Source organism: Trachypithecus francoisi, unplaced genomic scaffold (assembly GCF_009764315.1).
Source record: "Trachypithecus francoisi isolate TF-2019V2 unplaced genomic scaffold, Tfra_2.0 Lachesis_group6, whole genome shotgun sequence".
NCBI classification, from domain to species: Eukaryota; Metazoa; Chordata; class Mammalia; order Primates; family Cercopithecidae; genus Trachypithecus; species Trachypithecus francoisi.
In genome coordinates this window covers 69,529,648-69,601,736 of record NW_022681471.1, presented here as the reverse complement: position 1 = coordinate 69,601,736, position 72,089 = coordinate 69,529,648, and the positions used below count along the sequence as shown (strand labels likewise).

The 72,089-nt window shown below is 40.6% G+C and overlaps 1 protein-coding gene and 1 pseudogene across 2 annotated transcripts; both read right to left on the bottom strand.

The window, feature by feature from the left end:
• Positions 1–37,360: 37,360 nt before the first annotated feature.
• On the bottom strand, positions 37,361–38,502 carry LOC117078526 (annotated as a pseudogene). Its single transcript, XR_004435011.1, has one exon. The product of XR_004435011.1 is annotated as a polyadenylate-binding protein 1-like (transcript).
• Positions 38,503–45,718: 7,216 nt separating this feature from the next.
• Positions 45,719–51,406, bottom strand: RLIM (ring finger protein, LIM domain interacting). The gene is given in 4 exon segments (XM_033202083.1): positions 45,719–48,116; positions 49,357–49,440; positions 51,239–51,379; positions 51,382–51,406. Coding segments are annotated over 4 exon segments (1,872 nt in total). The 3' UTR covers positions 45,719–46,494.
• Positions 51,407–72,089: the final 20,683 nt, after the last annotated feature.

Here is a 72,089-nt window from a genome sequence, read left to right as displayed (position 1 = left end):
AAAGTTACTAACCTGTTGACCTTAAGATACGGCAATTATTCTGGATTATACAGGTGGACCTCATGTGATCACACGAGCCCTTAAAAGCAGAGAATAGGAACAGAAAAGAAAGTCAGATTTAGGCTGAGTGTGGTAGCTCAGGCCTAGTAATTTCAGCACTTTGGGAGGCCGAGGCAGGAGCATCACTTGAGCCCAGGAGACCAGCCTGGGCAATATAGCGAGATCCCTGTCAATAAAGAAAAAAAGTAAGATTTGAAGTGTGAGGACTTGACATGCCATTGCTGGTTTGAAGATGTGAGTGCCACGTGAAAAGAAATACATGCAGTCTGAAGTTCTTAGGAGAAATGCCCTAGCTGACAGCTGGTGAGAAATGGAAACCTCAGTCCTACAAGAAATTAAATTCTTTTTTTTTTTTTTTTTTGAGACGGAGTTTCACTCTTGTTGCCCAGGCTGGAGTGCAATGGTGTGATCTCGGCTCGCCGCAACCTCCGCCTCTTTGGTTCAAGCGATTCTCCTACCTCAGCCTCCCGAGTAGCTGGGATTACAGGCCTGTACCACCATGCCCGCTAATTTTGTATTTTTAGTAGAGATGGGGTTTCTCCATGTCGGTTAGGCTGGTCTTGAACTCCCCACCTCAGGTGATCCGACCGCCTCGGCCTCCCAAAGTGCTGGAATTATAGGAGTGAGCCACCGCACCTGGCCAAGAAATTAAATTCTGCCAACAACCTGAGTGAGCTTGGAAGCAGATTCTTTCCCAGAGCCTGCAGAAAGGAATTGCATCACAGGTTACATTTTGATCTCATCTTTGTGAGACCCTAAGCAGAGAACCCAGTTAAGCCATGATATTCCTGGACTTCTGACCCATTAAAACTGTGAGATAATGAGTTTTAAGATGCTACATTTATGCTTATATGTTATGGCAGCAATATAGTGACAGAAATAAAGTGACAATCCTTTAATACATCTCTTCTTCCATGCATATACACACTAACACAAATACATACTAAATTTATGTATAATTAACTTGTACATTGGGTTTTTGTGAACCAGCTTCTTCCTACACTATCACCTTTGACCCCTTTAACCAATTATTAGTAATTTCAGGTTCATAATTTTCTACCTTTGTTTTTGGTGAAGCCTTTATATCTCTGTGATATGGTGATATAACAAGGAATATACGTTTTGTCTCCTGTCCCTGTTGCTGGCACAGAGTTCCTAAAATTCTTCTAATTCCCTGAGCAATAGGAGTGTTAGGAACATTTTTGTTCAAATAACATTTTGTGGCCAGGTGTGGTGGCTCATGCCTGTAATCCCAGCTCTTTGGGAGACCAAGGCGGGCAAATCATGAAGTCAAGAGATCGAGACCATCCTGGCCAACATGGTGAAACCCCATCTCTAGTAAAAATACAAAACTTAGCTGGGCATGGTGATGTGCGCCTGTAGTCCCAGCTACTCAGGAGGCCCAGGCAGGGGAATCACTTGAACCTGGGAGGCAGAGGTGGCAGTGAGCCAGGATTGTGCCACTGCACTCCAGCCTGGTGGTGGAGAGAGACTCCATCTCAAAAAAAAATAAAAAATAAAAATAAAAATAAAAAATCTGTTTTTGGTTTTGACCCTGACTTCTGACACAGAGCTCCTAATTCTTGGAATTTTCTGAGTAATAAGAATGGCTTTTGTTTTGATGAGGCAAGTTTTGGTGGGCTCCTGCATGGGGACTAGTCACCAGAAGGACGAAGCTGTGATAAAAAGTTTGGAACTTTCAGCTCTATCTCCTATCCTCTGGGAAGGGGTGAGGGGCTGGAAATTGAGGTAATAATAGATCATGGCTATGTGTCGAAGCTTCCATACAAGTCCCTAAACTATGGTGTTTGGAAAGCTTTCTAGGTTGGCATTCAGAAAACTTCATGCCTATGTGATGAAGCTTTTATAAAAGTCCTTAAACTATGGTATTCAGAAAGCTCCTAGGTTCACAAAGCTTCTGAAGTGTTCAGAAAGCTTTGAGGCATCTACATGCCAGGAGGTAGCACATCACAAATTCACAAGGACAGAAGCTCTACATTCAGGACCCTTCCAGACCCCACCCTATATATTTTTTCATTGGCTGTTCATCTGTATCTTGTTTTATATCGTTTGTTATATAATAAACCAGTAAATGTAAGCAAGTGTTTCTGTGAGTTCTGTGAGCTCTCCTAGCAAATTATCCAACCCAAGTCGGGGGTCATAGGATACCCAATTTAAAGCTAGTCAGTCAGAAGTGCAAGTGACAACCTGGGACTTGTAATTGGCATCTGAAGCGGGGAGGATTCTTGTGGGACTGTGCCCTTAACCTGTGGGGTTAAGGGGTGGGGTGGGATGGGATGGGATGGGATGGGATGGGATGGGAGGGGATGGGAGGCGATGGGATGGGATGGGATGGGATGGAATGAGATGGAATGAAATGGAATGGAATGGATCCAGTTGGTGTCTGCAGAGCATAAGAAAATTTGTCAATGTGGGAAAACCCTCATGATTGGTGGCCAGAAGTGTTATGTGTTTAGTGTGTGTAGTATAAGCGGAAAAGAAAATCTTTTGTTTTTATCTGTTATACAAACCCCAACACTCAGCAAATCAATTCACCTGCTGCAGGTATTCAATCAATGATTGATGAATAAATAATGCAATGGACATTGTGCTTAGTTTGTTAGGCTTTTATTTTCTCTATATTATTGGACCATTAAGGCAATCCATAATATATCTATCAATTTTGTAGAAAAACTGAAAGAAAAGAGAAAAGTTATCTTTATACATTTTTCCTTTATTTATTTGGGATCAAACTATTTATTGGTGATTTTGTTTTGCACATTTCCAAGAAGCAGTCTATTTTAATACCATATAATCTATTCCAGATCATACTATGAGACAGAAGGTTTCAAAAAATAATTCCCTAATCTTAACCTTAGCCCTAAATCTAACCCTAGTCCTAACGCTATTCCTAACCCTAAGCCTAACCCCAACACCAACCCCAGCTCTAATCCTAATGCTAAACCCTAAACCAGACTCTGATCACAACCCTGACTCCAACTCCACCAGTAACAAGCCGTGACAGGCAATGTCCAGCCATTACTGATCTTGACCATTCATGATGGACTTTGACTGGTCTTGATCATCCATGACTGGCAGACTGGCTGTCACCAGCTCTGACTGGCCTTAACTGGTCTTGACTGGCCCTGACCAGCTGTGACTGGCTTGGACCTACTGTGACCATCCTTGACCAGCCATGACTAGCTTTGGCTTGTCTTGACCAGCTGTGGCTAGATTTGATCAGTCTTCACTGGCTGTGACTGGCTTTGATGCCCTGGACCAGTTTTAACCAGCTGTGACCAGCCTTAACCAGTTGTAACTGGCCTTAACCAATTTTGACTGGCTTAGACCAGCCATGACCAGCTTTGGCTGGTCTTTGCCAGTCGTGACTACTGTGACTGGCTTTTACCAGTCTGAACAGTTTTAACCAGCCATGGCTTGTCTTGTTCAGCCATGACTGGCTATGACCAGTTTTAATTACAACTGACTGGTTTTGATCAGCTTAGACCAGCTGTGACCAGTTTTGACCAGTCATAACACAGCTTACCCAGTTTTGACTGGCTTACACTGGCCATGACCAGCTTTGACTGGTCGTGACTGGCCTTCATGAGCCATAACTGGCTTTGACTAGAATTGACCAGTTTTTACCAGCCATGACTGGTCTTGACCACATGTGACTGGGTTTGACTGGTCATGACTGGCTTTGGCCAGAATTGGCTGATTTTGATCGGCTTAGACCAGCTGTGTCCAGCTTTGACCTGTATTTACTGGCTGTGACTGGCTTTGACTGGCCTGGACCAGTTTTAACCAGCCATGACTGGTCTTAACCAACTGTGATTGGAAATGTAGTAGAGAGGCAAGGTGTCAGCCTGGAGGGATGCTAGTTAACCACAAGGTAATGATGAGAGAAGGGAAGGAAATAGTGAAACAATCCCAACCCTAGCTGTAGCTGTAGCCAAAACCCTAACCCTAGCTTTTTGTTTTGTTTTGTTTTGTTTTTTTATGAGACAAGGTCTCACTTTGTCACCAAGGCTGGAGTACAGTGTCGTGATCTTGGCTCACTGCAGCCTCGACCTCCCAGATTCAAGTGATCCTCCTCCTACCTCAGCCCCCCAAGTAGCTGAGACTACAGGTCCACACCACCATGCATGGCTAATTTTTATTTTATTTTATTTTATTTTATTTTATTTTGAGACAGAGTCTCACTCTGTCACCCAGGCTGGAGTGCAGTGGCACGATCTTGGCTCACTGCAACCGCCACCTCCTGGGTTCAAGCAATTCTCATGCCTCAGCCTCCCAAGTTGCTGGGGTTACAGGTGTGCACTACCACTCCTGACTAATTTTTGAATTTTTAGTAGAGACGGGGTTTCACCATGTTGGCAAGACTAGTCTCAAACTCCTGGCTTCAAGAGTCTCAAATTCCTTGGTCTCCCAAAGTGCTGGGATTACAGGTGTCAGCCATCTCACATGGCCCCAGCTAATTTTTTGTATTTAGGTTGGTACAAAAGTAATTGCGGATTTTGCCACTAAAAGTAATATTTTTTTGGTACAGATAGTGTTTCACCATGTTGCCCAGTTGGTCTTGAACTCCTGGACTCAAGCAATCCACCCACCTCAGCTTCCCAAAGTGCCAGGATTACAGACCTGAGCCACTGCACCTGGCCTTTAGCCTTATCCCCTTAACCACTAAACCCTGACCCTAGCCCTAGCCCCAGCCTCAACCCTAAGCCTAACCCTAATTCTAAACCTCAAACCTGTTTATCCCTTAACCCCTAAAATCTAAATCCTAACCTTCTAATCCTAAACAGCCTAAATACTATATCCAACCCCAATCCCAGATCAAACCAAACATATCAAACAAAGGGATGACATCACAAGGACAGAAAACTACAGAACAATATCCCTTCTAATCATAGATGTAGTAAACCTTAACAAAATAATAGTAATATGAAACTACAGTCATCCCACAGTATCCATGGGGGATTGGTTCCGGACCCCCACCAATACCAAAATCCACATGCGCTCAAGTCCTATAGTGAGCCCTGTGAAATCTGTGGATACAAAAAGTTGACCCTCCATATATGTGGGTTTCACATCCCATGAATACTATGTTTTTGATCCTTGTTTGCTTATGGATGTGGAATCTGCTAATATGGAGAGCTGAATGTATTTTTCAAGCCCTGTGGCCAGTGGGAAACCATTGCCAAAGTTAAATCAGAAGAGTGACATGGGCTGGGCGCTGTGGTTCACACCTATAATTCCAGCACTTGGGAGGCCAAGGCAGGTGGATCACCTGAGGTCGAGAGTTCTAAACCTGCCTGACCAATATGGAGAAACCTCGTCTCTACTAAAAGCACAAAAATTAGCCAGGCATGGTGGCACATGCCTGTGATCTCAGCTACTCGGGAGGCTGAGGCAGGAGATTCGCTTCAACCCGGGAGGCAGAGGTTGAGGTGAGCCAAGATCACGCCATTGCACTCCAGCCTGGGCAACAAGAGAGAAACTCCGTTAAAAAAAAAAAAGTGACATGAGATTTATGTCTGTGAATCAGTATTTTGCCATTATCAAGTTGAGTTCACCAATAGTGGGCAGGTGAATCTGTGCTCCTCCCGGTAGACTACACTGAGGAGACCGTAGCATCAGGCCAGGGTGTTTCTGTCAAGAATGCAGGGTATGTGTCTGCTCAGGAGGAAACACTGGGCAAATCTAGTTTGGAGTCATCTCTGCTCTTTAGATCTACCAAGGTTGTGAAACTGAGGGACAGTCTCAGGAACAGTTCCAGAAAAAGAAAACTGGACCTGAATGGAAAAAGACATTTTTTCTCCCAGTTGGGGCAGGTGGTGAAGTGAAATGGGTCTGCAGATTGGAATGTCAGGTAGAAATCAGGTACTTCCTGATTTGGGGATTATGTGATGGTTACCTAGGAGAGTATCCCTGCTTTGGGTAAAATACACTGGAGTATTTTGTGTGAAATTGGGAATCTGATACAGCAATAACCACTGGGGAATCTAAGAGAAAGGATAAACAGTACTTTGTACTGCCATTGCAGGTTTTCTACAAGTATGAAATTATTGGAAAGTAAACTACTTTTTAAAACAACCACATCAATATTATGTCAGTAAAGCAGAGACAATATCAAACTTTGTTATAGAGGCTAAGCCTGACCCAAATCCACATCAGCCAAAGCTGTGAAACTAATTGCTCTTGTAAGAGTCTGAATGTTATATCAGTATTAAGAGGCCACTGTGTGGACATAATGTTAGTGGACACTACACCTTGGTTGTGGAGAAGAACCTTGAGGTGTGGTGGAAACAGCAGGATTTTTGATTTCCAATTTTCCACATGAAGCCCTTCCTCTTCTGGGTACTCTGAAGACTTACTGCCCCTCAGTAGTCACAGCTGCGAGCAGGAAGGTTTTTACTCACCATTGACGTTGTCTCCAGTTGTCCCAAAGCGAGACGGTGCCCCCTTAGGTCTGTGCTGAGGAAAACGGAACTCTTGTGTTTGAAGTTGGCTTGGTGCTGAACTCCGCAAGGGGAACACAGGGCGCTTCATGGGGTCAGAAAAGGCGAGTTCGCGCGCCCCCTGCTGGCCACCAGAGACATTGCGTGATTCTCAGCACTCACTGTGTAGCGGTAGCCGTGCGCCCCCTCCTGACTGTCCTGCTGAATCAATTAAATTCAATTAAATCCCAGCACTTTGGGAGACAGAGTCAGGTACAGAGTTCGAGACCAACCTGGCCAATATGGTGCAATCCCGTCTCTACTAAAAATACAAAATTAGCTGGCCGTGGTGGTGCGCGCCTGTAATCCCAGCTACCCCGGAGGCTGAAGCAAGAGAATCGCTTGAACCCGGGAGGTGGAGGTTGCAGTGAGCCGAGATGGTGCCACTGCACTCCATCCCGGAGTCTCACTTTGGGAGACTCCATCTCAAATTAAAAAAAAAAAAGTCAATGTGCAGATTATTCAGTGCCGTAATTTTGGAAATGCAAACTAAAATGGAGCCCACTATCCTGGTCTTTAACAAAAATGCTGCAGGAACAAGTCATTTGAAACCATATGGAATGAAATAAACATAGATATAAACTTTACAATTTATGCAAGAATTTACTAAGAATAGTCTGTAGACAAATTAGAAATGCAAAAGTATCAAAAATCTAGAAGAAAACATAGAAGAAAATCTATGTGACCTTGGGTTTGGTGATGAGATTTCACATACAATGCCAAGAGCTGATCCACACACAAAAGTTAATAATATGGATATTATAATATTAAAAATGTTATACATGTCTGTGATAATGTTCAAAGAATGAAAACACAAGTCACAGACAGGACAAAATATTTGTAAAATACATATCTGAGAAAGGATTTGTATTCAAAATACTCACAGAACTCTCAAAACTCAAAAATAAGACAAACAACGCAATTAAAAATGGGTAAGATATAAACAGACACCTCGCCAAAGAAGATATGCAGATGGCAAATAAGCATACAGAAAGATGCTCAATATCACATATCATTAGGGAATTGCAAATTACAACAATGAGATAGCACTGCCAGGCGCAAGTGGCTCATGCCTGTAATCCTAACACTTTGGGAGGCCAAGATGGGTAGATCACTTGAGGTCAGGGGTTCGAGACCAGCCTGGCCAATATGGTGAAACCCCCGTCTCTACTAAAAATACAAAAATTGTTCGGGCGCGGTGGCACTTGCATGTAATCCCAGCTACTCGGGAGGCTGAGGCAGGATAATTGCTTGAACCCGGGAAGTGGAGGTTGCAGTGAGCCGAGATCACGCTACTGCACTCCAGCCTGGGAAACAGAGTGCGACTCGGTCTAGAAAAACAAACAAAAAAACAAGCGAACAAGAGACAGCACTGCACACACTGTTGAAACTGCTATTTATTAGACCTGCTGAACTAAAACAATGACAAACCATAAATTTTCATTCATTGCTTGTGGAATGCATAACGATACAGCCACTTGGGAGACAGTGTGAGACTAGAATGCCACCACAAAATATGACTGTAGAACACTAGAATATGCCACTCAAAAATATGCCTTTTTTGGCATAAGGATTATTTTGAGTCGATTGTTTTGAGAAACTGCAGATGCAAGAGAACTCTGAATACAGAATAGAAGTTACCCTTTTATAAGGGAAATTTACATCTATAAAGAAAATCTTCATTTGCAAGGGTGTCTCTCCCTCAGTACCAAGAAAAAAGAATGATGACTAAATCATGAGAGATTCTTATCCATAGGGAAGACATTAACTTATATCTGCATAACAAACGTTACCCTTGTTTACTGTCCTTTTCCTGGTTACCTCCCCATTACCGCACCCCCTCCACCCCCACCCCTCTTTGTTTCAGTTGAACAAATTCATTTTTACTCATTGTACTCATTTTCCTTGGTGTCTCCCATGTGGTTTTTCTTTCTTTCTTTCTTTTTTTTAGACAGAGTCTCGCTCTGTTGCCCAGGCTGGAGTGCAATGGCGTCATCTCAGCTCACCGCAAGCTCCGCCTCCCGGATTCAGTGATTCTCCTTCCTCAGTCTCCTGAGTAGCTGGATTACAGGCATGTGCCACCATGCCCGGCTAATTTTGTGTATATACATATATACACACATATATATATATACATATATATATATATATTTTTTTTAGTAGAGATGGGTTTCTCCATGTTGGTCAGGTTGGTCTCAAACTCCCGACCTCAGGTGATCCACCCACCTCAGCCTCCCAAAGTGCTGGGATTACCGGCATGAGCCGCCACATCCAGCCATTTTTGTATTTTTAGTGGAGTTGGGGTTTCACCATGTTGACCAGGCTGGTCTCAAACTCCTGACCAAAAGTGATCCACCTGCTTCGGCCTCCAAAAGTGCTGGGGTTACAGGTGTGAGCTGCCGCACCTGGCTTCCATGTGTGTATTTTTAAAGAGTATTCAATTATACTTATTCAAGTATGGTAAAGAAGACTTTATTCAGGACCATTGTGATAGGTACAAGAACCACTGCAATGGGGTCTTGCAGTCGGGGAGAGAGATTGGGCTCAACTCCAAATACAGCATGCGCCAGTGGGACTTTATAGCCAAGGACCAGGATGGAGGTCAGAGGATGGAAAATTACTAAGAGGAAATCAGGGGTTAAAGGTATCAACATGCTGGGTGCAGTGGCTCATGCCTGTAATTCCAGCACTTTGGGAGGCCAAGGCAGGCGGATCACGAGGTCAGGAGATTGAGACCATCCCGGCCAACCTGGTGAAACCCTGTCTCCACTAAAAATACAAAAATTAGCTAGGTGTGGTGGCACGCACCTGTAATCCCAGCTACTTGGGATGCTGAGGCATGAGAATCACCTGAACCCAGGAGGCAGAGGTTGCAGTGAGCCGAGATGACGCCACTGCACTCCAGCTTGGGCAACAGAGTGAGCCTCCATCTCAAAAATAAATAAATAAATAAATAAATAAATAAATGAAAATAAAAGTATCAACATTATAATGCCAGCTTACAGATGAGATGGACTCTGTGGCTGAGACGAGAGATTTGAGAGAAAATTAAGTGGCCACAGTGAGCCACAGTGGCTCACACCCATAATCCCAACAGTGCAGGAGGCTGAGGTGGGAGGATGACTTGAGCCCACGAGTTCAAGACCAATCTGGGCAAAACAGTGAGACCTTGTTTCCACAAAAATAAAAATTACCCAGACATGGTGGCACACACCTGTAGTCCTAGCTATGTACTCAGGAGGCTGTTGCAGGAGGATTGCTTGAACCCAGGATTTAAGGTTGCAGTAAGCTATAATCATGCCACAGCACTCCGGCCTGGATGACAGAGCAAGACTCTGTCTCTAAAAAAGAAAAAAAGTAAGCCACCATAGCAAGGAAAAGGGTTTAGTCATGTACTCCTACACTGTTAATTACTATAAGGTTTGTTAAATACCATAATGTTTTCCTTCCTACAAGTAGGCAAGAACATGTTCTAACAAACACTGCCCAACTGACCCCTGTGGACTGCCTGACACCAGCCAACCGGGACACGTCTGCCTTGAGGATCCTGCCAGTGGCACCAACTGGACAGATCAACCTTACAAAAATTCTTTCCTGATAAACAGCTAAAGACCCTAAACCAGTTCCAGTCAGTTTACAGAGACTGTGCACAAAATGTCTTTGTGCCCTATAGTTCACCTGTTGACTTAAAAAGGCAAATTCCACCTTGTTGGGATAGAAGGTATCTGAGTTATCAGTGGCAAATCTGTACAGGTCTGCAGCAACTTCAGTTCTTGCCTCTTCAGATGAAAGAATTCAACTGAGGGGCATAAGGCAGAAAAAGAGACTGAGGCAAGTTTCAGAGCAGAAGTGGAAGTTTATTAAAAAGCTTTAGAGCAGGAAGAAAGTACACTTGGAAGAGACCCAAGCAAGCAACTTGAAGGACAAGTGCAGCGTTTGACCTTGATGCTAGGACTTTATATGCTGGCCCCCTTTGGCGTCTTATACCCCTTTCCCATGATTCTTCCCTAAGGGTGGGCTACCCGCATGCGCAATGCCCTCCTTATGCTTGGGAAGTGAGCATGCACAGTGTGTTTAGGAAGTTGTATGCATGACCATCTGAGGCTTTCTTCCCTTTTCTGGTGGAATCCACCATTTTGTCTCTTAATGCCCAGGCTCACTCACCCAACTCCTGAGATTTTACTGGAAGCCAATTACCAATCTCAAGTGTTTTTTTTTTTTTTTTTTTTTTTTTTTGAGGCAGAGTCTCGCTCTGTCGCCCGGACTGGAGTGCAGTGGCCGGATCTCAGCTCACTGCAGCTCCGCCTCCCGGGTTTACGCCATTCTCCTGCCTCAGCCTCCCCAGTAGCTGGGACTACAGGCGCCCGCCATCTCACCCGGCTAGTTTTTGTATTTAGTAGAGACGGGGTTTCACCGTGTTAGCCAGGATGGTCTCGATCTCCTGACCTCGTGATCCGCCCGTCTCGGCCTCCCAAAGTGCTGGGATTACAGGCTTGAGCCACCGCGCCCGGCCCAATCTCAAGTGTTTTTATCTGTTTGGGAAGTTGCCTCTCCCTGGCACTTGTGTTCAATTAATACTTTAGTGTGACAGCTGTGGATCATCAGGAGATTGTCTCTCCCTGGCACCGGCTGCCAAATTGTCATTTTTAGAGAGGCAGTGTGGTAACTGCTAAGCCATCACCTGGTGGTTGCCTGACATTCCTGGTGGGTTGAGGGGAGAGCCCTCTCCTGCCCTGCTTATGCCTAACTACCTGTAACAACCTCATTTTAATGTTAAAGCCCCATCCCAAAGTGAACATAATATGTACATTACATATATGTTAACTCACTGCACATGTGCTTGACTTTCCCCGTAAACTAAATTTATAGATATTACCCAAACCTGATGATATACATGTAAGACAAGTCCTGGAAAGCTTAATGCTGCTGTTTCCTTCCCTTCTGTAGAATGCATACTCACAGTTTCCCCAGAGGCTACATTCTCCATTCTGCAGACTGTTGCTCTGAAAATCAAAGTTTTCTCATTTTTTCTTCCTCTGTAGATCTCATGGTCATTTTGTTAACATTTCTGGTGATGAGAATAGGATCCAAAGTGGCCCCCAATTTCTTTTCCTCTACTGCCTCAATCAATGCCTAGGTGCCAGCAAGGATGCCGTAAGGTCCGGTTGTCTTCTGGCCGTGGTAGGAAAGAGTTGGGTAAGCATTCTTGTGATCCAAGATCTTCTCCTTTTAAGGTTGAGATCTAGGAGGTTTTATTTTCTTTAAATAAGGCGATCCATCTGGTTTGCAGGTAGACCTTAATGCTTGTGTACTAAGCAGGAACACCTGCTCTAAAGTTGACTTTAGGTCACACTCTAAAGTTGACTTCTTTATGTGAGTGCTATGGGTAGTTCACCCACTAAAGTAATGGTCACTGGCCAGTCACCATTGGGAACTCCAGCAGCCTATATGTTTAAAACTATGGGAAAAACTCGTGAATATTTAGGATCCTGGATGCAAATAACCCGGGATTACTCAAGCTTTGTTGGGAACAATTGGGAACTTTTGATATGCCTAAATTAGTCTATCTACATGCACAATTAGAGCAGAGAGGATTCTGGACCTCTCAAAAGCAATGAGAGGCCTCTCTTCTTTTATTTCTTTTCTCTTCTCTTTCTTACCTTTTTTTTTTTTTTTTTTGACAGAGTTTGGCTCTTGTTGCCCAGGCTGGAGTGCAATGGTGCAATCTTGGCTCATTGCAACCTCTGCCTCCCAGGTTCAAGCGAATCTCCTGCCTCAGCCTCCTGAGTAGCTGGGATTACAGGCATGCACCACCACGCCCAGCTAATTTTGTATTTTTAGTAGAGATGGGGTTGCTCCATGTTAGTCAGGCTGGTCTCGAACTCCCGACCTCAGGTGATCCACCCACTTCAACCTCCCAAAGTGCTGGGATTACAGGTGTGAGCCACCGCGCCTGGCCTAGGAGGCCTTTTACAACTGGTATTATGAAAACTCTAAAAAAAAAGTTAGAAATAATGAATAAGACCTACTATTTCATAGCACAATAGAGTGACTACAGTCAATAATAACTTAATTGTACATTTTAAAATAAAGAGTATAGTTGGATTGTTTGTAACTCAAAGGATAAATTACTTGAGGGGATAGATGCCCCATTCTCCATGATGTTCTTATTTCACATTGTGTGCCTGTATCAAAACATATACCCCATAAAGTTATACACCTACTATGTACCCACAAAAATTTTAAAAGAAAAAAGAAAAATAATGGAGTCTCTAGTTACCTCCTTGAAAGAGACTAATTCAAAATTTAATCAGTATCTTCAAAAGCTTGAAAATCTACATCAGGCCCTAAATCTAAAACTGAAAAGAACTCTGCACCCTCTTGTTACCCTCCTTGCACTCTGTCAAGGCCACTTCCACCTTAGTCCTTCTTGCTGCCACTCTCTTCTCTTTCTGAACTGCCTTTCTTCTCCTTGCCTTCCATTCCGGAACTGCCCTCTCTGTTGACTCTGCAACCCCTTGGTTGCACCTTTTAAAGTGATTGATAACTCTACAGTGGTCACACTACCTCTTTCTACAGACTTGCTGCAGTTCAAACACATTTCTACTTGATTACAAATGTATGCCAGCTAGGACTTCCTGATGTCTACCAGTTAATCCACATACCAGTGGGAAATACCTTAACGCAAGAATAGATGTATTTATCGAACTGGGATAGGCCCAAGAAGATTTCATCTTACTGGGGAAACAGCCTACAAGACAGTGAGAAAATTCAGTGAGAAAAACTTAACCAAATTGGTTAAGTCTATCAATCCTACCAGGAGGAAATCGAAGACCCAAAGAAGGTCGGAGTTGAAATAGTGGAGAACTTCAGGTCCAGTGATTTTCAAACTGTGCTCTGTGAATCTTTGGAGGATTTACAGAGGTACAGCAAGGTTCAATGAATATCTGGGTAAAGAATAGATTGTGGAGTGCTGGACTTTTCTTCCTTCTCCTCAATCAGAATAATGGTTTTAACACTGAAAAAAAAATGATTCTGTTGTTTGAAATTTAAAACATTTTTTAAAGTTATGTCAAATCAAGACTTACACTTCTGGAAAGACTGATTATATGTATTTTTTCTTATTCCTCCCATGAAGAACGGCTTAAAATGCTGATATTTAATATAAAACAAACCTAAAATGATTCTAAAAGGTGGAGAGAAAAAAGCAGACCAGCTAAAAGCCTCAGAACTTAAGTACTGAGTGCCCTGAGGTAAGTGCCCTGATTTTTTGGCTTTTTTTTTTTTTTTCTCATAGATCTCAGACGTGGTGCTGGAGAAGCCAGCAACCCAGAAATGTGAATGGGTACAGACATAAAAAGCCCAATAAAATCTTGCTCTCTCTAGCCAAATAACCAGGAAAGGGGCAGCCTAGCAAGATAGAAAACTTTTACACAATAGCTGCTCTACTCTAGCCAAACACCATGTGATTCCACTCCCACCCCAGCCAGCAAAAGTGAGGCAGAAAGCCGAGATAACCATTTTCATCTTCCTGTAACATACCACCCTTCCTTTCCATCACCAGGGTAGCATTACAGAAGTGAAATCGCCATTGCAAAATTATAACTGAGACAGTGAAAGAGATCCAACCTAACCACTCCATCTTACTTCTATCGCCAAGCTGTCCTTGTTCATTCCTGGGTGTAGGCCGAGGTAACTTGGGAGGAACTTAGTTTATAGTCTATACTTTGAAACAAACATGATAACAGCCCTTTTCCAAAACAAACCCCCTTCTTGCCTGGGGACTAGACTGCCTTTGTAGGACTAACAAATTAGCCAAAAGATTAGAAATTATGGTTTAGGGGTCATGCAGCTGGAGGCTACAAGACTCTGACCCTCCCCAGATTGATCCTGGGATAACATCAGTATTGTAAAATCTAAGATCAGTGCTTTTTTGCACTTGGTGGATTTTTTTGTTTTTTTTTTTTGCACTTGATGGATCAGCTGACACCACTCAGATCAATAAACTGGTTCATCTGATCTTGTGACCCCACCCAGGAACTGACCCAGTGCAAGAGGACAGTTTTAACTCCCTACAGTTTCATCTCCGAGCCAACCAATCAGCACTCCTGACTCACTGGCCCCTACCCACCAAATTATCCTTAAAAACTCCAATCCCCGAATACCTGGGGAGACTGATTTGAGTAAGAACAAAACTCCGGTTTCCCGCACAGCCAGTGCTGCATGAATTACTCTTTTTCTATTGCAATTTTCCTATCTTGATAAACTGGCTCTGTCTAGGGAACAGGCAAGGTGAACTCACTGGGCAGTTACAGAAGACTATGTAGAGAGCCCAGACTTTCATCCCAGCCAAAATTATAACAGTGAGAAAATTATGACAGTGGAAGCGATCTCATCTAACCTTTAACCTCTTGCCTTTAACCTCCAAACTTTCCTTGATCATTCCTGGATGTGGGCCAAGCTAACTTTGGGAAAATTTATAGTTTAAAAGATAATAGCCCTTTGCCAAACTAACCACCTTTATAAAACTAATAAAAGTCCACAAGATTAGGATTATGAAAGGGCCCTGAATTCTAAGATGTAGGTTTAAATGATTACAGCCATTGTTCTGGAGGTCACAAGATTTGTAACTTCCCCGCTTACCCCTGTAAATAACATCACTATTGAAGAACCTAAGATTGGCCTTTTGGTATGTCTTTTTAGACTTTTGCATTTCTGATGACCAGATGACTTCACTCAGACCCACAACTCATGACTGAACTGGTCCTGTGGCCCCCACCCAGAAGCAACTCAGTGACAAAGGACCATTTGCCACACTCCTATAATTGCATCCCCAACTAATCAACAGCACCCATTACCTAGCCCCCTGCCTGCCAAACTTTTTTTTTTTAAACCCTAGCCTCTAAATTTTGGGAGAGGCAGATTTGAGTAGTAATAAAACTCTGGTCTTCCATTTAGGTGGCTCTACATGTTTTAAAGTATTTCTCTATTGTAGTTCCTCTGTCTTGATAAATTAATCTATCTGGGCAGCAGGCAAGTTGAACCTGTCAGTTGGTTACAAATTTGGGGGCTCATCTGGGATAGTCCTTTCAGGTACCACCCACAGTTTGGCAGCCCCTCACTGGCAATCGATCCAGAGCCCATGCAAGGTGCTGCTTAGTTCTCTTGGACTAAGGGCTGCCTCTGGTGCTGTCTCTACCAGTTGGGTGCTGTTGACCCTTAATGCATGGATCTGATTGCAATGAGAAAATAGTTCCTGGAAGATGTCTTTTAACCTGAGTTGATGAGTATTCCAAAATACAGTATACTGAGACACCAACTGGGGTAGCCAAGGGAGTGCTGGCATCACCCCTCCCCTAACTCCAGGCTACACAGCCTGCAGCTCCAAAAGAGAACCCTTCCTTCTGCTTGAGGAGAGGAGAGGGAAGAGTAGGGAGGACTTTATCTTGCATCTTGGATACCAGCTCAGCAACATAGGATAGGGCACCAGTCAGAGACATGAGGCCTCCATTCCAGGACCTAGCTTCAAAATGACATTTATAGACACACCTTGGGCCAGAAGGGAATCTGCTGCCCTGAAGGACAGAACCTAGTCCTGCCAGCATTCGTCACCTGCTAACTGAAGAGCCCTTGGGCCTTGAATAACCAGCAGCGACAGCCAGGTACTACATCGAGGGCCTTGGGTGAGCCTAAGACTTGCTAGCTTCAGGTGAGACTCAGCACATTATCAGCTGTAGCGGCTATGGGCAAAACTCCTGCTTGAGAAAAGCAGATGGAAAAATAAAGGACTTTGTCTTGTACCTTAGATACCAGCACAGCAACAGGAGCTTAGAGTAAAAAGCGGGCCCTAGGACTCCCCGATTCCCGTACTCGACTCGGATGGCATTTCTGGACCTGCCTTGGGCCAGAGAGGAGCCCACTGCCCAGGGCAGGCAGCATTCACGACAAGCTGACATAAGAGACCTTGGGCCTTAAGGGAACATTGGCAATAGTCTGGCAGTACTCCTCATGGCCTGGGGTGGTAGTGTTAGGGTTGAGACTCCTCTGCCTTTAGAAAGGGAAGGGAAAACTGGAAAGTCTGGGTTGTGTGGTTTTGAGTACCAGGTCAGCTGCAATAGAGTAGAACACTACATAGACTTCTAAAGTTTTTGACTCCAGTCCCTGACTCGAGATGGCACTTCTGGACCCACCCAGGGATGGGGGACCCGCCACCCTGAAGGAAAGGATATAGGCCTGGCTAGCTTTGCCACCTGCTGATTGTAGTGCCCCAGGGCCTTGAGCAAACACAGGCAGTAGCCATGGAGTGGTTACAGGCTTGAACAAATGTAGGCAGTAGCCAGGGAGTGGTTTTGGCAGGCCTTGGTTGAGATCCAGTGCTGTGCTGGCTTCAGGTCTGACCCAGTGCAGTCACGGTGGTGGTGGCCACATGGGTGCTTGTGTTACTCCACCCCCAGCTTTAGGTAGCTCAGAACAGAGAGAGACTCTATGTTTGCTAGAAAGTAAGGAGGAAACAAGAGTATCTGCCTGCTAACTCAAATAATTCTCACAAATCTGGTCCAAAACCATCAGATGGTACCTCTACAAGTCTGCAAGAACTGCAGTGTTACTAGGCTTGGGTTCCCTCTACAGCAGATACAGCTTAGATCACAATACCTAAGTCCTTTCAAATACCTGCGCCATCCCAAAAAGTACAGCTAAAAAATAAGCCCAGACAGTGAAGACTACAATAAATATCTAACCTTTGAATGTCCAGACACTGAAGAACATACACTAGCACCACCACCACCCAGGAAAACATGACCTCACTAAATGAACTGAATAAGGCACCAGGTACCAATCTCGGAGAATCGGAGAGGTGTGACCTCAAACCAAAAAACATACAAAGGATACACAAAAAATAAAAAGCAAACTATTAAAACATACCATCAAAGAAATCACTTCAGTAAAGGAAAGCAGAAAGGAGAGAAAGAAGGAAGAGAAGACCATTAAACAATCAGAAAACTAACAAAATGGTAAGATAAGTCCTTACTTTTAATAATAACATTGAATATAAATAGACTATACTCTGCGATCAAAATACATAGAGTAGGTGAATGGATGAAAAAACAAGACCCATTAATCTATTGCCTACAAGAAATACACTTCACCTATAAAGACACAAACAGGGCTGCGCGCAGCGGCTCGCACCTGTAATCCCAGCACTTTGGGAGGCTGAGGTGGGCAGATCACCTGAGATTGGGAGTTCGAGACCAGCCTGACCAACATGGAGAAACCCCGTCTCTACTAAAAATACAAAATTAGCCGGGCATGGTGGCACATGCCTGCAATCCAAGCTACTCAGGAGGCTGAGGCAGGAGAATTGCTTGAACCTGGGAGGCAGAGGTTGCGGTGAGCTAAGATCGTGCCATTGCACTCCAGCCTGTACAACAAAAGCGAAACTCCGTCTCAAAAAAAAAAAAAGACACACATAGACTGAAAATAAAGGGATGGAAAAAGATATTCCATGCCAGTGGAACCCAAAAAAGAGCAGGAGTCACTACGCTTATATGAGACAAAATAAATTTCAAGAAAAAAACTATAAGAAGAGACAAGATCACTATATAATGATAAAGGGATCAATTCAGCAAGAGGATGTAACAATTGTAAATAATATGCAACCAACACTGGAGCACCCATATATACAAAGCAAATACTATTAGTGCTAAGGAGAGAGATAGGCCCCAATACAATAATAGTTGGAGACTTCAACACTGTACTTTCAGCATTGGACAGATTTTCCAGACAGAAAATCAACAAAGAACCATCAGACTTAATCTGCAATATAGATCAAATGGATCTAACAGATATTTACAAAACATTTTATCTAAGAGGTATAGAATAGACCTTTTCCTCAGCACATGGATTATTCTCAAAGATAGACCATATGTTAGGTCACAAAACAAGTCTTAAAACATTCAAAAACTTGAAATAATATTAAGCATCTTCTCTGACCACAATGGAATACAACTAGAACTTTAAAAAAACAAAAACAAAAACTGGGGCCAGGCGCAGTGGCTCATGCCTGTAATCCCAGCACTTTAGGAGGCTCAGGCGGGAGGATCACAAGGTCAGGAGTTCAAGACCAGCCTGGCCAACATGGTGAAACCCTGTCTCTACTAAAATACAAAAATTAGTGGGGCATGGTGGCAGGCACCTGTAATCCCAGCTACACATGAGGCTGAGGCAGGAGAATGGCTTGAACCCGGGAGGCGGAGGTTGCAGTGAGCCGAGATCATGCCACTGCACTCCAGCCCGGGTGACAGAGAGAGACTCTGTCTCAAAAAAAAAAAAAAAAAAAGTGGAATTTTGGCAAGGCAACTATAATACTACATGGCAATTAAACAATATGCTTCTGATGAACAGTGAGTCAATGAGAAGTTAAGAAGGACATTGAAAAATTTCTTGAAACATATAATAATGGAACATAACATACCAAAACCTATGGGATACAGCAAAAGCAGTACTCAGAGGGAATTCTATAGCTATAAGTACCTATATCAAAAAAAGAGGAAAAACTTCCAATAAACAATCTAATAATGTCTTTTAAAGAACTAGAAAAGCAAGAGCAAACCAAAGCCAAAATTAGTAGATGAAAAGAAATAATAAAGATCAGAGCAGAAATAGATAAAGGAAATAAAAATAATACCAAAGGTCAATGAAACAAAAGTTGATTTTTAGAAAAGTTAAACAAAACTGACAATCTTTAGCCAGACTAACTCAGAAAAAGGAGAAAAATCCAATACATTAAATCAGAAATGAAAAAGGAGACATTACAACTGATAATACAGAAATTCAAAGGATCATGAGTGGCTACTACAAGTAACTACATGCCAGTAAATAGGAAAATCTAGAAAAAAAGGGACAAATTCCTAGATACATACAACCTACCAAGATTGTAAATGAAAGAAATCCAAATCCTGAACAGACCAATAACAAGTAATGAGAACAAAGCCACAATAAAAAGTCTCCCAGTAAAGAAAAACCTGGAATCCAATGGCTTCACTGTTGTATTCTACCAAACATTTAAGAAATACTAATACCAATCCTACTCAAACTATTTTGAAAAGTAGAGGAGGAAGGAATACTTCCAACTCATTCTAACAGGCCAGTACTACCCTGATGTCCAAACCAGACAAAGACATGTTAAAAAAAAAAAAAACTACAGGCCAATATCTCTGATGAATATTGATGCAAATATCCTCAACAAAATATTAGCAAACTGAGTTCAACAATACATTAAAAAGATCATTCATCCTGACCAAGTGGGATTTATCCCAGGGATGCAAGGATGGTTCAACATACACAAATCAATCAATGTGATACATCATATAAACAGAATTAAGGGTAAAAATCATATAATCATTTCAATGAATGCTGAAAAAGCATTTGATAAAATTCAACATCCTTTATATAAAAATCCTCAAAAAAACTTGGGATAGAAGGAACATACCTAAACATAATAAAAGCCATATACAACAGACCCACAGCTAGTATCATACCAAATGGGGAAAAACTGAAAGCCTTTTGTCTATGATCTGTAACATGACAAGGATGCCCACTGTTATTCAACATGGTACTAGAAGTCCTAGCTAGAACAATCATACAAGAAAGTATAAAGGGCATTCAAATTAGAAAAGGAAAGTCAAAGTATCCTTGTTTGCTGATATGATCTTATATTTGGAAAAATCTAGACTATACAAGAAAACTATTAGAACCGATAGACAAATTCAGTAATGTTGCAGGATACAAAATCAACATACAAAAATCAGTAGCATTTCTATATGCCAACAGTGAACAATCTGAAAAAGAAATTTTAAAAAGTAATCCCATTGACAATTGCCACACATAAAATTAAACACCTAGGAATTAACTTATCCAAAGAAATCAAAGATCTCTGCAATGAAAACTACAAAACACTATGCAAGAAATTGAAGAAAACACAAGAAAATGGGAAGATATTCCATGTTCCTGGATTGGAAGAATCAGTATTTTTAAAATGTCCATATTACCCAAAGCAATCTACAGATTCAATGCAATCTCTATCAAAATACGAATGTCATTCTTCAAATAAACAGAAAAAAATCCTAAAATTTATATGAAACCACGAAAGATCCAGAATAGCCAAAGCTATTCTGAGCAAAAAGAACAAAACTGAAAGAATCACATTACCTGACTTTGAATTATTACTATAGAGCTATAGTAACCAAAATGGCATGGTACTGGCTTAAAAACAGACACAAGATCTGGAATAGAATAGAGAACCCAGAGATAAATCCATACAGCTATAGTGAACTCATTTTTGACAAAGGTGCTAAGAAACATACATTAGGGAAAGGACAGTCTTTTCAATCAAAGGTGCTGGGAAATGAATATCCATTGCCAAAGAATGAAACTAGACCCCTATCTCTCACTATGTACAAAAAAAAAAATCAAAGTGTAATTAACACCAGTCTAAGACCTCACCCATGAAACTACTACAAGAAAAACATGGGGAAAATCTCCAGGACATTATCCTAGGCAAAAATTTCTTGAGTAATACCTCACAAGCACAGGCAACCAAAGCAGAAATGGACAAATCAAGTTAAAAGCCTTCTGCACAGCAAAGGAAACAACCAGCAAAGTGAGGAGACAAGCCACAGAATGGGAGAAAATACTTGCAAACTACCCATCCGACAAAGGATTAATAAGCAGAATACATAGAGTTCAAACAACTCTATAGTAAAAAAAATATAATAATCCAATTAAAAATGGCCAATACATTAGAATAGACATTTCTCAAAAGAAGACACACCAGTGGCAAACAGGCATATGAGAAGGTGCTCAACATCACTGATCATGAGAGAAATGCAAATCAAAGGTACAATGAGATATCATCTCACCCCAGTTAAAATGACTTTTATCCAAAAGACGGGTAACAACAAATGCTAGAGAGGATGTGGAGAAAAGGGAACTCTCATAAACTGTTGGTGGGGCTGTAAATTAATCTAATCACTATGGACAACAGTTTGGATGTTCCTCAAAAAACGTTAAAATCGAGCTACTATATAATCCAGCAATCCCACTGCTGGGAATTTACCCAAAAGAAAAGAAATCAGTGTATTGAAGAGGTATCTACGTGCCCATATTTGTTGCAGTACTGTTCACAATAGCTTAGATTTGGAAGCAACCTAAGTGTCCATCAACACATGAATGAATAAAGAAATGTGGTATATATACACAATGGAGTACTATTCAGCCTTAAAACAATGAATCCCTCATTTGCCACAACATGGATGGAACTGGAGATCATTATGTTAAATTAAATAAGCCAGGCATATAAGACAAACATCTCATGTTCTAATATATTTGTGGGATCCAAAAATCAAAACAATTGAAGTCATGGAGGTAGAGTAAAAGGATGGTTACCAGAGACTGGGAGGTAGTGGGGATGTTTAATGAGTACAAAAAAACAAAATAGAAAGTATGAATAAGACCTAGTATTTGATAGCACACAGGGTTACTATTGTCAAAAATAATTAATTGTGCATTTTACAAGGACTAAAAGAGTATGATTGGATTGTTTGAAACACAAGGATAAATGCTTAAGGGGATAGATACCCCATTTTCCATGATGTGATTATTATGTATTGCATGGCTGTATCAAAATATCTTCTGTACCCCATAAATATATAGACCTAATAATATACCCTCATAAGTTAAAAATAAAATTTTAAAAGCTCCCTGAAAAGGAAGCTTCTCCAAAAGAAAAACCTATGTGGAGTCAGTCACTGGAAAAATTTAATCAAACATTCAAAGAAGAATTAACGGCAATTTTTATATAATCCCTTCCAGAAAATATAAAAGTAGGAAATCACTTCCCAACTGATTTTATGAGGTCAGTATTACCTTGATACTAAAACCAAACAAAGATAGTACAAAAAAAGAAAGAACCATAGACCAACACACCACACCTTATGAATATAGATGTAAAATTCTTCAGAAATATCAGCAAATCAAATCCAATAATGTATAAAGAATTACACACCACGACCAATTGGAATTATTCCAAATATGCAAGACTGCTTAATATTTGAAGCTCACTCAATGTAATAAGCCCTATCAACAATTAAGAATCCTATGATCTGTTTTCAATTATTATGATCCTATCAATGGTGCAGAAGAAGCATTTGAGGAAATCCAACACCTATTCATGATTAAAAAAAAAACAACAACCGGCGGGCGCGGTGGCTCAAGCCTGTAATCCCAGCACTTTGGGGGGCCGAGACGGGCGGATCACGAGGTCAGGAGATCGAGACCATCCTGGCTAACACGGTGAAACCCCGTCTCTACTAAAAAATACAAAAAAAAAAATAAAATAAACTAGCTGGGCGAGGTGGCGGGCGCCTGTAGTCCCAGCTACTCCGGAGGCTGAGGCAGGAGAATGGCGTAAATCCGGGAGGTGGAGCTTGCAGTGAGCCGAGGTCCGGCCACTGCACTCCAGCCTGGGTGACAGAGCCAGACTCTCTCAAAAGAAAAAAGAAAAAAAACAACCAAACAACTTGCAGCAAGTTAGTAATGAAGAGGGATTACTTCAACATGATAAAGAGCATCTACAAATACAAATCGACTCCCACCACTCTTATTTACACAGTATTGGAAAAACAAGAAAGCAAGGAATATAAATAAGTTGTGTATAGATTGGAAAGGAATAAATAAAACTATTTGGTGATGACATGATGGTCTACATAGAAAATGCCCAGAAATATACCAAAACCTTATAGAACTAATAAGTTCAACCTCAGTATACAATATCAACACACCAACATACAAAAATCAATCACATTTCTATAAACTATCAATGAATATGCAGAAATTGAAGTTGAAAATGCAATAGCATTTCTAATCACTACAACGAAAATGAAATACTTAGATGCACACTTAACAAAATGTACAGTGGATCTCTGCTGAAAATTTCAAAATACTGATGAAAGAAATCAAGGAAGACATAAATAATTGGAAAGATATTCTGTGTTCATAGACTGAAAGACTCAACAAAGATGTCAATTTGGGAAAAATTGACATATGCTATCATTCTACTATTTGCAGAAGAATAAAGTGGGAGGAATCACTCCATCTGATTTTTTTTTCTTTTTAGAGACAAAATCTTGCTGTGTTGTCCAGGTTGGCCTTGAACTCCTGGGCTCAAGGGATCGTCTTGTCTCTGGGATTACAGACATTCAACACTGTGCCCAGCTCCATCTGATTTTAAGACTTATTATTGTTATAGTAATTAAGACTGTGTGGTATTGGTAGAGGAACAGATGTATGGAACAATGGAACAGAATGGAGAAGCTTGACATAGTATGGCACACGAGTATGACCAACTAATTTTTCACAAATTATTTGATTGAGAAATGATAAACTTTTTAACAAATGGTGCTGGAGTAATTGGCTATCCATAGGCAAAAAGACACAAAAATAAATTCAAAATGGATCATAGACTTAAATGTAAAATGTAAAACTACAACACTTTTAAAAGAAAACAGGAGAAAATCTTCAGGACCTAGAGCTTGGAGAGGAGTTTCTTAGACATGACACCAAAAGCACAATTCACAGTAAAAATAATAAATTGGACTTCATAAAAAGTAAAAACTTTTGTTTTGCAAAGGAATTGTTAAGATGATAAAAAGACAAGCAACACTGGGAGAAAATATTGCAAATCACATATCTAACAAAAAACTCATATCCAGAATATTAAAAAAAAAAAAAAAAAACAGAAAAACCTCAAACAACCCAATTAAAAATGGGCAAAAGACATAAAGAGACATTTCATTAAAGACAATATATGTATGGCACATAATCACATGAAAAGACGTTCAAGGCTGGGCACAGTGGCTCACACCTGTAATACCAGCACTTTGGGAAGCTGAGGTGGGAGGATTGTTTGAGCCCAGGAGTTCAAGACCAGCCTGGGAAACATGGCGAAATGCCCTCTCAAGAGGATCACTTGAGCCTGGGAAGTCAGGCTGCAGTGATCCATAATTGTGCCACTGCACTCCAGCCTGGGTAATGGATGGCGTGAGACCCTGTCTCAATAAAAGAAAAGAAAAGAAAAGAAAAGAAAGAAAAAAGAAAAAAAGAAAAAGTTCAACATTACTTGCATTAGGGAAATGCAAATGAAGGTTACTACACATTCATTAGAACAGCTAAATACTGGTTATAAAATATTACCAAATAATACCAAATGCTGGTGAGATTGTGGAGAAATTGTCTCTTTCATACATTGCTGTGGGAATGTAAAATGTTACAGCCACTGTGGAAAATAGTTTGCCAGTTTTTTGTTTTTTTTTTTGAGACAGAGTCTCGCTGTGTCGCCCAGGCTGGAGTGCAGTGGCCGGATCTCAGCTCACTGCAAGCTCCGCCTCCCGGGTTTACGCCATTCTCCTGCCTCAGCCTCCCGAGTAGCTGGGATACAGGCGCCCGCCACCTCGCCGGCTGGGCTTGGTTTTTTGGTATTTTTTTAGTAGAGACGGGGTTTCACCGTGTTAGCCAGGATGGTCTCGATCTCCTGACCTCGTGATCCTCCCGTCTCGGCCTCCCAAAGTGCTGGGATTACAGGCTTGAGCCACCGCGCCCGGCAGTTTGCCAGTTTTTAAAAAAGCTACTTATGTATTACCACACAACCCAAAACTGTACTCCTGGGCACTTATCTCTGAGGAGTAAAACATATGTCCTCACAAAACCTCTGCATGATTATTCATGGAATTATTTGTAATATCAAAAAGCTGGAAGCAACAGAAAGTCCTGTAGCAGCTGAATGTTAAACATTGTGGTACATACACACAATGAACCACTACTCAGCAATAAAAAGGAAGAGACGATTGATACATGCAACAACTTGGATGGGTCTCAAGGGCATTAGGCTAATGACAAAAAGCCAGTCTTAACAAGTCACAGAGTGTGTGATTTCTTTTATATAACATTCTCAGAATGACAAAATGATAGAGATGGAGGAATTAGTGATTGCCAGGGGTTGGAAAGTGGTGGGGGTGAAGCAGGTATGAGTATGAATATAATTGGTAGGTAAGGGAGATCTTTGAGGATGATGGAATAGTTCTGTATCTTCATAGCTATGGTGGCTTTAAGGATTTAAACACGATAAGATGGCATAGAACTACCACACACACATTGTACCAGTATCAGTCTCCTGGTTATGATATTGTATTATAATTACATAAGATGTAGCCATTGGGGGAAACTGGGTGGAGGGCATACAGTACGTCTCTGCTATCTCTCCAAATTCCTGTGAATTTATAATTATTTCAGTTGGGTGCGGTGGCTCAGGCCTGTAATCCCAGCTCTTTGGGAGGCCGAGATGGGCGGATCATGAGGTCAGGAGTTTGAGACCAGCCTGACCAACATGGTGAAACCCCATCTCTACTAAAAATACATAAATTACCTGGGCATAGTGGTGCACCTGTAATCCCAGCTACTTGGAAGCCTGAGACAGGAGAATCGCTCGAACCTGGGAGGTGGAGGTTGCAGTGAGCCAAGATCGTGCCATTGTACTCTAGCCTGGGTGACAGAGCGAGACTCCATCTCAATTAAAAAAAAGAGAGAGAGAAGAATTTATAATTATTTCAAAGTAAAAAATAAATAAATAAAACATTGAATTAGCTGGAAAATAATTAGGCCAAATCCCTTATTTCACAAACAGAGTCACTGGGATGCCAAAAGGGCAGATGACTGGCCCAATGTTACACAACTATTAGGGCAGTACTGAGACTTTGCAACCTTTATTACTGTCCTAAGATCTAACCTTCTTCTTTGGAGCTCTCAAAACTCAACAACTTTCACCAATATACTTTCCAGCATCAACTTGCCCACACTTTCATCACATTCCCTTACACCAAAATTCTTCTAGCTCTTCTTGTTGGTCAGATTTCCCTCGAGAGTTCTACTTTCCTACTGGATTTTCCACTTCTAGGTAGCTCAACATATTTTTTAGCAGTCATATACTTAAATATATATTACTGGAGTAGATTTTCTTCCTCTTCTTCTTTTGTTTTGTTTTTTTTTTTTTTTTTTGAGACAGAGTCTTGCTCTGTCACCCAGACTGGAGTGCAGTGGCGTGATCTCGGCTCACTGCAACCTCCACCTCCCAGGTTCAAGTGATTCTCCTGCTTCAGCCTCCTGAGTAGCTGGGATTACAGGCACCTGCCATCATGCCCAGCTAATTTTTGTATTTTTGTAGAGATGGGGTTTCACCATGTTGGCCAGGCTGGTCTTGAACTCCTGACCTCAGGTGATCTGTCTGCCTTGGCTCCCAAAGCGGTGGGATTACAGGCATGAGCCACCATGTCCGGCCCTAGGGTAGATTTTCTAACCCCCCTCCTGTTTTTATTTTTTATTTTTGAGATGGAGCCCGATCTCCACTCACTACAACCCTCACCTCCCAGGTTCAAGCAATTCTTCTGCCTCAGCCTCCCGAGTAGCCGGCATTACAGGCACCTGCCACTGGCAAATTTTTGTGTTTTTAGTAGAGATGGAGTTTCACCATCTCTACTGGTCTAGAACTCCTGACCTCAAGTGATCTGCCCCCCGGGCCTCCCAAAGTATTAGGATTACAGGCGTGAGACACCAAGCTGGGCCTCCACTCCTAACTCTTTACAGGAAGCCTTCAGTTCTGGCTCAGTCATGTTCAAGATTTCATAGACACTTCTTGCCTATTTCATAATCCTCTCTGTTGAGAAATGGCCCACTCATTAGCTAGGCCTAGCAGTTCAAGTCCACTGCTGAACACTACATAGTGACACCTATTGAGATGCAAGATATTCCATGTATCTAAAGTGCCTGCAGAATATTCTGGTTGAGATATTCAACAAACGACTACGAAAAAACTAAAGTTCCAGGGAGGGATCACGTCTAGAGATATAGATTTATGAGTCATTGGTGTAAACCATCAGGAAATTTCTTCTGTAATCCAAAGAAAAACAATTTGACTTAAAGGAACAATACTATGGGGTTGGTAAAGTTGAACAGTATTGGAGAAGAATGAAGGGTCTAATACTGCTTTTTTTCTCAGCTATAATCTCTGATGGCTGAAGTCTTGAAACATCCTGCGCATGTTGAGGAAAAGTTAGCAGGGTTTTGTGTGGTGGATGATGTAATACGAGGAGGGGTTCCCTCTGGATGAATGGCCTCAGTGGTTTTTTTGCAGGTTATCTCTGACCTAGGAATAGCTTCATCCTTTCAGAAGAACAAAGGAAAATCTCAGTTTAACTCAGACCTTGAGATGCTGATTAAAAATAGAAGGTTCCTAGAAACAGTTGATAGGCTGGGTGTGGTGGCCCATGCCTGTAATCCCAACACTTTGGGAGGCTGAGGTAGGAGGATTGCTTGAGGCCAAGAGTTAAGAGACCAGCTTGGACAACATAGCGAGCCCTTGTCTCTACTAAAAACTAAAAAATAAAAAATAGCCAGGCTTGGTGGTGTGTGACTGTAGTCCCAGCTATTTGGGAGGCTGAGGCAGGAGGACTGCTTGAGGTCAAGGCTGCAGTGAGCTATGATCTCATCATTGCACTCCAGCCTGGGCAACAGAGCAAGACATTGCCTCAATAAAAATTTTTCAAAAGATTGACAAAGAATACCTGGGAGCTGCCATTCCTAGCAAAGAGGATCTTTAAATTAAAGGACCTCCAATTACAGGAAAATTCTAGGCAAGATTCTGAGAGTCCCTGGTTTCTGAGAAGAGTTTTCCTTGGGCCTAAAATCTACACTTTTCACATTTCTTTCCCTTCTCAATCTTTTCTAGCTGTATCCAAAATTTCTTTTTAGCATCACTCAACATGTATTGAATCTTTGTCGAGACACATGCACATTTTAAAAGAACCTTTGTAAGATTTTGTGTGTGTGTATGCCAATTATCCTATTTCACCAGCATATTTTTTTTGTTTGGTTTTATGCCTGATATATCTAATTATTTGCCTATCTAGTTCCTGTTGTAGCCTCTAAACAGCAGCTAGATGTTGAGCAAAAAAGGTTGCCATAGCAACAATGTTCAGCCATTGATTTGTTGCTTCGCAGGCAATTAGGTGTAATCCTAGTATACCTACCTAGTAAAGCAAGGACTTGTTATATGAGCTTTTTTGTTTACTTCATACTGTCTCACAATGGACAAGTATTATTCTAGAGCACCTGTGTCTGTCTCCTTGCCTGTCATCTTCACACAAACCTGGTAAAATTTCTTAGGTATCCAAAGATCATTGGCCAATGTATTTATCTTTTTTTTTTTTTTTTTTTTTTTTTAAGAGATAGAGTCTTGCTTTGTTGCCCAGGCTGGAGTCTAGTGGTGTGATCATAGCTCACTACAGCCTTAAACTTCTGGGCTCAAGTGATCCTCTGCCTCAGCCTCCCAGGTAGCTGGGATTAGACATGTGATGTGCCACCACACCCGGCTATGTATTTTTTTGTAGAGACAAGGTCTTTCTATGCTGCCCAGGCTAGGCTTGAACTCCTGGCCTCAAGTGATCCTTCCTCCTTGACCTCCCGAAGCACTGGAATTACAGGTGTGAGCCACTGTGTCCAGCTTGTTTTCATCTTTATTGAAGCTGGTGTCCCAGTTCACACACTCAGTCTTTGAAAAATGTCTGAAAATCTTTGAAAAATGTCTGAAAATCACGACCTCACAGCCACTGGAGGTTGGCCCAGCTACCTCCTCCCATGCTGGGTAGTACTGATTTTCTACCTTATTAATTATAGTTAATATAATGTCTCTACCATTAAAGTGTTAGGAAATTTACATATGTGATCTCTAAGCATCCCAACAAGTAGGCGTCATTACTCCCACCTTGCAGAATTGGGAGTAATTGAGACTCAGAGAAGGTAAGTGTGTTATCTAAAACCATACAGCTTGTAAAAGGATTATGAATTTAAGCCTGACTGGCTCCTAAACCTTTATTCTTCTCACTACAAATTTAGGTCCCCACTTCAACTCTCATGGACCATTTGCTCAATAGATTATCGCTCATTTCTGTAAAGGTCTTGGACCTTATATTGCCTCTAAACAAAGTTCCTGGGGCCACGTGTCCTTATGCAGACACATTCTAATAATTCAGTTGGATCTCCAGGTGAATAGATTGTTTGAAGGAACAAAGATAGAGGGAAGTTTGAGGGGGGTTGAGCAGGGAAGCCCCCAGGATTTAACTTTCCTAAGTGAGTGTCCTAAATAGGACTAAAGCCCATATCATAGCAACTCAGGAGGCCATTATCTCTTTTCACACCAACTGAACTAGGGCCTCTTCCCAAAACTTGTTGTTTAGCCTGAGAAGACACCTCTGCAGATGAGTCAGGCTCCATGGGCACTCACCTGCAACCCTAAAAATCCCTAGACTTTGCTGGGATCCAGAGGGAATGTGGCTAGGAAATCACCATCAGATCCACCCCAACAATTAGTGGCATGAAAGAGAGATGAGGTAGGACTGTAAGATGGACCTAATTGTCTAGACTAGAGAAGTATGTATGCTATCAAAACAAGCAGAAAAGGAGCTAATTTCCATGTAGATTGGCCTCCTATGCTCAGTAATTGTCTTTCCTTTAGCTCCCACAGCTGCCCCAGAACTTGTGCACCTATGTCTGAAACCCAGAACTAAGAACCTGGATGCCAAGATTGGGACCCCATATCCCCACAATAACTGGAAACAGCTAATCCAGTCTCCCATTTTTCTGCCACCAATTGAGTCAGGATGATTTGCAATGTAGACCCGCCTGGATCTAGGAAGCTGGATTGGGTGACTGGGTATATTAGCTGTTCCAAAATATATGTTAAATTTACTTGTTGAATTTAGGTTACCCATCAGTAAAATCACTAACAAGTAAAGAAATCACCAAGAGGCATCTAATGAAAAGGATTTGTGTAATCAGCTCTTTAAAAAATTAAGAACTCAGCTGTCCCTTTTCTTCATTATCTGGACAACCCTTATCCCTACAGTTATTAGTGAACAAACAAAACAGTGCTGGCCCAGTTATCAGGGAGAAGCTTGTTTTGTTTAATTTGTGATATTGGGTCCTATCTGATAATTTTCTCAGTGATGGCATTCAGGTCGGCTGTGGTGGCTCACGCCTGTAATCCTAGCACTTTGGGGTGTCAAGGTGGAAGGATTGCTTGAGCTCAGGAGTTTGAGAGCAGCCTGGGCCAAAGGGCAAGACTCCGTCTTAACTTTTTTTTTTTTTTAAGGTCATTCGAACCAGATTAGATTAAAATAACACAAAGAGCCATATCACTGTTTATATGAATCTCACAAGCTGAGTTTCTTAGGAAAGGAAGGAAACCTGGAAAGAGAAGTCAAAAGCCGTCTCTGCAAGGCAGAGCCGTCTCCAGGGTACTGTGTACCCAGCTTCCCTGCACTTCCACCTGGGGATGGAAAGGATAGGTATGGGAAAGTCTTCTGCTGTGGTGTTGTGCAGTGGCCCTAGAGTCAGATCTGTCTTCTAGCCCTGATTTTGCCCCTTAGTATTATTTAAGTAAGAGTACTTCACTCCTATGATTAAGATTCTCCAACAGCTTCTCATCTCAGAATGAAATTCTATCTCCCTTCCTTGGACTATACAACCTTTATGAACCGGCCCTGCCTTATCTCGTACTGCTTCCCCACTTTAACACTGCCCCTTTTCCTCCTTCCAGATAATGAGCTGAGTTCATTCCCTGGGGTTGGAAGGTTCTGCCTCCATCTATTCATTCAGGTCTCAGCTTGTGATCAACTCCTCAGGTTTTCTCTAACCACCCTATTGCATCTCAGTCACAATCACATCACCCCATTTTCTTTTCTTCCCAGCATTAAAGCACTATCTGAATTTGTATTTACAAAAATATTATCTGCCTATCCCTATTGGAATGCAACCTCCATGATGGCAGGGGTCTTGGTCTTGTTGACCACAGTACCCCTTGTACTTGGAACAGTGCTTGAGACATAGATTCCTAGTATTTATTTATTTATTTATTTATTTATTTATGTAAAGACAGGATCTCACTATGTGGTGTAGGCTGGTCTTGAACTCCTGGCCTCAAGCAATTCTCCCACTTCAGCCCCCCAAAGTGTTGTGATTATAGGCATGAGCCACTGTGCCCAGCTTAAATATTTTCTTGAATGATCAATACTGGCAGTGGGACCTGGAGCATGTCACTTAACCTCTGATTCTGTTATAAAATGCAAATATCCAATTGCCCCCAAATTGTTATGAATAACACATTAAGAGGACAAATGTAAAAAGGCCTGGCAGCTAATAAGCATTCAACATACTTTGGTATATGACCTACTCATCAATCTGTAACCATCTCTCTATCTCCCCCTCCCTTTCAAGGCCACGCTGGCAGTTCATGTTAACCTTTCAGTGGGAGCAAAGAGTGTGTAGTAGAGTGGTGGTGACTGGAGAGGGTGGATGGTATAAATTGCACTTTCCTGTGAGTCTCATGGTACCTCTTTGGAACAGTTATAGGTAGATATTTGAGTCATCCACAAAGATGTCAGAGTCAGGAATCTAGCCCACTCATTTCTAGGCTTTGGTTTATAAGCTGATATTTTTGAACAGGAAATAAGGCCTAAGTCAGGTCGAGTTTATATATGCTGGGCAGTTAACTTATAAGGTATTCAAAAATCAAACTTACCGGCCAGCTGTCGTGGCTCACGCCTGTAATCCCAGCACTTTGGGAGGCTGAGGCCGGTGGATCACCTGATGTCAGGAGTTTGAGGCCAGCTTGGCCAACATGGCAAAACCCCGTCTCTACTAAAAATACAAAAATTACCCTGGTGTGGTGGTGCGGGCCTGTAATCCCAGCGACTTGGGAGGCTGAGGCAGGAGAATCACTTGAACCCAAGAGGTGGAGGTTGCAGTGAGCCAAGATTGCACCACTGCACTCCAGCCTGGGCAACAGAGTGAGACTCTCTCTCTCAAAAAAAAAAAAAAAAAAAAAATCAAACATACCAATAACATACTGAAGGGAACACCTTGGGGTGGGATAGAAGCAAAGAACAAAATGTCCTCTCCAGCTTTTTTTTTCCCTGCAGGTGGTTTTGACCTGTCTTTAAAAGACAGAGAAAGGGTTCAGTCAGGGCCATGTCTGTACAAGGGCTATTAAACAGCACCTATACTAAAATGAAGCTTGGAATGTAATTTCTATTTAGCAGATCAGACTGAGTGATTTTCTGTTTAAATATATAGATGCTTCTGATCCCCAAAAGTGGGGAAAGGGGATTAATTCAGATGCTGAAGAAGATAACTTCTCAGTGCCTACTGCAGCAAGGAAAAAAAAGATAGCGTCATTATTAGGGGAAAGTTTCTTTTCCATCAGAACAATTGGGCAGAATTTGGGCTTAGTTGATTGCTGAGTTGGTCTCCCGTTTTAGGAACAATCTTGTACCTTCATGCCAACAGACACTGTTCCATTATTTTCTTTCTTCCAGGAAAGGGAAGGGCCAAGGCAAAACAGAATGAATGAATTTTCCTGAATTTTTACCTTCAATCTAGATGGGGCTACACCCAAGATTATAAAAAGAAAGAAAGAGAAAGAAAGAAATAGAAAGAAAAGAAAGAAAGAGAAAGAAAGAAATAGAAAGAAGAAGGAAGGAAAGAAAGAAAAGAAAGAAAAGAAAGGAAGGAAGGAAGGAAGGAGGGAAGGAGGGAGGGAGGCAGGAAAGGAGAAAAGAGGAGAGAAAATGAGGAGGAGAGGAGGAGGAGAGGAAAGGAAAGGAAAAGAAAAGAAAGAAAAAGAGAAAGACTGAGTGATGTGCTTCTCTGGCATCTTACAAGTAAGCAGTTGGATTCATGTACTACAGACAGGTTGGAGTTACCCACACTAGAAACCAACATCTGTCCTCTACTACTAAGTAGGTTTTCAGATTATTTTGTTTGTTTTATATAGAGACGGGGTCTCACTATGTTGCCAAAGATGGTCTCAAACTCCTGGCCTCAAGTGATCCTCCTGCCTTGGCCTCCCAAATTGCTGGGATTATAGGTATGAGCCACCATGCCCGGCTGGTTTTCAGGTTCTTAAATAAAAAGGCCACAGAAAGTGTTATGTTACACTCACACAGAAAGTACAAACTAAGTCAAATGAATCAGCTTTCTCCAAAACCTCAACTCCAAAGGCTCTTTCTTCAGAGGACTGTTAATATTTCACTCCATGTTGCCAAACAAAACAAAACAAAACAAAACAAAACACACTTTCAGAAATGGCATTAGAGACTTGGTGTTGGAAAATACTTGCTTTCATTCTGATCTGGCAGCCCTTTATTCTCATATTGTCAACTTTTCTCCTTCCACCCCAGAAAACTAACTTAAAACTCACTTAAACATATGGTATCACTTAGTACTTAACTACAAAGTGGAAACAGATGGTAAATCCAGGTTAGCTGTTCCCAACAAATGCCAGGAATATTCAAATACAGCTATTTCAGATGAACTGCTTGGAAGTTATTTATTTGTATTATTTTAACATATATTACGAACTGAACTAAGAGAAGCTCTATGTAAAAGTTTGGGTGCTCATTCCTGCAATAAATAAATATAACAACTGCTATTTATCGGCCGCTATATAATGCTGCAGTTGAGGTGGGCTTTCCTAATTTTTTTTTTTTTTTTATAATTTTTGTTTTTATTTTTTATTTTTATTTTTTATTATTATTTTTTATTATACTTTTAAGTTCTAGGGTACATGTGCATAACGTGCAGGTTTGTTACATATGTATACTTGTGCCATGTTGGTGTGCTGCACCCATCAACTCGTCAGCACCATCAATTCGTCATTTATATCAGGTATAACTCCCAATGCATCCCTCCCCGCTCCCCCCTCCCCATGATAGGCCCCGATGTGTGATGTTCCCCTTCCCGAGTCCAAGTGATGTCATTGTTCAGTTCCCACACAGGATCCTCAGCCAGCCAAGTTCTTTTGCTTTTGCTAATTCTTAATAGATTTCAAACGTTGGTAGGGAGTGTATGTATGTATGTATTTGTTTTTGAAATGGAGTCTCACTCTGTTGCCCAGGCTTGAGGACAGTGGCCTAGTCTCAGCTTGCTGCACCCTCCGCCTCCCAAGTTCAAGCAATTCTCCTGCCTCAGCTTCCCGAGTAGTTGGGATTACAGGCGCACGCCACCACGCCCGGCTAATGTTTTTTTTTGTATCTTTAGTAGGGATGGATTTTCACCGTGTTGGCCAGGCTGGTCTCAAACTCCTGACCTCAGATGATCTACCCGCCTCAGTCTCCCAAAGTACTGGGATTACAGGCATGAGTCACCGCGCCCGGCTGGGAGTGTATTCTTTTAACCGCAAAAGGGAAGGGGACCAGGCACAGTGGCTCACGCCTGTAATCCCAGCACTTTGGGAAGCCGAGGTGGGTTGATTATGTGAGGTCAGGAGTCCGAGACCAGCCTGGCCAACATGGTGACACCTTATCTCTACTAAAAATACAAAAATTAGCCTGGTGTGGTGGCACACGCCTGTAGTCCCAGCTACTAGGGAGGCTGAAGCAGGAGGATTGCTTGAATCCGGGAGGCGGAGGTTGCAGTGAGGCAAGATCACACCATTGCATGCCAGCCTGGGCAAGAGTGAGACTCTGTCTCAAAAAAATTTAATTTTTTTTTTTAAAGGGAAGGAGAAAGATGGTAGTTTTGTAAGCCTGGACAGCTTTGATGCACAATTAAAAGAATGAGGCTTTAGTTCTGGCATGGTGTACTTGAGCAGGTAAGATGTGCCTATGCACATTCATGAGCGAACTTTTAAAAGTCAACCCCATTTGCATCCTACCTACCTTAATCACATTCCTCCATATTGTTCTAGAGCTGCACTGTTCAATATGGTAGTCACTAGCCACTTGTGGTTATTAAGCATTTGGAATGTGCCTTGTCCAAATTGAAATGTATTATACATACCAGAATTTGAAAACTCAGTATGAAAAAAATATAAATATCCCACTAATAATTTTTATATTGATTACATGTTTAAATATTTACTGGGTTAAATGAAAACATTATTAAAATTAGTATCTTTACACATTACCTTTTATAATGTGGCTGCCAGAAAATTTAACACTACATGTGGTGATGCATTATATTTCTACTGGACAGTGCTATTCTAGAGCATTTGGTGCATATAGAAGACAAATTGTGAATTTTAAGAAGTAGGTACACCACAGTCACAACACTGTCCACTGAGAAACTCAGCAATATTTTAGACTTCAGGTCCCCACCCTACCTAAGACACAGGGAAGAGAAACCACAGACCAGCAGAATGCCAAGAACGTATTAATAGGAGCACAATACACATTTATCTCCTGAGGAAACAAGAAAACAAACGAGATTCAGATGAGCCCTTATTCACCCATAAACTTTACTCCTTAAACACATACTAGATCTAGCAGTTACAACATATTTGAATGGAGATGGATAATTACAGTATGTACATTTCTTAAAGTTTTGGTACTATTTTATCTATTTTTTGTTTTTGAGACAGAGTCTTGCTGTTTCCCAGGCTGGGGTGCTGTGGGGTGATCTCAGTTCACTGCAACCTCCACCTCCTGGGTTCAAGCGATTCTCCTGCCTCAGCCTCCCGAGTAGCTGGGACTACAGGCGCACATCACCTCACCTGGATAATGTTTTTGAATGTTTAGTAGAGATGGGATTTCACCATGTTAGTGAGGCTGGTCTCAAACAACTGACCTCAGGTGATTCGCTCACCTTAGCCTCCCCAAGTGCTGGGGTTACAGTCGTGAGCCACTGTGCCTAGCCTACTATTTTATCTATTTACATGTCTCCTCACTAAATGCTGGTTCTTTGTGGGTGGGGATTGTCTTTCTCCCTGTGCTTCAAATGTTGAAGGAGCTGTAATAATCTTCAAAGTACTACCCTCAGCAGCCATTTACTTACTCTAAATACTACTAAACTGATTATTTGGAAATGCTTTGTTTGCTATGCTTTTAGAGTGCATAGTACATTTCTGAATATGCTTAAGGATGGCAAATCTCCATTCATCCAGAAAAAAAAAAGACAATTCTTGGAAACAGCAGATTCATCTCAAGGGTAGCAAATAAAGTGAACAAATTGAATAGGGTTGCTTTTCGCAGTGGTTCATAAAGTTGTTTCTAAAAGCTATTTAAACAAGTTCTAAATATCTTCTCAGCAATAAAGTTCTTGGAATGCTGATGGCTGCCCAAGGCAACTAACTTTAAAGTGCATTTACTTGCATACTAATAAGCTGGCTGGCATACACACACACACACACACACACACACACACACACATACACATATGTGTATATCTACACACATATATGCATATAAATACACACATATATGCATATATACACATATATATTTATATTTTTTTGAGATGGTCTCACTGTCACCAGGCTGGAGTGCACTGGCACTATCTCGGCTCACTGCAACCTCTGCCTCCCAGGTTCAAGTGATTTTCCTGCTTCAGCCTCCCGAGTAGCTGGGACTACAGGTGTGTGCCACCACATTCTGCTGATTTGTGTATTTTTAGTAGAGGTGGGGTTTCACCATGCTGGCCAGGATGGTCTCGATCTCTTGACCTTGTGATTTGCCTGCCTCGGCCTCCCAAAGTAATGGGTACAGATGTGAGCCACTGCACCTGGCAGGGCATATTTTTAAAAAGCTGTATTTGAATCTTTCTAGTCATTTCATATTTCAAATTGTCATAATTGGGGCCAAGAGCACATGTAATAAGGGGCTGAGATGACTGTTTTAACAATTCCCCAATTTTTGTTATTTTTTTCACTGTTTAAGGAATTTTTATTAAAGCAAGAATTTTATAATCCAAATTATGTTTCCTTGCTGAGTTATCAATTCTGTTACTTAAAACAGAACTGACATTTTGAGCTATTCCACAGTAAAGAATTACAAAATTAAAGAAAGGAATGCTTTAAATTTTTGTACTTTGCTGAAAATTCTTTTTCCCAGGGTGTATAAAACATTAATTTGTTTTTATATTTTACTTTATTGTGTGTTTTTTTTAAATCAATAAGTAATCTAGGACTAGCATTATGTTTGCTAGACCTGGCATTTGCTCGGTACATAAGGCTGTTCCTTTCCTTTTTTATTTTATATTTTGCAATTTTTTCCCATAATATTTAAGTTTTTCGATGTTTAGATATTTTTCTTTGATGAAGCCAAGTTTCTTTTCGTGGTCCCTGATCAATTTTAAACAGTCAGAACACCGGTGGTACTGTTAACTGCTTTCTGGGCAGGCTCTTTAGCTTGGTGGGCTTGTAGTACAGCTACAGCTTCATCAACCTTAGAATGGAGTGCCTCTGGAGGCTTGAGCACATGAAGAAGTTCTGAATTATCAATCTCCAACAACATGCCAGTGATTTTACCAGCAAGAGTAGGGTGCATGGCTTGAATAAGAGGAAACAGCCGTTCACCCAACATTTGCTTTTACTCTTGAGGAGGGGCAGATGCCAACATGGAAGCAATCAAATGTTCCTGACCTTGTACATGAATAGCAGACTGTTGCATTGTAACTTGTGGCTGTGCATTAAGATGTTGCTGAGAATTGCGAACTCCCGCATCATATTTATACTGTGGAACGGTGCAGAGAGCAGGAGTAGCTGCAGCAGCTGCAGCTGCAGGACGTGGACCCATTGTCTGTGTTGATGAATTCCCCAAATTTTTATTCCAGCCTATTTTGAGACTTCTGGAAATAAAACACCTTGATACCATTTGCCCTAGGACTGATTACAAGGTACACTTAAACTGCTAAAATGATAGTTGATGTTATTCACAGTGCTAAGGTAAGTGGTAATGCCCACTGCTTTACTGAATTTACAGTATATTACCATTAATCTTCCAAAAAAAAAAAATTGCAGCCAGGTGCGATGGCTCACGCCTGTACTACCACTACTTTGGGAGGCTGAGGCGGGCAGATCATGGGATCAGGGGTTCGAGACCAGCCTCGCCAACACGGTAAAACCGTCTCTACTAAAAATACAAAAATAAGCTGGGCGTGGTAGTAGGTGCCTGTAATCCCAGCTACTCAGGAGGCTGAGGCAGGAGAATCGTTTGAACCCAGAGGCGGAGGTTGCAGTGAGCCAAGATCACACCATTGCACTCCAGCCTGGGCAACAGGGCGAGACTCCGTCTCAAAAAAACAAACAAAAACCAATTCGGCCTTTTTTTTTTCTTGGCAAACCAGCCAAAACTGATGTTTATTCTAAGAAATTACACCTCATAAGCAGTCTAGTCTAGGGCTTGGGATAAATATTATATATAGTAATGGGATTAAGAGCACAAGGAAGATAACTCTGCATCAAAGATGATTGCAAATAATCTGCTACTTACTATGTGACCTGGGCAAATTACCAAACATCTGTATCTCAGCTGCATTACCTATAAAATGGGTGGCATACTTTCACCTCAGTCACTGTGATGATTAAATAATTTATATAGAGTACTTAATACAATGCCTAACAGCAACCAGAATAATTTAGCTAATTTAAATATAGTTATTAGTAATCCATGCAAGGTCTTATAGTTGAATCTTGTCTAAATTCAAAGACCTCAAATAAACTGGACTTGCTTTCTTATTTTTCAAAATGACCATTATAAGAGTTCAGTTTATAATCCACCCAGATTTATCGAATCCTCTCTTCTAGGTATCTGGGGCCTTTTTTTGAGACAAGGTTTCGCTCTGTCACCCAGGCTGGAGTGCAACAGTGTGATCACGGCTCAGTGCAGCCTTGACCTCCCGGGCTCAAGTGATTCTACCACCTCAGCCTCCGCAGTAGCTGGACCACAGCCGTGCACCACCACACCTGGCTAATTTATGTCTGGATCCTTTTCACTGACCTAAGATGCCTGTGCTTTGCCTTCACTGTCTAGAGCACACATTTTTGGTGGTGGTACTGAGTTTCAAATAATAAAATCATGAATGACACTAAACTTAAAACCCTGGGAAGGTCATGAGTTGAAGAGCTGACTACATCAAAACTATCCTGAGAAACTGAGTTATGATGCCAATGACAGATGGCTCTGCTATAGTTTCAGAGAAAATGAAACTATAAAAAAAATACACCAGGTATCACAATGAGACGATTTACTTGAAACAAGGACATCTTAGTGGCTTAAGCAATATGTTTAAGAGGTTGAAGATAGAGCCAGGCACAGTGGCTCACGCCTGTAATCCCAGCACTTTGGAAGGCCGAGGCGGGCGGATCACGAGGTCAGGAGACTGAGACCATCCTGGCTAACACAGTGAAACCCCGTCTCTACTAAAAATACAAAAAATTAGCCGGACATGGTGGCGGGCGCCTGTAGTCCCAGCTACTCGGAAGGCTGAGGCAGGAGAATGGCATGAACCCGAGAGGCGGAGCTGGCATTGAGCCGAGATCGCGCCACAGCTCTCTAGCTTTGGCGACAGAGTGACTCCGTCTCAAAAAAAAAAAAAAGAGGTTGAAGATAGAAACGGAAGACAGAAGTACAAACACATGTGCACACCTACAAGTTTTTGTATATATAGAGGGCAAGCAAGGGAGTTGTCAGAGCAATGGCAAGAATACAAGAAACAGCAAAGATGCACCTACTTAAAATGTCATTCACATAAATCTTTCCAGGATTCTTGTATTGGAATATAATCTTTTATTTTACCACTCAACGATTAAGCCATTCAACTACACAACACAGATAAAACAGAAGTTATAACATATAAACCAGTACCTGCCCACACTTATAGCAGTGAGGGGAATAAAAATCAAGGTTGCACTGTAATTCCATTTGATTCTAAAAATCAAGTCTATTTGACATTGGTTTGAAGCAACAGAACCTTTATAGCAGATTCCCCTTTTTAAAGAAAAACCCAAGGAGAGATGATCAAGCACAAATGATCACTTCATGCATTTTATTGATAGTCTATATTTTAAATCTGCAGTATGACATCTTACATAGGGAAAAAAGCTTCTTCCTAAAAGATAACTATTAATAATCAAACCAGCTTTAATATGATTGACCTTTCAAGGTCTTGTTTTGCATTAAACAAGTTAACTTTTAGCAGGTGTAAAGCACTGTACAAAAGAAAACTGTGTACATTCTCAAAATTTAATACAGGGCTTCCCAACCAGGAGTCTGCTGGATAGATATTGGAGAAGGGTGTTATGTTCAGGTTTAAATTGAAAGAAAATGAGAAACCAGATAAAGCAAACCAACCAAATTAACTTCACTTTGTGCTCCTCTCTGCTTTTTTGAGTCTCTCCCGAAGGTCAGGAAGCCCTGGTGTAACAATCACTTTAGTCTTTACAGAACATACATCTATGTGCTTTGTGTCCAAAGACATAAAGGCAGCCTTTGTTACTGTTCCCCCTCCAAATCCCTTCAGGTTCTTATAAGCTTCAGAAAGCTTTCCAAGATTGCTGCCCTGTTCTTTGTATGAATCCAAGTAAACAACTATACCAAAGCAGCTCTTCCTGGGAGAAGATAAAACAGGCACAGATACATCAATAGGCCAACTGCGTACCTACTCAACTTGATACCTGATCACATGGCCCTACATCCTTAAAAGCAGCACCAGGGACAAATGGAGCTATCAAGAGGTAAAATCCAAACACTGGACAGTTAAAACACATACAAACCAGTTAAAAGAACATTAGTAATGGGGCACTAAATAGAGTTAAGGCTGGACAGCTGGTTCAACCATACCTTGGTATTGAAATAATTCTGCATGATGAAGAACTTATAGAGGAACCTTGAAATCAAGAGGCACCATGGTATGACAGGGTTCACTTTCACTGCATGTCTTTAAGATATCTACTACTCAGCCCAACTGACCATAAAGCAGCTTGTGGAACTTTAATAAACAAATCCTAATAAAAATAAATATCTCACTAATTTTTAGAGTGTTGGAGGGTATGCCTAGTTCCTTCAGATTTGATCAAGACATGAGAATTATAAAACCAATACAAACTGTTCTGTGATTATCACTTGACAGTTCTAACACTGTTAAACAGCTCAATTCCATGCTGTAGCCTTTAAGATACAAACTGGGGTTACTTAAATGAGATCACTCACTTGTTAGAGGAGTAATCAGATAAATTTTAGAACTGTTCCAGTTAAGGAAAATAATTCTTAATTTCATAATCCTAACAATTTTTGCGGGGCAGGTACTTAACTCACAGCTGTTTTAGTTGATTAAAAAATCTGATTTAAAAATAAGTGAGGCTGGGCGCAGTGGCTCATGCCTATAATCCCAGCACTTTGGGAGAATGAGGCAGGTGAATTGCCTGAGCCCAGGAGTTCAAGAACAGCCTGGACAAGATGGCGAGACCCCATCTCCACAAAAAATTAGCCAGGTGATGTGGTGCATGCCTGTAGTCCCAGGTACTTGGAAGGCTGAGGTGGGAGAATCACCTGAGCCCAGGAAGTCAAGGCTGTAGTGAGCCGTGACCATACCACTAAACTCCAGGCTGGGTGACAGAGCAAGACCCTGTCTCAAAAAGTAAAAAATAAAATAAAATAAAAATAAATAAGTGACATACTAGTTCCTCTGATCTTTTACTTTTTTCCAAATGAAGTATGCTGTCAATTTACATTTTTCATGTTTTTTCAAAAGCACACAATTTACTAGTTAACTCAATGAATTACAATACTGTTATTGAATATAAACATACTGAAGGATTAAAGGAAAAAAAACACACCTGACACTTTAACATGTGCCTTAACAATCTTGCATACTAAGGTACAGAATACTTCAGAAAGTAACAATCAGCATAGTCTTATAAGACTAGGAGAATAAAAGTGCCCTGCAAACATGGCTTCTATGTACTTAATATGGTAAAACATGTGACAGGGAAGCCCGTAAGGTAAAACTTAAAAAAAAAAAAAATCAAATAAGGCAGATTATAAATTTTTTTGTTCGCAAAAGAACAAAGGAGAAAAGGGGAAGAATAAAAACATTCTCCATCTTTAAAAGAAAAAATATTAACAACCACAAGGTGCCACTATATTTTAGCAAGCTGTAAAAATGGCCTTTTAAGAGGAATTTTGCAATCTTTACCTCCCTATCATATGGGTATTTTGGGAAATGACTGAAAGTCATGGCTGATGCTTGACCCATTTCATGTCACGGACGCTCGGGAAGCAGGTAGTTAAATACAAAGCATATTATGTGACAACCCTCCATAAATACAATTTGAGACACTGACACTAGGAGAGGATACTTGGCACAGAAAAGACATGTTATTCCAGGGAAGGGGGACACATTACTTGAGGCAACACTTACAGCCAACCAGTTTCCTATCTTAAGGTTTGGATGAATTCCAATAATCATTTTAAAAAACTGTGTGTGTGTACACACACATATTTTATTTCCTGGTGCTGAAGGTTTTCTTATGAACTGTATAATTACCTACATTCCAACACTAATGTGAACACTTTTCTCAATCCCCACCTCCATTAACACCATTGAGGTATAACTTACATGTTCTTTTTAGAGCAAATATTCCAAATTAACAAGGTGGCTCATCTTCTATAGTGTTGATACAAAGTCTGCAAACTTTTAATTTACCTTGCTCAACTGTTTCTAATAGTACTAATAAACCTCAACTTTGGCCGCGCATGGTGGCTTATGCCTGTAATCCCAGCATTTTGGGAGACTGAGGCAGGCAGATCACTTCAGGTCAGGAGTTCAAGACCAGCCTGGCCAACATGGTGAAATCCCCATCTCTACTAAAAATACAAAAACTAGCCAGGTGTGGTGGCACGCACCTGTAATCCCAGCTACTCGGGAGGCTGCGGCAGGAGAATTGCTTGAACCCAGGAGGTGGAGGTTGCAGTGAGCCGAGATCGCTCCATTGCACTTTATCCTGGGTGACCAAGTGAGACTCTGTCTCAAAAAACAAAACAAAACAAAAAAACCTCAACTTTGTCAGCTGCTCAGTTAAAACACTTCAAACATTTCAGACTAGTAAGTGAATTTTTAAAAACATCTGAAATATTCAAGAAAATCTGGGTTTTGGTACTTTTCCCTATGCTTTGAACAATGTGAACTCCCAACATTGTTTATCCTTGTTCCTCTAACTGCATGAAGTTCAAACTAGGTCTTAAAGACATTTCTGTACTTAAGAAAAAGTGCAAAGATAGAAAATGAAATGTAAGGTGTTTTGCAAGAAATGTTCCCTCGAGAATGGTGACTGGATGTTGGTGGGGGGAAAACGATTTTTGTTCTCCACCGTAATCTGACACCTACGAATGACCTTGTCTTCAATGTCCACAACACCAGTAAGCATGTAATAATCATGGACATCTCAAGATTAAAAAATTAAGTAGCAAATTCCACTAAAATACTTGTATTCATTCTATACAATCGAATGGAAATCCGTGAGTGCTATTGAAAAAGGTGTTCACATGCACATGTCCAATGTGTGCATTCCACTGAAGGCTACAAGCTTAAAATTCTATTTCCAGTGTTTATGAATAGCTTCAATATCTACATTCATAGCCAGCATTCTGCTTGAGTTACCTCTTACTTTAATACTTCACAAATGAGTCGTACATCTTGGAGGTTAGGAAGGTACCTGTTGTCAATAACTTTCTCTTATGCTTAGAATGTGCTGCAATTGTTTTTAAACTATTTAAAATGAACACCCCTATAATAATGAAACACTTTATGCCAAGAAGAAAACTGATTTGTTTTTAGCCAATCAAGACTACCCTGCAGATCTGAAAACTGTAGATTATATCCTTAGGAAAGGAGAAAAGGAGGCTCACAAATATAAAGGAATCCTGACTTTTACACGGACAAATTTTTAAAAAGATAAAATGTATTACATAAGCGCCATAAACAGTGAAATCTGCTTATAAAAAAAATAAGTGAAGCTTTGTTTGGACATTATTTCCTTGCAAGAGCAGTACATATCCTTAGTAAACAACTACCATATTTACAAGTTAATTTCCTTGATACTTAGGTAGGATTGAAAGCCAGAAGAAATCATGAAAGAGTGAGCTTTGAAATAATCTTTACAGCTAAGTTGATAATAGTGAAGGTAGCCAGACAATTCCTAAAGCAGACTTGTTTATTTTGTAGAGTATCTGACTATGTCTGGGTAGCTAGCTTGCTTTGATAAAGGCCAAGGACAAGTTCAATCCCTATTTTGGCCTGTTAAAGCTTTTCCCAGAAGAATAAATACCTGCTCCATAGTCATTCTAATCCTAACCCCAGCTAGCCTCAAAAAAGAAACTAGGCAAGAGGACTGGGGTTATCATGAAGTTACTCTTACTACTAAGAAACCAACATAAAGTGCATGTCCATAGATAGTGAGTCAGCAGTCTCATTTTCATATATGGGCAGCACAATTAAAACTTGAATTTCAAATAACCCAACATGACTCACTTTCAACAAAGGATAAAAATCCCTTAATCTTCAACTGGTCTTTAAATTCGAGATGTTAGGTCTGTGTTAGAGATAGTAATGAAATATTATCAAGTGTGCAATGGTACCTTAAATGACAAATCTCAAAAATAACACAAATTCGAGACTTTCCTATTAACACACACGTGTACCAACTGCATTTCATATGCTACAAGTGGTTTTATAGTCTCTTTCCTCCATCTTTTCATTTTTGAGGAGCAGACTTGTAAAAACATCAATTTAACTTGTGTGAGGTGGTAGTGGTTTGTTTTTCTTAAACCAAAACTCTGCCAAATTTGCTGATCTTCTGCTTCATCTACTCAGGTAGAATACCAGGTCAAGCTGCTGCTGCGGCTGCTCTCACCATATGAAACCAGCTTGTGTCTGCATTATTACTGTCTTCAGGAAAACTTTTAAATATGAAACCAGCTTGTGTCTGCATTATTACTGTCTTCAGGAAAACTTTTAAATCCTCCAGAGCCGTTTTCTTTATTCCTCCCATCTTTCACTTCCTGCCTAAATCCAAGTTAAATTATACGATTTCCACTGGTCTTCAACACAGTTTGATTCTGCACTGTCCTTTCCTTTGCATGTCACAGTAGCTGTTCACATACATTAAATATTATAGATATGTTCTGCTCTTGACATCTACACACTTACAAAAGCAGCTTTGTACTTTGTTTGGTGTGTTTGTTACTATGTTGGCTCACAAAAAGCAGTTTTCTCAGTTCTAAGCATGGTACTTTACAATTTTTAATGCATTCATACAACAGTGCATTGGAAAAGTACTGAGCCTCTACAAAATAGCTTTACATTTTTAAACAAATGAATGTGATTTTTTTTTTCACTTACACAAGCATAGGCTTTTTAATATTTCCACAAGATAAATATCTCAATTAAACTATAAGCTCACTCTACAGTGTGCCACAGTGATGGGCTTAGGAGACAGTTGTACACTTAGAAGATCCTAACCTTAGTGTTATTTACACTGACATGTCCAGTATCACCAAGTCTGAAAGGTGAACAAACAATATTCAGAATGTGGCTGAATTTGTGTCAACTAATAACTGGGAATGGTATAGCTTTAATCACTTATGAAACACATACTGTAACTTAGTCTAAACTAGTAATTTCCTTCGCTCCTCTCTCTTATGGCGTGGGAAAATTTAAAGATCAACATGAAACAGGAGCCATTGCTAAGGCAGATCTTTTAAGATAACAAAGGAAAAATTGACGAGTGTATATGATAAATTATCAGTAACAGTGGTGCTACCAATTTAACTGGTACAGAAATCAGATTTTTAGGTCCTAAAACGTGGCTTTTAAAATACTTCCTTTTATTCTGGAACAAAAAGTGGAGAAAGGACAATGATTCCTTCAGAAAGCAATGACTCAATTCAGGTTGTTACTTTACATTTAAGTACCACTCAAAAAGTGGACATAAAAGCAAGTGATTCCTGTTTGCCCATCACTATATCAGCTACATAGCTGAGAGTTCAGATCTTAATTACACAACACTTTCTCTGTTCCCAGAAGCTAAGACTGCTCTGCGACAAATAGGACAGGTAGAATTCTCAGATAACCAGCGATCGATGCAGTGGACATGGTACTCATGGGAACAAGGTAGTTTACGAAGTTTGTTGCCTTCTGTATATTCTGTAATGCAAACACTACAGGTTTTTAATGCATCATTTTCACCAAAACTTCTCATTGCCAAGTTGTCAATCTGTTCTTTGGTGAGTCCTCTAGGCTGGTCATCATCATCCTCATTTAAGAGGAAAAACTGAGCCAGGCTAAGGAAGGGCAAAGAGCCACTTTCATCAAATGTGACTGGGGCCCTATGTCGACCCTCTCGCCTGGCCCCTGATGAGCCTGATGATGAGCTTCCTTCATTACTGCCTTCAAATAAATCTGAGCTAGCTTCTGAACTTTCACCACCGGAACTGGAACTAGGACTGGAACTGGAACTCGAACTGGAACTCGAACTGGAACTCGAACTGGAGCTCGAACTGGAACCAGAACTACTACCACCACCAGAACCCCCTCTTCCACTCCGTGACTCTGCCCTTTCCATATTTCGATTGGGGACTGAGCCAGTAGGCTCTGAGTCGCTATCACTATACATAAAATAGCTTAACTCACCAAAACCTGTCATTATCTGCCTTAACATGGTCTGAATTGCAACAGATGTAGTCTCACTTAAACCAGTATTTAAGATTCTACGAATGGGAATTCTGATGGTACTGACATAGGTTCTCACACCTGCCCGCTCAGAACGTGAAAACGTACGCCTAAAACCTCCTCGTTCACTTTCATAGGTGACAGTGTTGTTTGGCGTCTGAGACCTAGACCGAGTTCTGCTGGCTATGCTATCTCTCTGCCGATATTCTCCAGGACGAACTCTTCTTACTTGAAGATCAAGGACTATGGTTGGAGGTCTCTGTCCTGATCCTGTAGATTCACCATTGGCAGCTGTGTCCGAAGAACCTGCTCCTTGAGAGGCATTTCTTGTTCCAGAAGCTGCAAAAAGACCTCTACTTAGCAACTCAGGCCCAGATATTTGCTGTCTCAATGTCACATGGTGCCGGGTTCTAGAACTTCCCTCCGTCTCATTTACCAAAGGATGTTCAAAAGTCTGAGATGAGATACTATGATGAGATCTTCGTGGAATTTCACTCATTGGATGCAGAGGTGACCTACTTCTCTCAGCTCTTGCTCTGGTTCTCCGATGGTCTGGGCTCCTGCTTCTTGCCCTCCTCTGACCTCTGGTAGGTGGGACCTCCGTTAATACTTCAGTTGAATTTCGTTCTGATCTAGATGGCCTTGCAGATGTTGATTCAGATCGTGGGTTTTCCACTTGCCTTTGGCTGCTGTTTTCCACATTTTCTCCACTAGAACGTCTTGCAGATGGCTCATTTTCATTCTCTGAATTTTGGCTCCCATTATTACGGTTAACATTTATCTCTAAACTGAATCTGAAATCACCACTGTTTGGATTAGTCCGGCTCACCGCTCTCCAAGATTGGTTTCCTCTTTGTCCACTTCTTGTTGTATTTCCAGTTTGTCTGACAGAGTTTAGCCAGTCTATTATAGAGTCACCATTAGACACATCATCTGAAGAGTCTCCTCCTGTTCAAAACAAAGGAGGGGGAGAGGGAGAAAAAGGAACTACTAAAATGAGGACAATAATATAATAAGTGCTCTAAAACTCTGCATTAAAGAACTTAAAAATTCGGAACACATTTCATAATTACAGATTTTTACAAACTACACTGCATAAACTTATAAGGCAAGAAAATTCTAATTCCATTTGAAAAGAGCAATCTATATTAGAGAAATTTAGAGAATTATTTGATTTTTAAAGGGAATCTGGAGGAAGTCTATTTCCAGTAATTTATCATATAAAGGCCAAGCATACCACTGTGGGATGGCCAGAGGACATTTTTTCAGTCCTCTGCCAAAACACTAATGTAATCAGACTAGGTAAGGAGACAGTGTTTAACGAATAGTCACATTTAGTTCAAGCTACATTTCTGTCAAATTTTTATTAGTCTACATACTGTGCCTTTGATAACATTTGAGGTTGTTTTAAAATACAGGACTACTTATTGTAGCCATAAGAAAAATACAAACAAGATTTATAGGTTTAAAAGCGTTTGCATATTTCTTAAAGTTACCAAGGTTTTCAATTGACATGAAATAAAGATCAAATCAAATAAGTAGTCTGAACCTTGCATAGCACATACACTGGCATGCTCAAGAACCAAATTATTATCGTAGCCTCTCAGGTTACACAGTCAAAATCCCTACTCGACACTGGGAGTGAAACACCAGACCTGAGGTTAGAGCAGGATTTCTCAACAGTGGTACTACTGACATTTTAAGCCAGTTACTTCTGTGTCATGGGGGCTGTGTTGTGCATTATGGCATGTCAGGATGTTTGGCAGCATTCCTGCCCTCTACACAAATGTCTCCAGACGTTGCTAATGTCCCACATGGGGCAAAATTATATCTCATTAGGAGCCACTGGGTTTAGACATTTCTTTTTGCTGGTGAAGAAGTCGCATGTTTATAAAGAAGGAATTAAGTAGGAATAAATTTCAATGGAGGTGAAAAACAAACAAAATCACATTTAAATAGGCCATTTCTCACTGTGTTCCAATTAACATAAACATCCCAAAGGTGAGGTAGAAAAAAAATGCTGACATTCTCACTAAGTATAAGAAAATGTCAGTTTTCTTTTTATGAGCAGTTACTTAGCACCAAATTAATTTGTGCCAAATTTGGATAATCTTTGGCTGACATTTACTATTACAAAGCTCCTATCATTCTATCATCTATCCACCTCCCCACCAAAACCAAAATATACCTCTATTTTCATCTGAGTTTTGCGGTGGTGGGCCTTCTTTAATTTGCTGTAGTCTTCTCAGCAACTCTTCCTCAGTACTTTCACCTGAAATTTAACACCACAGGGCAAAGATGACATTAGGGGTATGACAATCAAATACTTTATCAGTGACTCATAGTAATCTCACACAAGATGATTAGAAAAAAATCATATTTTTAAAAGTTAAGAGAAAACGTAAAAAAAAAAAAGAGAGAGAGAAAAAAGAAAACCAGTGGTTCCCAATTCTCTGAGAGAAAAACCAAGGAGTAGGTAGGACCCGGGAAAAATTCACTTCTTTGGAAACATATTACAAGCAATTTACAAAGTTCTTTTGCATATAAGATCTAACTTTTAAAAACTGCGACTCTAGGCCAGGCATGGTGGCTCACGCCTGTACTCCCAGCACTTTGGAGGTCGAGGCAAGTGGATCACCAGAGGTCAGGAGTTCATGACCAGCCTGGTCAACATGGCAAAACCCCATCTCTACTAAAAATACGAAAATTAGGCAGGCGTGGTGATGGGCGCCTGTAATCCCAGCTACTTAGGAGACTGAGGAGGAGGGTCACTTGAACCCAGGAGGCAGAGGTTGCAGTGAGCCGGGACTGCACCACTGCACTCCAGCCTGGGCGACGGAGCAAGACTCTGCTTAAAAAAAAAAAAAAAAAAAAAAGGCAAAGGCAATTCTAAGCTGGGCGCACAGTGGTACTGCATCTGTAGTGCCAGCTTGTTGGGTTGGGAGACTCAGGCAGAAGAATCCCTTGAGTCCAGCCAGGGCAACATAATGAGACCCTGTCTCAAAAGTAAATAAATAAGTAATTTTAAGAATTGAAGCTTTGAGAGGAAGATATTGTTATCTGCATTTTAAAATGAAGAAACAGACTGAATGACAGACTGGCTTGCCAGAAGCCACACCAAACAGCAGGGCCAGAACTCCAACTAAGGCATTCTGATTCAAGCCTGGTACTGTTGGCTCAAAACACACTCCCTCTCTTAAAAGTCATGCAAAAACCTTACCTTTTAAAATCTAAGCAATTACTCAAAGGTAAGTAGAATTAAACAGAAATGAGGAGGAAGACAGATACTGAGTTTTAACTAGGATCAAATGGGACTTCGTGGGGTAAAAGATAATCAAGCACAAACTTCTAATTGCTATGTTACCCAGGGATAGATCTAGAGTATTACAACTGGGACAAGAATGGGCGCGGTGGCTCAAGCCTGTAATCCCAGCACTTTGGGAGGCCGAGACGGCGGATCACGAGGTCAGGAGATCGAGACCATCCTGGCTAACAGGGTGAAACCCCGTCTCTACTAAAAAATACAAAAAACTAGCTGGGCGAGGTGGCGGGTGCCTGTAGTCCCAGCTACTCGGGAGGCTGAGGCAGGAGATGGCGGGAACCCGGGAGGCGGAGCTTGCAGTGAGCTGAGATCCGGCCACTGCACTCCAGCCTGGGTGACAGAGCGAGACTCCGTCTCAAAAAAAAAAAAAAAAAAAAAAAAAAAAACAACTGGGACATATTCAGAAAATCAGAGATTTAACAAAATAGAATAAGTCTTTCCTAAAAACTAAGTTCCCTTTAGCTATTCCACACTCGGATTTTTATCTAGTAAGTTAGATAAAGCTAACTAAGAACACTAAAAAATTCATATTATAATTCATAAGTTAAAAATCTCTCTGATATAGTGTAATTCCAAACATGAGTAAATACAATCAGGTAATAAATACAGCAATAAATGTCATTCCATATCCCTTATATTAAATAATATTTCATAATGGCTAAAGAAATGGATTTTTAAAACAGGTTCAGGTATTTTTTTTCAAACCAGCAATTTACATTTATAAATCCTTAAATATATGTAAGCATACCTGGGGTGCCTAGCAAATTGTTATCTCTCATAAGCCTATAATCTTCTTCACTCAGGTTATTTACAAATTGATAGAAAGCTTCTTCCCGATCCAATCGGTCCATCTGACTTCTGCGCTGTGCTGCAGACTGATCACCACTTCTTTGTCGTTAGAATCTGAGTTTTCCATATTGATGAACAAGTGGGAAATACCTGAAAAGAGAAAGGAGACTAATCTTGAAAATAAAAGTCACTATGTATTCTATACAACAGTTTCAATTATGTAAAAATCCAGAATGTAGGTCTAGACGTGGATTTTCAGACCTCAAATGAAATTTCCTAACAAAAACTCCTGAAAAGCACTGTTATATTAAGAGTAGGTCAACGGTTGGCAAACTACAGCCCTTGAGCCAGACAGGGTTGGCGAACTAAAGCCCTTGGGCCAAATCCAGACATACTGTGGTTTTTTTTTTTTTTTTTTGAGATGGAGCCTTGCTCTCTCAACAGGCTAGAGTGCAGTGCTGTGATCTCAGCTTATTGCAACCTCTACCTCCCAGGTTCAAGTGATTCTCTGCCTCAGCCTCCCAAAGTAGCTGGGACGACAGGCACCTGCCACCACGCCCAGCTAATTTTTGTATTTTTAGTAGAGACAGGGTTTCGCCATGTTGGCCAGTCTGGTCTCAACCTCCTGACCTCAAGTGACCCGCCCTCCTCGGCCTCCCAAAGTGCTGGGATTACAGGTATGAGCCACCGCACCCAGCCTCATGCTGCATATTTTTATTCTCCTTGCAATCGAAGAATGGTTTTTAGATACTAACTTGTGACATATGAAATTCACATTTTAGTGTTCATAAAGTTTTACTGGAACACAGCCATACACATTCATTTACACGTTATCTATGTCTGCTTCTGTGCTATAATGGCAGAGTTAAGCAGTTTTGAGACTGTATGTGGCACTTCCATTGCTTTGGACTGCTGCTCTGTGCACTCCAAGTTGCAGTGATGTAGTTATAACGACAGCATTTCAAGTGCCTTCATACTGTGGCATTAAAAAAAACTGAGTACACACTCATCATCTCAAACAAAGAGAAAAGTGGACTCTGAATGTCATGCTTAAAGGTGCAGCAGAGGATGGATTTTTCAAAAATCATATTAGATGGCAAAGAATGCACGATTATGTAAAAAAGACTATATACTAAATACAATATATACTGACACTATTAAACATTAGTGACAATATTCCCAATTCACAGGAAAGCTACGGTTTAAAAAGTCAGAAAATTTAAAGTGAAATCTCATCACAAAATATTTCACAAAAATAAAAATGAGGCTTCAGTCAAAGTAAATTTCCAAGTGGCTAATTTATTGGCTAAGCAAGGAAAGCTGTTTATTGATGGCGAGTTAGTGAAATTATGTTTGAGTGCAGAAGCTAAAGAACTGTGTCCAGAGAAAATAAATGTAATATTGGACTTTTGTTGAGTATAGTGGTCCAAAAAGTTGGGAATATTGAAAGCAACGTCACTAATCAACTGAAAAATAAGGTAAATGATGGAGTGGTTCTCTCTTTGGCTCTTGATTTGCTGACAAAATGTAACTGATACTACTTAAAAGTTATTGTTTATTCAAAGAGCCAAGTGTTGATTATTCAAGGAGTTTGAACTGCAGAAGTAGCCTCTATGTGTAGTCTACATGAAATAATCATAGGTGAGAATATTTTCAAAGCTGAGAAAACTCTAATTCAGCACAACCTGAAGCAGAATCTCATAATAAGATATGTTACTACTGGAATGGTAAAAATACATATGGAATGGAAAAAGATCTAGTTGGACAAATTTACCAAGTTTATGAAAATGTAAGGTATGTAACGTTTATGGTTATTTATTTTATTACTCATCAGCAGGTGATATGAAGAAAATATTTCAATCTATCATATTACTGAACCAGTAGCACTAATGATGAACTTCTCTCTTATGAACTCTGGTTTAAGCTCAAGTTCCATGAATTTTTGTCAGAAATCTTGTCTTGCTCTACCACACAGCATTTTGACGGGCTAATACTGGTAAAGTTTTATTGTGATTTGTTGTGCTCAAGGCAAAGATGGAATTTTTTTCTGCATGAGAACTGCTCTCAGTTACTATTATCAAAAAATAAATAGCTTGGAAAATTAGTGTTTCCTGCAGACTTGATAATGTTTCTTAATGAACCCATCCTAAAACAACAAAGCAAAAAACACTTATATATGAAACTTACACTGTGGTAAAGCCATTTCAACAATAATATTCGTATCACATGTAATGTCAAGCTGTTTTATATACTTCATGTGCTGACAAAGTAATGAGAGCTCCATTCCCAGGCAAATTTGTAACACATACATTTTCTGAGCTCAAACTACAATTCCAGAAGTGTTTTGCAGACCCCAATGTAAGCACAAAATAAATTTCCTTATTTCAAAATCCATTTAACTGTGCAACTGAGGAGCTTCCATCTAACTCTCAACTGGAAGTGATATCTCCACAGTGGTAATATGCCAAAAGGTAAATATTAAATCATCTGGCTAGGTGTGGTGGCTCACACCTATAATCTCAGCACTTTGGGAGGCCGAGGTAGGAGGATCACTTGAGCCTAGCAGTTCAAGACCAGCTTGGGCAATATAGTGAGACCCCATCTTCATAAAAAATTAAAGGATAAAAAATTGCCGGGCGTGGTGGCTCACACCTGTAATCCCAGCACTTTGGGAGGCCGAGGTAGGCGGATCATGAGGTCAGGAGATGGATACCATCCTGGCTAATACGGTGAAACCCCACCTCTACTGAAAATACAAAAAATTAGCTGGGTGTGGTGGCAGGCGCCTGTAGTCCCAGCTACTCGGGAGGCTGAGGCAGGAGAATGGCGTGAACTCGGGAGGCGAAGCTTGCAGTGAGCAGAGATCGCGCCATTGCACTCCAGCCTGGGTGACAGAGCAAGACTCCATCTGAAAAAAAAACCAAAAACAACAACAAAAAAAACCCATAAAAAATCTAACAAAATTCTGTAGATACCTTCTAAAAGATGCATATACTTCACTAAAATCATACACTTGTGGATTGCTTAAGATAGTAATACCTGGCCGGGCACGGTGGCTCAAGCCTGTAATCCCAGCACTTTGGGAGGCCGAGACGGGCGGATCACGAGGTCAGGAGATCGAGACCATCCTGGCTAACACGGTGAAACCCCGTCTCTACTAAAAAAATACAAAAAACTAGCCGGGCGAGGTGGCGGGCGCCTGTGGTCCCAGCTACTCGGGAGGCTGAGGCAGGAGAATGGCGTGAACCCGGGAGGCGGAGCTTGCAGTGAGCTGAGATCTGGCCACTGCACTCCAGCCTGGGCGACAGAGCAAGACTCCGTCTCAAAAAAAAAAAACAAAACAAAACAACAACAACAACAACAAAAACCCAAAAAGATAGTAATACCTATGTGTATGAAAAGATACTCTCAAATATTAAATATTTAAGTTAGCCATAAATGAACATTTGCAAATGACTAATAAGGAAGACTAGCTATGAATCCCAATTAAGCAAAATGTTACCCTCAAAAGAGTGTCATTCTTCTCATTAGTAAACCTATCTCACAAAACACTGTACTCAATTATTGTTATTACATTTTGAATTTTACCAGGAAAAACTGAGAATTTTGTTTCTCTCTTTTTTTGTGTAAGTAACAATATGCTCAATTTTGCTTTTTGATCTGCAAAGCCTAAAATATTATACTATCTGGCCTTTTACAAAAAAAAGTATGCCAACTCCTGTTCTAAGTAATACATAAACTTAGCCAAAAATTCTTATTTGTCATTCACTATTTGTACGAGTTTAAGGAAACCAGAACATTGGCAGACATTCCACACATACTCATCAATTAACTGCACACAAAAAAACAACGGTAGTCAACAATCTAAAATACAGGGAGACTACAAACAAAAATGTTCATCCTGATTCTTTCCCTTACAACCCCAGATTCCCCTTACGTTCCCCACAAACACAAGTAAATTCCATGAACATATGGGCTACTGACTGAATGTTCCCCTCAAATTCACATGTTGAAATCCTAAACCCCAACATGTGAATGTCCCCCTCAAATTCACATGTTGAAATCCTAAACCCCAAGATAAATATATTAGGAGGTAGGGCCTTTGGTCATAAGGACTGGGCCCTCATGAATGAGATTAACGCCTTTATAAAACAGTCCCCAGAGAGTTCCTTTGTCCTTTTGCCATGTGAGGTTAAAGTGAGAAGACAGCTGTCTATGAGGAATTGGGCTCTAAACAGATACCAAACCTGCTGGCACCCTGATCTTGGATTTTCCAGTCTCCAGAACTGTGAAAGATATGCTTTTGTTGTTTATAAGCCACCCAGTTTATGATATTCTATTACAGCAGCCTGAACAGACTAGGACAATATGAAAATCTGACTTATGGAAAAAGGGTAGTCTATATTGGTACTATGACTTAACCCCACATACACCCACACACAACCCCTGAAGTGCCAGAATGTTCACAAATCAATTCTAAAGAGAAAAGTAAGTCAAGTCTTACTCCAGATATAAAAACACAAAGAAGCCTGTCTTGTCAAACCCTGCCTGCTTGCTAAGCCTAAATAGATTTTAGTCTAGACATGGGCATACCTAGATCTCCACTGTTTTCCTTAGATCATTATTCTTAGAACTATCCTTATCATTGTTTAATTAAGATAAGCATGTCAAGAACCGCGGTGGTGGTGGGGGGGACGAGATCATAATATTTTTGGAGTTGCTTAATCTCATAATTGAGATTGCTTAATTGTAGTAAGATTATACTATATATATTTCTGACAAATGCTTACTTTATAATACTTGAAACTTTGACGCTTAAATAAAACCCGCACAAAAAACAGGCAGTAAAAAATACAAAACAAAACAAAAAAAAACATGAAAAGGAAGCCAAGTTTTCCCACATGAATCTCAAGTAATACAACTTGGTATTGGAAATGGTAAAGGCAGCTGATTTTTAAAAATATAGAAGAGCACAAAGGAAAAAAAAAGCCATAATTTCTCAAATTTGCTAAGAACATTTAACCAATGTTCTTAATAAAGCAGTTAGTAGTTCGAACGCTAATGCATGAAAGTTAAGACAAAATTCACTTGTGTAGGATACGTAAATAGTTCTGAAAATAGCTGCAGGGTTAAAAGGCTTGAAAAATATAAATCTTCCAAAGAAGGCAAAGATATCTGGTTAAGTTCTGACATGTGAAGGACATGAATCAAAGAAAAGAGAAAACTCACATGCCAAGGACAGTTACAGCAGTGGCACAAAGTCTTAATAATAGTATCAGGGGGCTGGGTGCAGTGGCTCACACCTGTAATCCCAGCACTCTGGGAGGCCGAGGCAGGTGGATCACCTAAGGTCAGGAGTTTGAGACCAGCCTGGTCAACATGGTGAAACCCTGTCTCTACTAGAAAAAAAATAAAAATTAAAAATAAAAAGAGCTTGGTGTGGTGGCCCATGCGTGTAATCCCAGCTACTTGGGAGGCTGAGGCAGGAGAATCACTTGAACCTGGGAGATGGGGGTTGCAGTGAGCCGAGATCGTGCCACTAAACTCCAGCCTGGGCGACAAGAACGAAACTCCGTCTCAAAGGAAAAAAAAAAGTTATCAGGGAGGTAAAAGCCCAGAAGGAACAGAAACTTGCAAAAATACGCGAAAGATTTAAAACACTGAATGTGAAGCAAGAAAGGGGTCTTGTACTGAGTATGGAGGGGGATGTATCAGATACATTAACAGAAGACGGAAGAGTCACTCAACTTCCATTTTGTTTCTATTTTATTCAACAATGAGAATCATCTAACTGGAAAGAGTGGAAAAATAACTTTTCAAAGAAAATCAAAAGCAAACAATGCATAATTTCTAATGACAATCTTTTTGAGATGTCATAGAGAACAGGAGAGATGCTAAATGATCCAATCTTCAAAAAAAGTGAGATCTATAAACTACAGAGCAGTAAAATCTAACAATACATCTAGGGGAAAATTCTGCAAATACATTATCAGATAAACTGCAAACATGTAGAAGACAGTATGTTCACTAGAAGTGGAGTGCACTGCTGGTAAACTTAAAAAAATACAAAAAAAACCCAAAAAGATTAACCTTATTTGCATTACATAGGGATGGTTCTAAATCTTGGCTCGCACATTAGAATTACTTAGGGAGCTTTCTCTGGGGTTGGTCAGACATGGATATTTTTTAAATTCCACAGGTAATTCTATTTTGAAAGTCAGGGATGAGAATCTCTTTGATAGGTACATCAGGATAACATTGCTGACTTACTGACTTGATTTCTGCACAGGATCTGAGGTTTTTCTTCCTATTATGAAGAAATATAGATCAGTGTAATAGGAATTATCTGGAAATCTTGTTAAAACACAGATTCTGATTCAGTAGATTGGGGTAGGGCCTGAGATTCTGCATTTTTATTAAGCCTCCAGGTGATGTTGATGCTGAACCTAGAATCATACACTCTGAGTAGTAAGGAACTTGATGACAATACAATTAAACGGATTCACAGTTGTTGAATACCACCCTCGAAGATTATGAAGCAATGTTAACTTGCAAACAGCCCTGTAAACTTTAGCGTTTTTAAATGAACCAGTTGGATGAATCTGCCCAAGACATGGTAAACAGATCCATAAACAACTCGAAACTGTGAGTTAGCACAGAAGATATATATGATAAAAAATATGCTGAATTATCAGTGGATTCCTAGGATGGGCTGAAATAAAAACAATGGTAAATATCCTACCTCAGACACTTTATGAAGGGCCCCATAGTAAAAGTATACAGTCCGGGAAGAACCTGTCTTGGCAGTTCACATGAAAGATACTTCAAGTTTTTGGTTAACACAAGCTCAATAAAAAGCCTGTCTGACCTGGCTACAAAACCTATGAGAATCACAAGTTGATTTCATAGACCATGGTGTTCAAATAAAAGCAGGTAACAGCCCCACTGAAACTTGCTGTTCAGAGTACATGTAGAAGGCCGGACATGGTGGCTCACGCCTGTAATCCCAGCACTTTGGGAGGCAGAGTTGGGCGGATCATTTGAGGTCAGGAGTTTGAGACTAGCCTGACCAACACGGCAAAACTCCGTCTCTACTAAAAAAAATACCAAAAAAATTAGCTGGGCATGGTGATGCATGCCTGTAGTCCCAGCTACTCGGCAGGTTGAGGCAGGAGAATCGCTTGAACCTGGGAGGCAGAGGTTGCTGTGGGCCAAGATCGCATCACTGTACTCCAGCCTGGGCAACACAGCGAGATCCTGTCTCAAAAACAAAAGCAGACTGCATGTAGAGTAAGTGAAACACTAGTGAGAAGCCTGGGAGCATCACAAAAGAAATGGATGAATTACCTGGAGGTACTTAGCCTGCAGAAAGACTAAAAATGGACACAATTACCATCTTCAAATATTTAGAGAGGAATAACATGAAAGAGAGCGCAACCACAGGGTTAAATTAGAGTCAATAGTTAGACATGTGGAAGCAAATAATTCTTCCTTTCAGTAAAACAATCTAACAAAATTGTCAAAAAAAGAGAGATGTTACCAGTCTCTTGAAGCAAGCAAACCATCTGTCTCCAGAGATAATCAAGCAGAAGCTGGATATTAAAAAAAGGATTCGTTATTAGGTGAGAGCCAGAAGAGACTGATTCCAAAAGACCATTTGGACTAAAATGCTATTCAGGGTAATGAAGTCTCTTGGTCTTCTATTCTGGGCTTAGGGTCACAGTAAGCTACATACTCCAGTGACACAAAATTACAACATTTTCTTGGCAACACCAATCCACTTAGGTTGCCTCTACCTCATACTCCCCTTCCCCAACATACCTTGTGCTTTACTACTGTCACAATGTACTGCTATTCCCCTCAGCCCCCTCTTAGCCTCTCCCTATTTCACCCACCCTTCAAGATCCAATGAGATATTCCCTCCTAAAGAGCTATTACTATCTCAGCTAGCAATTTTATCATCCATCTCTGCATATAGCACTTGTCTATGCTACTAGAGTGGCACTTCCTGCCTTCCATAATGTTTTATATTTTTGAAGTGTATGTGTCTTCTCTTCCCAAGTAATTTCTTTTAGGGAATGAACCAGAATTACAGTCCCTTAAAAACTGCCAAATGCCACTAGCACAGTGCCTTGCATATTGTGGATATTTAAATGACTGAAAGTAATCCAATGTGAACACTGAGTTCATTTCCCTTAGTAATCTGTCTGAAACAGCACGGTCCAAAAGAGATACAATTTGAACCATATATGTAATTTTTAAAAATGTCAAGCAGCTGCTTTAAGAGTAAAAACATGTGAAATTAATCTTAGTAACGTATCTTATTGACTCAACATAACCAAAAAAAATCATTTCAGCTGACTGCAGTGGCTCACGCCTGTAATCCCACCACTTTGGGAGGCCGAGGCAGGCTGATCACAAGGTCAGGAGTTCTGAGACCAGCCTGGCCAATATAGTGAAACCCCGTCTCTACTAAAAATACAAAAATTAGCCGGACCTGGTAGCAGGCGCCTATAGTCCCAGCTACTCCTACTCTAGAGGCTAAGGCAGGAGAATTGCTTGAACCCAAGAGGTGGAGGTTGCAGTAAGCAGAGATCAAGCCACTGTACTCCAGCCTGGGCGACAGAGTAAGACTCTGTCTCAAAAAAAAAAAAAAAAAAAAAAAAAAAAAAAAATCATTTCAACATATCAACATAAAAAAATTATTAAATGTTTTACATTAAAAAATACTGTTTTTGAACCTGTGTGTGTTTTACACTTAGAGCCTATCACAAGTTGGATGCTAATTTTCAAAAGATAAAAGGAATGTAGTTCTAAAGTTGTGTTCGTGGAAAAAACATTTTACGCTACTTCAGTTTTTTAAACTTAAAATAAAAAAAAAAACCTTAAAATTTCAGTTTCACTAGTCTTATTTCAAGTGTCTAACAGTCACACAGTGGTTAGTGGCTACCATATTGGGCAGCATAACTTTAAAGTATTTCTTTGTAAGACAAAGAAATCCCAAATAGGGAGAGTTTTAAATGTGACCAATATATTGTTCATGCTCTACAAACCCACTATTTGCATCCCCTTTATGTTTTCCAAAAATAAAACAATAAGGTTCAATACCTTACAATGTTCAATACTCATGGGACAGATAAGTCTTTCCTATGCTCATGAATCTTCAAGACTCATTCTTGACCTTTTAGAATTTCTACTATTTCCTACATGGAAACTAGAGACAAAACATTATACCTCCATTCAAAATTTTCCTGACACTGTGATTTCAGAGATTTCTGAATCCTAAACAGCTCCTGCTTGATGAGCTTGAATTTCATTCCATGAAAGAGAGATTTCTAAATTTTAATTCAAAATTTAAATGAGACACACTCATAAAGCAACATGTGAACAAATCCAAATCACTACCTTTTCAATAATAATAATATGCTGCTGTCTCCTTTCCCCATACCCTTCCATATATATGCCAGAGGCAATCAGGAAAATATTTTCCCCATGATACTCCTGCAACACACTTATTTCAAAGACTCCATCCTTCTGCATTAACTTAGCATTTCCCATGGACTGGAATCGGGGGTCAAGACATTTCAGCACTGGCAAGGCACTCCTTCCCTTAAAAGGGAATTTAAAGAGTAAGCTATGGCTACAATACCTGCAGAGGTCCCCTGGACTAGAGGTATTACATTTGCAAAGAAAATGGAAATCAAGAATTCAGGCAATGCTCTCAAATGCCTTGTAAACTAATTTTACTCTCACACACCCAATGAGCCCGGTCTTATTTTAAGCAGTCCTTCACTAAGTGGCATAAAAAAAAAGAAATGGAATAAATCTAAAAACCACAAATTCTGCCCCAGGTAGATGTAATCTGCCACTATTGTTTACTAAGTGCAAATAAACATTTTAAAGTTTAGGCATGCCAAAAATATCAGGAAACCATAGTCCAAATGATCAAATACAGCTCTATCTCCATTTTGGGTGTGAAAATATTACTGAAGAATAACATATTAACAAAACAGGTCTCCAGATTCTACTTTACAGTGAGTAACACTGTGGTACATTTCTAGTTTAAGTAGTAAGAGGAAAAAAAGAATCCTTATACACCCCTGGGATCTTTCAACATCACTGTAAAAGAGAAGGTCATAAATCTATTTCTTTAGTCAGAAATTTTGACTTCAGCATATGATTAGCATCAGCTGTTTTTCTACGAAGATTACCAGTGAAACATACAGTAATTTAGACAATGAAATATAATTGTTTTGAAGTCACTTAGGTCTCTCTCTGGCTATAAGCAATACTCATCACCCTGTATTTACATAGCCCATACACCTGTATTTCATTTAATCTTCACAATAATCTCATGAAGTAGGAATCACCACCTCTACAGGTGAGAAACAGAAGCACAGAGAAAGAAAGTGATTTACCAAAAACCATGTGGCTAGTAAATGGAAAGGGCCAGTAATTAAATCCAGGTCTCTGCATTCCAAATCCACTCAACTTTTCACTTAAGATAACCGCCCTCCAACATATCCCAAGACTCTATACTTTTAAAACACATTCCTTCCTTCAATCCCAATAGGGATGACTAAACTATTCTATGAGCTTTTTATAGCATGTTCACTCCCTGTATGAAAAATTCCAAAATGACAAAACACCTTTTATAAGCAGCACAAACCTAGATGGACTTATTTTTAAATAAGTCAACTTTTAGTAATTTTTAAAAATACAGTTGCTCCTTAGATAAACAGCATATTTTATTAAGCTTATTTCTTTTACAGTACTGTGTGCCAATATATCCAAATCCATTCCTGGAAACAAGAAACCAATTAGAAATTCTGCCCAATCGTTTCAAAGAGCTACTCATCTGGTCAATGAATGGGACTGTATCAGGTAAATTTAATTCTGGGGAGGAAAGGCCAGCAAGAACACCAAGCCTGAGATTTATTTAAAACAGATTTTATTCACCTTGAGAATTTAAAGTATTGTTAATCTCAACTTCTTCTAGTCATTATTATTATACATTAATATAAATTATGCAAATGACTTTCTGATTACTGCTAAATGTAGTATCTCATTTAATTCTTCTAATCCATGCACACCAAACTTTTTAAAAATTTAATTGTTATAATGTTAAGGCAAAAAGTCATTTAAAACATATTGTTCAGTACTAACAGGTCAGGAGACCTGGTGCTAAGCATAAACACAGGCATGTTATATTTGATGGACACACTACATTATAGTACCCAATTAAGGAGACTTAAGGCATCCAAAAATACCATTAATAAAACAGACCTTACAAAACTAAATTCTGAAACACCAAGTGAAATGCTTGTGTAAAAACTAATTTTAAAAAGTCATCTTGGCTGGGCATGGTGCTGGCCGAGTGTGGTGGCCTACACCTGTAATCCCAGCACTTTGGGAGGTCGAGGTTGGTGGATCGCTTGAGCCCAGGAGTTCAAGACCAGCCTGGGCAACATGGTGAAACTCTGTCTCTACCAAAGATACAAAAACTTAGTTAGGCAGGGTAACGCCCATCTGTGGTCCCAGCTACTTGGGACCTGATGTGGCTGAGGTGGGAGGATTGCTTGAGCTTGGGGGCAGAGGTTGCAGTGAGCTCAGACCACGCCACAGTACTCCAGTCGGTGACAGAGTGAGACTCCATATCAAAATTTAAAAAGTCACCTGGGGCGGGCACGGTGGCTGACGCCTGTAATCCCAGCACTTTGGGAGGCCGAGACGGGCGGATCACGAGGTCAGGAGATCGAGACCATCCTGGCTAACACGGTGAAACCCCGTCTCTACTAAAAAATACAAAAATAAAATAAAAACTAGCCGGACGTGGTGGCGGGCGCCTGTAGTCCAGCTACTCGGGAGGCTGAGGCAGGAGAATGGCGTGAACCCGGGAGGCGGAGCTTGCAGTGAGCCAAGATCGCGCCATTGCACTGCAGCCTGGGTGACAGAGCAAGACTCCATCTCAAAAAAAAAATAAATAAAATAATAATAAATAAAAAAAAAGTCACCTGGAAGAAATTACGTCTTTAAAAAAAAAAAAAAAGTGGGGTGGGTGGGAGGGAGGAATTAAGGTAACCTAACATCAAGTAACTACTAAATCATGTTGAATATGTTCACCTTGTGCGTGTGCTCATTCAAGCTCCAAATTCTATAATAAAGTTCTAAAGCAGGACATGCCAATGTTTTAAAAATTATGGGTATGAACACAAAAATGTGTCACACTGACGAGAAGGGCAATCCATTTTGTTTGCAACAGAGCTTCATTAAGAACCTCATAAAGGAGGCCAAGTACAGAGGCTCACGGCCTGTAATCCCAGCACTTTGGGAGGCTGAGGCAGGCGGATCACCTGAGGTCAGGAGTTCAAGACCAGCCTGACCAACATGGTGAAACCCTGTCTCTACAAAAATACAAAAACTTGCCAGGCATGATGGCGGCTGCCTGTAATCCCAGCTACTCGGGAGGCTGAGGCGGGAGAAATGCTCGAACCTGGGAGGTGGAGGTTGCAGTGAGCAGAGATCGTGCCATTGCACTCCAGCCTGGGTGACAGAGCGAGACTCTGTCTCAAAAACAAACAACAACAACAAAAAACACACCACAAACAAAACCCAAAAAAGAACCTCATAAAGGAGATAAGAACTAGTAACATGTGATCTGTGTCAATGAAGAAAATGTTAAATACCATCACAAAAATGAAAACACTTTATTCAGTTTTTTAAAAGTTAAATCACAAAGAACTGCTGAATTTCAGGCCAGAAACAAAAGTACCATCACGTATGTAGGCACCAAAAGTGTTGGGGATTCTTCATATATAGAATGTTTAATTAAAATGTTATGGTATTTGTAACAGACAAATATTTGATAACCACCAGGTATCTTTTTTTATTCTACACATGGGTAGCAGGGTGAAATTCAGCTCTGTGAAAGGAAAAAAGACACACTGAAATCTAGTCTTGGCTATAACTTGGTTATGTGGATTTGGCCAATTCATTTAACTCTTGTGCCAGAGAATCTCCATCAATATTAGAGCATTGGATTAAACCATCTGCAAGGTACTTTCCAGTTCTATGTGTCTGTGACTGTAAATAAGATATAACCTAGGCCACATTACGATATTAAGAAAAATTAAGTTTAGGAAACAGCACAAATAACTAGGACATAAGCTTATAAACTCTGCTTTTCTCACTACCATTTCACTCAATGTACTCTTATCTCCACTTATGCAGTTACCTTATCTTGTTGAAAAGAAATATAAAGCATTCTTAAAAAAAAAGAACAGGCAGGGTTAATGTCTCACTGACTTTCCTTATTGCATGATACCTCTCACCAACTAAACAATTTGTTGATAATTTCCAAGAATGGCCTATCAGAAAATGCTACCAAGGCATCCACCACTGCTCATGCTACTATAGCAATAAGAGATTCTGAATGGCAGTTAGCTTCGCCTCCACTTACATTCTTCTATCTTTACTACTTGAAAAGGACAGAGAAAAACTAAAAGGACTCAGGAATGTTCCTCATGTACCTACCAACTTGCAGCTCAAACAACTTTTACTAAAACCCTCTAAAACAGTTAAACTGAAAGAGTGTTAAGAAATTCAGTAAATCAAAGGACTGAAGACCATGCCAAATTCTGTCGATCTACAGGATCAAGTTAGTTAAAAAAGGAAACCATTATGACATTCATCTCAGTCAAATACTTTAATCTAGACAGTGAATTTAATCTTCAATTACCCATTTTATGTTCTTTTATTATCGAGCTATGCCACTAAATTAGAATTTGGTCTTATCCATAAACTCATTTTGACTTGCTTCTCTCATTATTCCTAAGAAGTCAAAAAGAAAATGACTCAAAAACCCAAAGAGTGCATGTGTTTAAGTTATTAATGTAAAAATCACTGATAACTGACAATGTTGGTGTTCCTCAGTAACTAAGGCACTATTTTAAGGACCTAAGATTTTTCCATCAAAAATCAGGTTTTTAAAGAGTGAAGCCAATTTTTAAAATTAAAATCACTTAACTAAAAAATACTATCTATACCAATCAGTTATATTATTTGAGGAAATAATTTTGTATTTAAGACCAACCATGATGACAATTGTCCTTCCTGAACTAGTATACCTCCATAAAAATAACATGAAGAGGGTGACCATACATCTTTGGTTTGTCCAGAAGAGTAATGGTTTACACTTGTACTGAAGCAATTAGTAATATGGCTCTCCCTTTCACTCTCAAAAGTGTCCCAGTTTAGATAATTCATATGGTCTTAGTTATAATCAACACTAAAGGGAACTTTTATTCGTCAATAAAACATGAAAATTGTAGTTAACACCTTTCTTCCTACAGTCAAGGGGATATCAGAAGGGACCTTTTGTCATTCCAGAAAAAAGTTTAAAACATCAAATACCTCCTTTCTCCCAGGAAGTAACATGTTCACCATCATGGAAACACCATTAGCCTGTCAAATGTTTTAATAGCAACCCAACCTGTAGTTGCAAAATTACTGCAAGAAATTCACGAATCTATATAATGCCCCAAGTGCTCTCTGCCTATAGATTATTTGTCTCCAAATATGTAGGTGCTATTATGACTAATGAGATTAAACTCTTGGGTTGGGGGCTGGGCACAGTGGCTCACGCCTGTAATCCCTGCACTTGGGGAGGCCGAGGCAGGTGGATTACCTGAGGTCAGGAGTTTGAGACCAGCTTGGCCAACATGGTGAAACTCCTTCTCCAACAAAAATACAAAAGTTAGCCAGGCGTGGTGGCACATGCCTGTAATCCCAGCTACCCGGGAGGCTGAGGCAGGAGAATCGCTTGAACCCGGGAGGCGGAGGTTGCAGTGAGCCAAGATCGCGCGACTGCACTCCAGCCTGGGCGACAGAGCAAAACTTGTTCCACCCTTCCCCCAAACCAAAAAACCAAAAAACAAAAAAACCCACCTTGGGTTGGAGCATTACAATATAAGAAAATCTAGAGCAAAAATACCAACTATATATTTCAGGAGAAAAACCACAAGTTCATAAATATATCCCCCCAAGTGAAGTGTATTAAAAAATACCTCAATTGATAAAAAGAGAAATGAATTGCTGGATTATCTGGGAAACTCATATTTGAGGTTGAGGAAAAAAAATGAAAGAAAAATAGACACAGAAGTGTTATTGCTTTCTTATATTGGACATCAGAACTTCAATTTATTATGTAAACTAGATACTTTCTGAAATCAATGGGCCATAGGTTTTGGAAATCTTTGTGTTAAAGAAAAACTTGTCCAGTTCTATGCAGTGGCACAAAATTCTAGGACCTCATTGGTTTGGGTTTGACAGAAGACTTTTTATTCTCTAATTGGTCATCCACTCTATTGTAAATGAAGAGAACAGGAGGAGGCTGGTTGGTGATTTGCTCTATTTCTGATCCACCGTGGCCATGGAAAAATTAATGTATACATAATGTAATTCCATAAGGCAGATGCCTCATTTGACCTACTATATATTTAAGGTTCACTACATGTTCACTAACCTCAAAGATATCCAACCAGCCTAATATTTCCGGATCATTTCATTATGAAGCTATTTTTTTTTTTGAGACAGAGTCTTGCTCAGTCCCCTAGTCTGGAGTGCAGTGGCGCGATCTCGGCTCACTGCAAGCTCCGCCTCCCGGGTTCCCGCCATTCTCCTGCCTCAGCCTCCCAAGTAGCTGGGACTACAGGTGCCCGCCACCACGCCCGGCTAATTTTTTGCATTTTTAGTAGAGATGGGGTTTCGCTGTGTTAGCCAGGATGGTCTCGATCTCCTGACCTCATGATCCGCCCGCCTCGGCCTCCCAAAGTGCTGGGATTACAGGCGTGAGCCACTGCGCCCGGCCAAGCTATTTCTTAAAATAATTTCTGATTTTAAATTAAGTTTATCAAATTATATACAAAGAGCTATTTAGCATCTATCAATAAGCCCATCCAATTACAAGGCCTGCAAAATAGAACAATAAATATTGTAAACATGTATAATAGCTGAAACAGGAATGTAAGACAAAAAGGGGGGATTGCAGGATAACCTTTAAGTGTTAACAAAAGTTTCTGATGCAACATAACCTACAGACTTGTTTACTACAACCTTTCATTTTCATTGAACTTCCTATCTAATTAGACAGCAATCAAACCTAGAAGCATAACGTCACACAGGCCTGGGATAAAATGAGGGCTCTACCACTTAAAGCTATTTAACTGAGGACAAATTATACTTAACCTCTTTGGGTTTTTGGTTTCCTCTATAAAACAGTTAACATTCTCATGAGGCTTTGTTGTGAGGATTATAAAATAATGCATGTAAAGCACATGGCCTAGCACCACAGGCCTTCAGCAGAAGTTGGTTATGAATTTAGGCTAAGTATCTATCCCAGTTTGTCTGGGACAATCAAGGTTTGCACCTGTTGTCCAGGAATTATTAATGTTCCTTTTGTTCTCTGGATTAAGAAAATGTGGCACATATACATCATGGAATACTATGCAGCCATAAAAAAGGATGAGTTTTTGTCCTTTGTAGGGACATGGATGCAGCTGGAAACCATCATTCTTAGCAAACTATCACAGAACAGAAAACCAAACACCGCATGTTCTCACTCATAGGTGGGAACTGAACAATGAGATCACTTGGACTCGGGAAGGGGAACATCACACACCGGGGCCTATCATGGGGGGGGAGGGGGGAGGGATTGCACTGGGAGTTATACCTGATGTAAATGACGAGTTGATGGGTGCTGACGAGTTGATGGGTGCAGCACACCAACATGGCACAAGTATACATATGTAACAAACCTGCACGTTATGCACATGTACCCTAGAACTTAAAGTATAATAATAACAATAAAAAAAATTAAAAAAAAAAGTGTCTTGGTTAGGGCAATAAATTATGTGGTTACTTTAATGACAATAATAATAATGAAAGGAGTTAATACCAATTAAGAGTATCATGTATCAATTATGAATTTTTGAATCTTAAAGGAAAAAAAATCAACCACCAAAGTAATGTAAGATCACACTCTCGTAAGCTATTCTACTGATATTTCATTTAGTTATCCAATGAACATTTAAATGTTATTTTACTTATCCTCATGCCATTCCAACAATGATATTAGACAACAAAATTTTTTTTTGTTCTATACAGGTATTGGTAAACCTCAGACATTAAAGAGTCAAATGCACAGATAAAGCACTGGTGAGTTCCAGGTATCCAGAAACAATACCCTTTTAATTCCCAGTGAAAAGTACCCATTCTTATCATGAAGAATACCCAATACCATCTAACATCTATCAATGAGCCCATCGAATTACAGGGCCTGCAAAATAGAACAACAAATATTTGTAAACATGCATTCTACACATAAATCATCAGGAGACGCAACAAAAAATAAATTACCTGACTGTTATGACATAGTATTGAAATACAATAAACTGGATTTTAGTTTTCTTCACACTCTGCTCTAGAAAAAAAAAGAATCCATTATTCTTCCTCTTTTAAAAGATACACATTTTCTTTGAATTAGACACAACCTAAAAACAAAAACAAAAAAACAAAACACAATACAGACACACCATAACCCAACCTAACTCAATGCTAGTATTAGGGCATTTGGTGAGAGCAAGAAGGTCAAAGGGGACCAGAAGTTAGATAAAACATGTCTTTTAAGACTGAGAGACAATTTACGTTTTATTATAAGCTTAAAATAGGCCTTTCTTTTCATATCAGTAATTATTTTCAGATTCTGATAGTCACTTTCAAGAACTTACTGGGCACATTACACTAGCCTAAGGTAGAGACTAAAGTATTAAAATTCATCACAACATCATGGGCTAAAAAATCTTTGTAACATTTTTCAGTAAGTGGAGAGTGCCCAAAAATCAAGTTTTAAGAAGTGGATTGGTCTTTCTACCTATCTAAGCTATATTTTTACAGTTTAGAAAAGTCACGGGGAGGGGGGTAGGCTATAATTGTGCCAGTCTTCCAGGGAAGATACAATATACCTAATGGGGTGATAAGTAGTTACTTTGTCTATAATCACGAAGAGTGAAAGAAATGATTAGTAGCAGTAGGTTTATTATTTCTTCCCCCTTTCAATCAGTCCAAAGCACTGCAGTTAATTCTGATTCAGGAAATGCGGGCTCCTTATTTCTGGCAAAAAAATCATTGTGGGGTCTTGCAAATGGTAGATGACAATCTGATATAACTGCTTCCTCTTGCCCCAAAATGAAAAAAAAACGACCTCAATAACACGACTGCTAGGCCTCACATTCCCAGACTAACCTGTGGAATAAGTATGGTGAAACTGTCTAGGGAAGGAACGTGGCTGTCTCCTCCATCTTGAAATTAATCAGCATAAGGGAAAAAGGGACCGAGTATTCAGGAAGCAGAAGCCCAACCGGTTAATACTAGTTACTAAGCTATGGCGTGCGTGGCAGGTACCGCCTGCAGAAGCAGAGACCCCTTAGACTTTTTTTTTTTAAACGGGGGAGGGATTGGGTTGTTGGTGGATTAAACAGAAATTAACTTGAAAATAATTTGGCCTAATTCCATCCCTTACCCAGGAGAAAACAACAAACACCTAACGGCTTTTCCCTCTCTTTTGCAGGGGATCCTTCCAGTGATACCCGGCAAAGGATATGCCAGGGTTGTTCGAGCAAGACCACATTTGCCTCAGATCCTCAGGGAAGATGTCATCGCGGCCCCAGGGGGCGCCTAATTGGTAATACCCTGCAGAAGGGCACAAAACGAGGTTTTGCAAATCTGGGGAAATCTGAAGGCCCAGGAGTTCCCAGCATCTCACTTGGGGCAGCCTGATTTTTTACTTTCCTTTTCCCAAACCCAAGCCCGCCATGAAAAACGCGGGGAGGTCAGGGAAGCCTTCAGATAACAGAGAAGAAAAAGCCTGAGACGCTCTAAGATTCTGACGCCTGAGGCCAAAACTCGAAAACCGCCTCCCCTGATTTCCTAAGGCTCGGGAGGGCCCGGGCTGCAGCTCGCGCGGCCACGGAGAGGAAGTACTACCCACCTTCTTCCCCTTCAAAGAGCCTGTCGACTATACCACTCAACTAAAATGGCAGCGGCGACTACGCCACGGAGCCCCCCGCAGCAACGGGCCTGGGGTCCGGAGGCGGCACTGAGCCTCTGCCACGACGCGTCACTCGGGCCATTTTGAGAGAACGCGGCAGCCGCGGCTCCGCTGTCTTCCTCTCGCTCTACATCCATTTCTGACAGGATTCCCAAGTCTTCACTTACTAGGTTTTAGGGTCAGGATCCGACTCGGTTGGTTCGGCCGCCGCCGCCGAGGCTGCTCCGCACCTCCCTGGCCGCCGCTCTCAAGCCCGCTCCAATGAGTAGCTGGTTGAGACCCGCCTCTAGCCCAGCGCCTGCTCGGAGACGTTGCTCAGGCAGCCATTATCTTCCCCATTGTTACCAAGCAGCGACAGGAAACGACTGCCCACAACAGGAAGTGATGATGCCGCGTCCCGGCACCGCAGCCCCACTCCCAGCCTATTAGCCAATCCCAGTCGATTCCTCGAAAAGGCTCCGCGGGAGGAGGAGGGGGACGGCAGACGACGCGGCGGTTTGGAAAAGGAAAGCTGTTATGACGCCCACCATGTGACAGGCCCCACCCTCCTCCGCCATTTTGAATTGTGGCGAGAAATTTGCGTTGTGAGAATTGTGGGAACCTTCGCTTTCCCATTTTGAAAACTGAAGGATGTCACGGTCTGACTGCTTGAAGACATTTTCAGAGAGTGAGAAATGTGATATTAGTTTAACCTGGCATCACATCAGTTCACACAATCCGTCCAGACCAGTTCATACAGTAGCCTACGTTTTATTCAAGATATATTTACTGAATGCCAACTGTATGTCAAACGCCATTGTAGCTGCTTAGGAAATTAAAATAGACCAAAATTTAGAAAGAAAAGAGGCCGGGCGCAGTGGCTCGCGCCTGTAATCCTAGCACTTTGGGAGGCTGAAGCGGGCGGATCACCTGAGGTCAGGAGTTCGAGACCAGCCTGGCCAACATGGCGAAACCCAGTCTCTACTGAAAATACCAAAATTAGCCAGGCGTGGTGGCGGGCGCCTGTAATCCCTGCTACTGGGGAGGCTGAGGCAGGAGAATAGCTGACACCAGGAGGCGGAGGTTGCAGTGAGCCAAGATCACGCCACTGCACTCCAGCCAGGGTGACAGAGCAAGGCTCTGTCTTAAAAAAAAGAAAGAAAGAAAGAAAGATCAAAATCCCAGTTCTTGAGTCTTTATAATTTACTGGGGGCCGGGGACAATAATTTAGAAACAAATAAATAAATACACACACACACACACACACACACACACACACACACACATATATATATCATGTTAGTGGTAAATACCAAGGAGAAAAATCAAGGAGAAGGGGGAGGGAAGAGTTCCTTTTAGGGGCAAACGGATTCGTGATGTTTAAAAGACTGATAACTTTGAGGCGGTAACTCTAAAGTATTCGAAAAAGGGCGGTGATTGTAAAAGGGTGGGAAAATCTGATAACGTTGGAATTTGTAAAAGGGCAGTTAAAGAAGGCCTTTTCTCGGTAGTAATGCCTGAAAGAATTGAGGGAACGCGCCACACAGCATGCCACTCCCATTGTCACAGTTAAAGGAAAACCTTACCCAAGTTTTTAGGTTCTTTTCATTTTCCCAATTTTTCTGTTTTCCAATAGCATGCCAGCTATGCTGGCTTTCTTACTGTTTTTTCAGCAAAGCTAACTTCTTCCTACCTCAACTACTTTACCTTTGCTGGAATATTTTAT